Here is a 72089-nt window from a genome sequence, read left to right on the forward strand (position 1 = left end):
TGTAGTTAATTGACATTAATACCCCTATTGATTTTTTTAAAATTAATCTTATGGTCTTATTGACGTTTTTCGTTGATCGTATTGACATTTAGGGATTGATGATCTAAGCCCTTAATTTGAATATCTAATGGCTATTATTTAGTTGTAGTTAGCAATTAAGTTATGAGTTAGTAATGTAACACTCCCCCTCATAGAATATATAGATATATGAGTAAGATAGATGAATAATCGTAAAAAGTCAATTGAGTGTTAAAATAATATTGCACCCCATTTAACATTTAATGAAAATATTTTTGGTTTGTATCTAAACATATATACAAAAATCTACACAAATAAAAATTAATGATTTAATTTTATTAGCATTGAATGGTAAAAACTAAAGCGTCTATATAAATAATTATAGTATAATATTTTTATTTTAGTTTTGCACATTAACTATATAAATGAATATTTGTTATGTTAAAATATAAAAGTAGTTAATAATAATAAGATGGTCTAAATTTTACTACTATAAAATGTATCATGTCAAAACTTCATAAAAAATATAATATATGGTTGCTGCTAGAAATAGTCTTTATATTTAATATTATATACAGAAATTAAAATTACTATGAACATGTTATATGCGTATATATGCTGCACCAATTAAATTTAAAATTATAAAAGATGGAGCTCCGTTATAATTATATATTGTCCATCTATCATATATGGAAATCTGCAAAAGTATTTCTTATAATTTCATAGCTTACTTTTGTAGTTTAGCTAGTTGGAAGTGAGATCTTAAATGCTTTCATTTGTCAAAATTGTATTAGTAAGATATACCACATCATATTGCCGCTTTAGTATGGCATGACTGGAGAATTTTTTCTCCATATTTACACAGTTATGTAGTCAATTTGTTTGTGAATTGTGCAAAAAGATAGTATTATGCCATCATTATAAAACAAAGAAAGAATTAATTGGTGTTTTAAATATTATTTGGGACAGTTTGGTCCATTCATATATTTTCTGAATGAAATAATAAGAAAAATAGGAGAAAAAGAGAGAAAAAATTAAATCCTTATTCTGAAAAATTCGCGTACCTCGATCTCATATTTCGAAAGATCAGCTAATTTAATCCCAAATTTCGAAAGATCAGCGAATTGAGACCCATATTCCGAAATTTGTCATAATTAATCAATTCTAGGAGTATTTGTTTTATGGAAATTATTGTATACTAGTACTCCATATAATAGTCTTAAATACAAACATCTGATCTTGTTTCGGTAGAATGTGAAAATTCGCATACACACTTTTCATTTCCCATTTTAGTTTACGGAAAAGCTTATAGAGAGAAACCGTTTGAGTTAGGTCCAGTATTATTAACTAATATTACACCTGGAGATGCACTGCCCATTTTATTTTCTTCATACTTATTTCATATTATAAAATAATTTTATGAAGTAATAAACAATATACGACGTGCTTTGGCATATATTTTTCAGTGCATTAACAACGTAACATTTTATCAGTAATTTACATAAATCAAATAAAATAATAAAATTCTTATTACTATATGTATATAGTAAATGTATATTTATTCAATAAAATTACACAATTTGTAAATTAAGATACACCAAACGTACATTTATTTGAGTTAGGCCAATTAAATCAATTAGTCCATAAAATATTACTATGATAATTTAATTAAATAACAAAATTTAGTAATTTAAACAAATAAATTCATCTAATCAAATTTGTTTGTAATTTCTTATTGAAATTAATAAGTAATCATATAAACTCCTTAATAAAATAATTGGGAAACTAATTATAACTAATTAAAAAAATCATTACTAATTAAGGTTTATTACAATTTATGCAGTTCGATGGTAGTAGATTTAATATGGGATAAGTCATGTCGGACTTTTTCTATGACTAAATAAGTATTAAATTTTACACTATCGTTTAGTTACTTAGATTATATCGAAGAAAATCATTATAAAATGCTTGGTAAATATGAATTAAATTTTAGATTCAATTAATTTTATTTATTATAAAAATATTTTACTTAATTATTCAATAAAATAAATAAAATATTAAACGCAAAGTTTATTTAACTATTGAGAATCAGAAAATGATAAAAGTAAAAACATTTTAAAAGAATAACGCCATTAATCTCGTTAAAAATCAATATCATTATTCGCATTAATCACAAATCAATTTCATTAATTACGAAACAATTCAACTATGTTATTGATTATTTTTAGTAATGATGAAAATTTAAAATAGCTTTCCACCACTTATTGTTTACTGACTATTTTCAGTAATATTGGAAATTAAAATTATTTATGTAACACAACAGCACATCAGTCCCCGTAATGAAAAACTAATTACCATTCAATAATTTTATTAATCGAGAAAAATGAACAATCGACCATCAATCAACTCCATTAATAAAAAATAATAATCAATCAGAAAGAAAGAAATAAATAATTCAATAAATTCATTTAGATTCAAAAGTTTATCTCCATTTCTTTTTTCTTATGCTTCAATATTCTTCCATTTTATCTTCTCCCCAACATTTTGTGTCAGCCTCCATCATTTTCAATAAACTTCATCTTCACCGGTAATAGTCTCTAGCAAAGTCGTCGTCCTATATCGGCCGCATCTTTTTGATACACTATTTATTAGCACTAAAAAATACCTGCAAGTATAACAGAATAGATCTAGTATAGCTAAAAGTCAATATGAGGTTGTCGAATACGGGGAATAAGATCACCGACTGACTACCTTCTACTAAACTTCTTTTATTATTTGGAAAACCAGAGAATTTTTGAAAACTTTTGAAAACAAATAAACTGAAAGCAGTAAATCACTGATTACAACAAGACTAGAGAGAAAATATATGAGATAAGAGAATTTCGGGAATGTGCGTTCACAATTATGGTTATACAAATTCCAACTACAATACCCTAGCACAGTTTATACGTCGATAGAACGAGTCACACTAGTTATGCCCATGCGGTACAAGCGTAGATTACTAACACTAGGGTTGTCAATCCTAGATTCGTAACTCCTAAAAGCTCCTAAGATCCTTGAAAAGTCATTACTCTCAATTAACAGTGTCGTTTTAAGGGAAACTAATTGTAGTGTCTATTAAGTGGATCTAACTCGCCAACCTCCTCTCACGATTATGTAGCAAGTTATATTAAATCTGCATCGGATGTGTCACTCAAACATGCAGTATTACGGAACAACTTAAGGAAGAAACAAAGTAAAAACAAAACGGATATTAAATAGAAAAAGGAATTGTGTAAACCAATAAAAGTTACTAACACATCCCTAGAATCCTATGAATTTAGTTACACATGATAGAATAATCTAAAAACATAGTTTGAAGGGAAAGCAATGTAAAAATAAGAACTAAAGCGATAAAACCCAAAGGTAGAATCCTGTAGCCTTGATCTTCACTTGAATCCGTCTTCAACCTCTTGCACAGTGAAAATCTCTCAAATATTATGCTCTAGAATTGTGAGGCAAAGAGTGTGTAAAAGTGTCTATGAATGAAGAGGTTTGAGGGGGTATATATAGGGAGAAATTCGAATCCTATGGATATAATGAAAAGGTTAGCTAATTTTGGTAAAATCTGAAGAAATCTAGGTCAAAATTTGCGCCGCTTTTTTGCAGCGGACCGCTGCATCTTGGCCAGCGGTCGTTGTGCGTTGCCCGTAGCTTCTGCCCATTTGTGTCGGTCGCTGCATGAGTTGTAGCGGTCGCTGGTCGCTGCAACACACGCAGCGGGCCGCTGGGCGTCTTGAACGCTCCATACTTCCATCTTCGACTTTTTCCTATCTTTTTAGCCTTAATATGCACAATTCTCACAAAACATGTCAAAATACCAAAATAGATAAAATATGTAAAATACAGACATGAATTGCGATCTAGACATTAAAAACTGACCAATTAAGGGCCCTAAAACAATGCAAAATCCGAGTGTATCACTTTTCTATCATACCCTTTTACCTCTATCTGTAGTAGGTAAATACTTAAACAAAAATCAACTGTAGATCCTGTATTGCAATTTTGTATTTATTCTGCAATGATATAAAATTGTGTAAGAAGTCCAATATTAAAAATCACAATTTGCAAGAGTTCATGGTAATAATTCAATAAAATACTCACCAATTCCAAAATGACAATAAATTAAATTAAGTACTCATCCATTTTAAAACCAAAGTCGGCGATGTTCATTCCTGTAGATCCTATATTGCAATTTTATATTTGTTCTGCGAGACTTCATGATATAAAATTATATATTGAAGTTCAGTATTGAAAATCACAATAGGCAAGAGTTTATGACAATAAATTCAATAAAATACTCACCAATTTTAAACACTAAATTAAATAAAATACTCCCTAATTTTAAAACCAATCCCGGTTAGTTTTGAGTAATCGAGGCGAGATCAGCCTTCTTTTCTCCTCATTTTTCGTTGTTGAAATTTTTATGAAAGGAATTTGTTCGGTGAATGAGCATTTATATAGATTTGTTTTATTTCATACTAACTCATACTCCTTTTATTTTACCACTAATCAATTCATACGTTTCTAACCTGTGCTTTATTAGACCATTAATTCATACTCCTTTTTAATACACGTATGACCATTATTGCTAATTTAATTTTCTCTTTGACCGCACAACTTTGTAATTTTCATTACTCAAATAAATTTCAAATAGAGGAATACATGGGGTTATCCCATAGCAGAAACTTTACAAAATACTATTTTTAAAATTAAGGAAATGTCATTAAGTGTGACAATTGTTGGTAATTTAATTATTTCCCCACATTTAGTAACTGCCAAATTTATATGATTAATGTGAATCGTTTGTCAATTTAAGTGGACAGTTACAAAAGCAAATTGATTAGAATATTTTGTAAACATTTTATAAACATCACACAACACTTTTAAATATTGAAAAGTTAACCCAAAACTTATAAATATTAAAAATGGTGGCAAAACTCGCCTTTTATATATTACTAGTATCACACCCGTGCGATACACGAACTATTCTATTTACTTCACACTTATTCATACTTCAAAATAATTTTATAAAATGATAAATAATAGTATTATCATAGATACCAAGAATCACCTCTTAGTAATCATTTGCCACATTTTATTTGAAGGCATTTATCAATCAATATCTCAAGAAAACAAAAAAAAATGGAAAAAGCAATTAATCTTTACAATTATATATTATAAATTTTATTTGCACAATAGCATGATCATATTTGTCACACATTTATTTAGATTTTAATAGCATTTATTTTTTGTTAATACTTTCGTCAATCATGGGGATCTTATCGCAATATTTACATTTTAAATTTAAGGTGTAATTTCCAACAACTAATTTCAAATTCCTTTTTTTCGTTCTCCTAATTTATTTATCAGTATTTTCCAATTTTGATTTCCTTCTCGTTATTTGATTTGCAACACTTAATTTGAAAATAATTAAAATTTATTTAGGTTAGTTAAAAGAATCTGCCGCTATCTTCTGTTCTTCTTGAATACGCCTCATCGTCTTATCTCCTCTCCCAAATCGCTTCGATCTATATTCAGTAACCTATATCTTCTCCGTTCATCGTCAATAAGGCAAGTTTAATTGCCTCCATCTATAATCTATAGGAAAGAAATTGAGACAAAAAATTGCTTCTACAAATGAAATGAATCAAATTATGGAGTACTAAAATTCGGCCAATATAGTGCCACAATGTGGCTGGGGAACGGAATCCAATCCGAATTCGGAGCTCTCGGATGCTGCAAATGACACTGTTTCATGCAATCAAAACAGTTGCAACTTGTAAGTAAACATCTCTAAGAATCATTCGGAATTCTCGGATGCTACAAATTGTTATTAATCTGAACTTGGTTAGAAAGCAAGTCGACAAACTGAAAATCACTAAACGTTCATTCAGCTACAAACAGAAAATTACTAAAAGTTAAAACTATAAATAATAATTAACAATTGATGAGTAGAAAGGATGATGCATATATGGAATAGTCTTTACCACTTTCAATAAGTTGTTATAAAGATGAGATTTGAGATAATTCGTTGACGCCGCAAGATATTTTTAAATTTTAATCGATAGATGTTGTTTTGCGAATGAGTAATTTTAGAGATTTGCTTTGTTTTATAGTGCTAAAAGTCTCTTCCATTCAACCCTATTAATTAGTATTGACTGTATAATAATGATAAAATTAATTAATTTTGAAATAAAGGGAGACCAAGCGTTTTTGCACATATTATAATAGACGCTAATTAGTTGCAATAAGTTACACTAATTATAATATTTGTAACTGGCTAACAGTCACAAAAATTAAGATTTGTAACTCCTATCAATATGAAAAATTGTGGAGTATTAAAAATCCAAAATTTATTTTTAAAATTGATTGTATTAGAGGCTCAAAGATAACTTATATATAATCTTTAATGGAGAGCTATATTGTGCTAATTGATATGAAGATCAAGGAAACGTTCCTTACCACAAACACTCCAAAACACGTAAACATTTGTAACTGTTATTTATGGTCTAAATTCATTAGTTATATCGTTTATGGCCTATATTATATCATGGCATTTATTATACATAAATATTCATTAGTTATTATAAATATCCAAATTGGCCCAAAATTTATAATTATTAAAATTCAAGACCAAAACTTATAAATATTCAAATTGAAGCCAAAACTCGGCTTTTAAATATCCAAGTTGGGCTGATTTGTTGATTCCCTCTTTTTGTTACTTTATTGTTTTATACTCCTCTGTCCCACAAAAATATGTGCACTTTCTATTACATCCGTCCAATAAAAATATAGGCATTTCCATTTATGGAAAGTTTCCAATTCATTACCCATATATTTCAATTTATTTACAATTTATATCACTATGGTTTACTAGTACAAACGAATGTTTGAGGTGGAGCCGCGCTGCTGCCGGTGTCCCCCTCAGTTGTAGGGAGGTGGACCGCGAGGGGGACGGGCCTGAGGCTGCGATAGGGGTGTCACGCAGGGCGTAGCCGCTAGCGACACCGTTGTAAGTGGCGAGACCGCACGGGAAAGGAGGTGAGTAGGGTTTTTGATTTTTTTTTTTAAAATTTCAAATTTTATAAATATCCCCCTCGACACTTCAAACTTCATTCCTCATTTCACAAGCGCCTATTGCGCGCACTCCATAGGAAGATCGAAAAATTTATTTAATTTTAATAAATTTTTTATGAAGTTGTAATTTTGTTTTATTATCTACGAAGTCGTTTTGATTATTTAGTGTAAGCGTCTCTCCAGCCACTCGGATAGTTCGTCCACTCCCTAATGCATACAGTCTATATGCCTAGCATCCCGAGAAAACCATGAACTCTCTCATGTAAACTCATCAGCTACTAGGCATCAACAGAGGTGGGCTTTCGTCATGCTCTTTTGCAATGTTGAGAGTCTCATACACAACTGCATTAACGGGTAGTTCGAAATATTCATCGCGCCCCACTAACGTGCCGGCTATGCGCATGAAAAGAGATATGCTCATACAGAATCAGTGTCGAAAAGTTGTATCACCCCAGCATTGGTTGCTAGAAAAATAATCTGCATGTAGCCTTTCAACAACAACTATGTGCTCTCAGACGAATAGGCTTGTGCACAACTTTTGCTCTCTCCTCCTCCTCTCCACATACCTCTTCACATATGCAAGTATGGTTGCTCCAACATTGAGAGAGGATTGTAGTTCCAGAGAGAGAAAATGAGTAAATAAAAGATATGAAGTGTATTATGTTTGGGTGTGAAAAATGATAGAAAAATGAGGTATTTATAGATGAAAGTGGGATATTAAATTAATTAATTAATTAATTAAAAGAAATAAAAGAAAAGAAAATTCTCACGCGGCTATGGCGGCAAAAACCATCGGCCGACCGACGAATCAACCGCATACAGAGCGGGTAGCTAGGAAACCCCTCGGTTTTGGGGGGTGCAGTGCAGCCCAATTTGACGGCCACCACATACAAGGCTGCATTGTGAATGCTAGGGAGGTGATCAATTGCTAACTAATTAGCAATCCAAAATTAAGGCCAATTTTTAATCATTAGATTAGGAAATCTAGTGGGTGATATAATGCGAAGTGTATTATATTTTTAATTTAAATAATTATTAAATAAAATTAAAGGGTATTAATGTCAATCCCCTCTTATTAAAATTATTCTAAAACTTTAAATTTATATAACTCTCTCAATTTAAATTATTTTTTTGCAAAAAATATATCAAATTAAAGGTAATTTTATAAGGATTCTAACAAGATCTCAATTGCATATGTTCCTATGATGTTCGGATGATGAAATTTGATGATTTTTATTTCAGTTTTCGTATATGTTGATAATTTGATGAAATCTCAGTATAATGCATATAAAATCTCAATACAATGAACGTAAAATCTCAATATAATGCATGTAAAATCTCAATAAAACTGGGTTGATATTTTCGTGTATTTGTGTTGAAATACTCATGTCATTGTGTTGATATTTGTAATACACTGTGTTAATATAAAAAAACACGAAAATTATAATATGATAACAAAATGACGATCTTACCCTTTTATTGATATTTTGTCTACTATTTATTGAGATTCGTAAGATTTAATCTATCCACTTATTTTAAAATCTAAGGGTGAAAATTTGATCTTGATTTTGAATTATGATGCTATAAGCAATAGAAGATGACCCTTGAATGCCCTAAGCTAAACAAAATTTTCCTCCGGTACTTCTCATAATCCATCACTCGACGACACCCAAACAAAATGTTATAAAAAAAATTGTGGCAGGATTATTAATATTGTAGCTGAAATTTGAAATATTAATATAATACTAAGAGCATCCACAATGGGGCGGACGATGCATTGTCCGTCGCATCGTCCGCCACTGTGGCATCGTGGACGATGGGACGCGTTTTTGTTTTTTAATTTAATTTTATTTAATTTTCAAAACCTATATATACCTCTCACTTTTCACTTCATTAATCACTCCTTTCACTCTCAAATTCACACTACATTTTCTACACTTCAAACAAAATGAATCCCGGAGATTACCCAAGTCCGAATAGTCCGATGTTTGGTGGTGCACGATGGCGGGGTACAAAACCCGACGAATACCGGCCATTCGACACCAACGCCCAGTACGATCCGAATTCAGCACGGACTCGTACGGGCTGTCAGACATGGAGCCTTCTCCCAATCGCACACCCGCCGCTGCCGCACCTCGCGGCCGATCCGCCTCCGACGCCGCTCCCTCCGCCGCTGCCACGTCGGGCTCTGCCACCAAGAAGAAGCGGAGCAAGGCACGAGCCCAGAAGTTGCCGCAAACGGCAGTGTGTGAAGAGTTCGCCCCTGGAAGGACGAACTACACCCCGGAAGAATCCTTCGTCTTGACGAGATATTGGATTGATGTTTCAAAGGATCCGGTGTTCGCCAACAACCAGAAGGTTATTACGTATTGGGAGCGCATCGCTGAAAAATACAACGAGGCCAAGCCGCCAACCGCCTACAAGCGCCATAGGGAGCAGCTCCGCAAACACTGGGATCAAATAAAGAAGCAGGTCAATCTGTTCGCGGGGGAGTACGACAAGTGCGAGAGGGAGCATGCCAGCGGCGAGAGTCTGTCGGATGTGCGCGACAAAGCGGTCCAATCATACATGTCATCGTACGGTTAATATCATTTAAGGTATTTTGAAATTTTTTTGGACTAAAATGCCCTTAAGACCTTCAAAGGTCAATTTGGACAATTCTTTCGCCAATCATCTAGCGTCAAAGACATAGAATCCAACAACTTTTAATAGCAAATTTTTATATTTAAATTCAATTTAGATGTTAATTGATCTCCATTTTGAAATTCATCTCTTAATGACAATCCAAATTAATAGCTATCTAATTTTAAAACAAATAAACTAAATAGAATTCACACGTCACCTATAGTAAGTTATTAAAATGCAGTTTAGATTGAAAAAATAAAATAAAGTATCAAGTCCCAATTCACTATCATTAAATAATTAGTCATCTAATAATTGAAAAACTAACTCATATTTTTTATGGCAAATTTTAATTATATTTAAATTCAATTTGGATGGCAACTGAATTAAATAGTAGTAAAAAAATTGTTGGACTCTAGGTCTTTGACGCAAGAGGCATGGCGAAAGAACTGTCCAAATTGCCATTTGAAGGCCTTAAGGGCATTTTCGTCCGGAAAAAGTTCAAAATACCTCAAATGATATTGACTTGTAGTTCATGGACCTAAAATGATATTTTCAAAGTTTAATTTACCTAAAATGATACTTTAGCAAAGTTCGTGTACCTAAAAAAACGCTCCCTCCTCTAATAAAAGCAATTTAAAGGTTGGAATTGAATAATTGTTCTCGAATTTACAGTATTTAGCCACCGCTTTCCACCGTCACTTTGTTTCGTCTACAGCAAGAAATGAAGGAGGAATTCACCGTCGATCCTGCTCAGCTTCTCGCAGCGGCTTCCGATTTCGCTCAACAACCAGGTGTCTCTCAACTTGAATACCTGCGTCCAGCTTTATCTATCTTTTTCAAAATTAATACTTCCACGATTTCAGGTGCTATCTCAGACATTTCAGCTCATGAGTTCCTCACCCGCTTTCCACTTCCTGCCATTTTCGGGTATTCTCAACTCATGTTTCTATAGATGCATGCGGTTTTGGTGTACACTCGTAGTCATCGGCGTATTTATAGCTTGAATGTTCCTTAGGAACAAGCCCGAATCCGTTCCCTACAAAGAGAGACTTTGGGAACTACCTAGGTTTTAAAGTCAATTTGATAAAGTATGAGAGAAAAAGAGAAAATAATTATAGTAGTATCAGGGGTGTTCGGTTTGCAAGATTGTATCCCGGTATTAAATATGTAGTGTGTTTGGTTTATGAGATTCAGTCCCACGACTCACGACTCAATCCTAGATGGATAATCATGGGATAATTAGTCATAGCTAACCCCCTCCAACTAAAATAATCTCACAACTCAATCATAGATTATATCTTGGTATTGTTTTATCTAGGAAACCAAACACCACCTTAGTGGATAGTGAGATCCGTCTTATTAGTATTGTATTGGTATGGTGAAAAGTTTCTACAATTGGAAAATGAACTAATTTTGTGGGACAAGCTGAAATGACTCTACTTCTTTGGGGAGGACAAATGGAGTATTGTTTTTCAGCATATGGCACATATGATATTAGTAGACTAATGATTGATGTGTTGTTCTATAAAGTAAAATGTATTAGGATCAATTCCTAATCAAGCCAATTTTCTATTATCTTGATTGTGACAAACTAAAAACAAATGTGGACATCTTGAATGAGACGGAAAGAAGTAGTACTATATTTTACCTTAATAGCACATCCTTACAATTCTTGACAATGCTATAGGAATTGTGTGTATGTTCTTGTGTAACACTAATCTCAATTTGGAGCCTAATATTTCCTTAGGGTTGGCAAAAAATGTTATGGCCACTACCCGATCTGCATAAGTTTTTTAGGGGTAGAACACGATGTCAAACTATGTATTTTTTTAAAAATAATTTAAAACATAATTTGTGAAATTACATTTTATGACTTATTAAAGTAATAAAGAGCATCATTCCCTCTTTGTTTGTTGACTTCAATTGATTTCGCCCCTTCCAAAATTGTACTCCCTTCGTTTCCTCATAGTTTTGGTGAAATTTTTCGGCACGGGTTTAAGAAAAGAATGTTGAGTGTGTTAAATAAATAGATAAAAAGTAAGAAAGAGAAAAAGGTACAGAGAATAAAGTAAAAAGTGAATAAAGTAGAGAAAATAAAGTAAGAGAGAGTAAAGTAAGAAAGAGAAAAAAGTTACCATATACGGAATGACTCAACTATGTGGGAACTCTCTGAAATGGAAAAATGACTCAACTCTGAAGGAACGGAGGGAGTATAACAGATCTGAGCCATTGCTCGTAGTTACAATGTGACGGGTTCCTTCCTTTGAGTGCATGCTTTTGTTTTGTAATAAGTTTGCGGTTAGTCGTTTGAGGTGTATGATGTTTTTGTATAAATTATCGAGCTTGAGATTTTTTATAGCGCTTTGCAAACGGATGCGAGTTACCCTGGTCTGGAGAGTGCTTTGGTCGAATGTTTGGAGAGGGTATTCCGAACTAAATATGGAGCATCGCTTATTCCACACTATATGGTGCGTTATTTGATTTTTATTTCGGGCAAATTTGTTGGTGTTTTTCCTAGTATCCACTATATACTGGTTGCTTTTAAGTTTTATCGCTCATTTTATTAACTGTACGATTTTGAAATAGAGTTGATTGGTTGAATTAGTTATAAGTATGTTACTGGATATTATGTATTCGTTAGCATATACCTCTTATGTCACCTGTGATGTATGTGATCGGCGTAGTTTTAAGCTCATTCATTGTCTCATGTTTTGTTCCAGATTTCACACTTGATTTATTTATTGTGAAATATAAAGGAGGACTCCATTGGTTTTCAATTGTAGTTGCATCTTTCTTTGCATAGTGTTCATTCAGTCTTTACGGTTGAGTTGTTATTCAATCTAGACAGTGCATTCTGTTGACATTCAGGTGCTTGACTGTGTAGTATTAATCGGCCCATATCTTTGGCTCACTCTTTAAACCCACCCGAGCCAACCACCGTTGATTGCCACCACGTGTCACTCCACTCGGATTATGAGCAACAATCATTCGATGAATGAGAGCGGTTATCGAGGCGTCCTTTATCTGGACTCTTCCTCTCGCTGACTCTCATTCTTTCATTACGCTCTATGATCTCTCTCTCTCTTGTAACGCTATGCTATCTCTCTCTCACTTCGTTCTCTCTGTTAGATCTTCTTCTTCACCCTCATAGTGAGTGTTGAGCGGCGATTCTCAACCTTCTGGGTTCCCTTGCGAATGCTGAAGCTGAACCAAAACCAATTCTGAGTTCGGAGGAGACTTCAACGTGTCTGTGTGAGATCGGTGTGTTTCTGTGTGGTTGTGAGAGTTTCTTTGTTGCTCTGTCCGTGTTGTTGTAGCGGATGTGTCTCGGTGGGGTTGGTGGTTCTAGGATTCAGTTGTGGGTTCTGTCCCTTGAGATCTTCTGTAAAAGGGTGTAATGGTTTAGGTCTGTGCGAAACTGAGCCACAAGATCTGTAACTGTCTTTATTGTGATGTTTTGTTTCTTGTGTAGATATAAAGTTTGTTCAGTTTAGATCTTGTAGATCTGTTTAGTTCTTGTATAGAACTGTGTATTTGAGTTGTATCTGTTTGGGTATGTCTTTTGTAACTGATCTGTGGTTGTGAGACTGCCATCTCACATTTGTACCTTGCAAAAGAGGTCTCAGTAAAGTGAACCTTGGTGTGTCTCATCCCTACAGTATTGGCTTAGTAATTTTTGGATGTCATGCCTAGTGAGTATAATATTACTTAGTAGTTTAAAACTTGTTTTCCTTGTCCTTCAGCCTTTCGTTTTGGTTGGCCTTGGGTCAGATTCTCAGAAAGTGAAACGACTGGCCAGTATAGCTGTAAGTCCATTATCTTTCCTTTCTTAGTTTATGCACAATTAACCAAATGCATATTTTATCTTCTGTCATTGTTTTTCCGTATCTCGCTTGGGTGTATTACTGAAAAATATGAATTCCAATATGACACGCTAAATGTTTTTTCAGATATCATGTCTACTGGAGCATACAGATAAAAGGGTTGCTATCCAATTAGTTCTTCAACATAGTATTTATCCCCTTTTGCTTGGTTGCTTCATTGATGGGTATTGAGCTTTTTATTTTAAATTGTGGCTTATCATTAATTCAATAAGGTTTCAACTTTCATTATTGTCTACTGTGTATAATCATGTCTGCTGCATTGGTTGGTTACAAATCATTTAACGATGAACGATAATTCATTTTTTAGATTCACTGCATCTGACTAAATTGGTAGTTGTAGAATTCCATCTTTTTAGGTTTTGTGCACTACTATACTATGTAACCAATAATGGGCTGCCCTGTACCCCTGCAGTTTTTGGCCGACTTCTATTCTTTTAGAATGGCCTATGCAAGAAACCAGATAAAGATACATGTTTGACATATTGGGATATTTCCAACAGTAAGAATCAATTAATTAAAAAAGAAACTGGGTTGTTCTGCCTCTTCTGGTGAGGAATGGTAACTTTGTGATCAAATTTAATCAGGTTTTTATGGGAAAACATGTTCTCCGAATTCATGTTGGATTTTGAAATTCTTATCCCTTCCAATTTTTCACGAGAAAACTGCTGAGTCCTTCAAATTATCCTGTTGGCTTCCAAAAAACGTTGTGTGTTTCTGACATTGGGGTTTATGCTTTTACTTGTTACTTCTGTCTATGCTAACTGAATGATGTTCTTGAACGGGGCGTTTTCGTAGATTAAAGCACATAAAACTAACATATTTGATTTTGTGTAGTGATGAGCAAGTGGCTGCTGCTTCAACAGATGCCATTAAAAGTTTGGCTAGCTACCCTGAAGGCATGGTATGCTCCTGCTTAATATTTATCTAAACTTACGGTGACATTCAACATTTGTTCTACTGCTGAGAATTATGCAACCTCTTTTCAGGGGGTTATCTTTCCAGAAAATGTTAATGAAGCTACACATCTTGGAAATGTAGCAGAGAAATGCACATCACTGGTACATGATCCCTGCTTCTTCTTCTTCTTCTTCTTCTTCTTCTGGTTCTGGGGGGGGGGGGGGGGGGGGGTTAGTTTAATTGTGGCAGGCCGCAGGCTCAATATCTTAAAAATTTCGCATGATTGTTTTTAGTGTTTTTCTATTGATAATTGAACAAAAATTTAAAGGACGCGCCACGGTGGACTCATAGTTCCTTCGCTTGAATTTGATTTTGCATTCTTTTACTCTTGACTTTTCTGTTTGGGACATCTGAAGGGAAGAGTTCGTGTTCTAGCTTTGATAGTGAAGCTCTTCTCTATTTCAAGCTCAGTGGCATCAGAAGTATCAAAATCAAATTTTCTAAGTCTACTGGAGGCAGAAGTCAGAAATACAAATGACACTCTAGTTACTTTGAGTGTGCTGGAACTTATTTATGAGGTTGGCCCCAATCATGTGTGAATTTCAATTTCCTAATTCCTGAATGACTTTAAGCCTATTGTAAACTATTTATTTAAATGTGTGTTTGGTCATATCACCAGGTTGGATAGCATACTATGCATACCTCTTTAATTCTGCAGTAACACGGTTCTCCATGAATATTTGACCTCTACACCAGCAAACAACTGTTTTGTTTCCTTTCTCCATGTTTTCTGATTTCCACCCTGGGGTTCATCTCAGTGAACTACTTAGGTGCATAGTGCCCCTCATTCCCGCATGATGGGATCGTGGGATCCGCAATAATTGCCCTCTATATGCCTAAAGTATCATTCTCTTTTCTGCTAACCTTAAGGGTTTTGGTAGGGTGATTCATATTACACAATTAGTCTACTTTGAAAAGAAGAGCTTCTAATCTGATCCTCACCGTAGTTGTACATTTTGTCCAATTGTAACATCAATTGCATCAAAAGATATATTTCTTCTTACATTACTAGCAACATAATATCTGTTGTAGTACATAAACTGTCTTTGTGTTACCTTAACAAAACTTCTCTTGAAACTGTTCTATTTATGATTTGTAGTCATTCCTTTTAGTTAAGTCTAAAGTTTTCACCCTCTATTCTATTTGCTTTATGATGAAGCTGGTGGAAGTTCAACATAGTGCTGAATTTTTGTCAAAAACAATCCTGCTCCAACTTCTTATTTCCATAATCAGGTTAGTGAAGAATTTTTTGTGATCAATATATCTTGATTGAGTATAATGCTTAATCAGAAACATTCTTGATTTCCTAAGCAATGGAGCTGCGGAGTCCATTTTAAGATCTAGGGCAATGATGATAACTGGAAGGCTTCTGTCCAAGGAAAATGCTTTTGCGTTCATTGATGAATCCAGTAAGCTACTTCATAAGTTAATGTATAGGTGTTTCCTTGCATCCGTGATTGTAGCAGACGTGTGGAAGTTCTTAATTTTATGTCAACTTTTTCGACTAGAGCAAACCATGTTAGTTGGAATGAGCTTCTAAGAGTAACATGAGGTTGTTTCCAGATCCTTTATTTTTCCATGTGGTGCTTATTAAACTTTGAACCATTCCCTTCGGTGGCTGCTTAATGCAAAACTTTGTATTGATTCCCTACCTTTGGTAAAGCCAAAATGCTTAGTTTATTGTGGCATAAACTCAATGGAGATATAGGACAGGGAATAAGAGCACAAGTTTAGGTCAAACAGTACTTTCTAATTTTGGATGGGAAGCTTCTTATATTGAAAGCAAACTTTAAGAATATTGGGCGATTTTTGGATACCCTTACATGCAATACTTGACATAGCCAATATGTTTTGCATGTATACTTCTATGCTTGATGCATAATGTAAGAAACATAAGTTACCTGAATTATATGACCCCAGATTAATAGATTATCCTTCTTAAAGATTGTTGTGAACTTGAATTTTTGTAATATGATCCTTGATTGTTGTTTATAATTGCTGCTAACCTTTCTTCACTATAGGTTTTAAAAATGTTATATCTGCAATTGATAAGAGGTTTGAGTTCCTCGAAAGTCAAGATGCAGATGAATGTGAATGTGCTGTTGAAGCACTGGGTCAAATTGGATCTTGTAAGTTATCCATCTAAATTATTTGAAATCAACAACTTCATATTTTACTATTCGGTTCTTATTTTTGGAGTAGTGAATCAAATTGTATCATGTAAATTATGCATCCTAAGTATTTAAGCTGGTATTTTTATTCCTTTTGCCTTCCTATGAGTCCTATTGACTTGTAAAGAGTCCTCGTAACCAAAAGATTGATTCTCACTTGTTGCATAAAATGGATGAAACTAACAGCTCTGTTTAACTTCCGTCAATAAACTAATAATTTTATTTCCATAATTTCTTATAATATTAACTACATCAACTGTTTCAAAGCCATAAATTTTCTTATGCTTTTCTTTATCAGAACTGCTATAAAGCTATTCTTTTTCCACTTCAAGCCTGTCCTAGTTGCATATTAAATCCTTGATTCTGCAAGCTTTTAGCAGATAACTGATAAAGGTCTTATTGTACACAATGCTTAAGCATTCCAGGGAGCAACTATTATTCTGTCAAATACGCCTCCTGCTGCGAGACATGTTGTTGATGCTGCTTTTGACCGACAACAGCATGGTAAACAGCTGGTAAGAAGACACCTTGCCTCTCTTCTGCATCAGATTCCTCAGTTTTTGGAGGTCTTAATGGTTAGGTGGATAAGTGGATTGGAAATATGTGAACATAAACCTGATTTATGCCAAATTCTATAGTGAATCTTAAAACTCACATCAAGTGGTGTTGTGTCGGACGATTGCCTTGTATGAAACTGTAGACAAGCTTTCTCGATTTTGGTTCATCTTCCAACAACCAAAGATAGTGGAGAGAAGATTATTGCAATTAAAAGATCATGAGAAGGGTTTTTTTGTGTCATGCATTGTTCGTCACTTCGTCCTCACCATCTTACATGCTTTGATCTGAATGTGGGTCTAATAAGATTTGTTTCTCATGGATATGAAGGCTGCCTTGCATTCTCTTGCAAACATCGCTGGTGAAACACGAATGGGAAATAATGTGCTCCTGACAAGGGTGGCTGAAGAAAACCTTAAGAGCCTGATTTATGATCAAGCATCCAAAACACCCAAGCTGATCCCCTCAGTAAGTCAATTCAAAGCCTTCTTTGGGGTTACATAAGTCTACACTCTTTTTATCTTTACTGTCTATTGTTTGGTTTCTGTACCCTTTCTTTATCTTGTTTTCAAGATAAGTCACAAATATAAACTTATTTAAATAGCACCAACAATGCAAATTCACATGCTGATAATGGCTGCAGGGCCTCCTCCTATCAGTTCTTCAGCAGGGTTCTGAAATCCGTATTGCGGTAAGATGTTTCGTGTCACGTTAGCCTCACAATATTATGTCTTCATACGCATTTAGATTCCGATGGTCCTGAAGAGTTTGTTTGCATGTACAACAGTATATGAAGTAAGCATTTAAACAAAAATCCTAGGTGAACAATGTTGGGAAATTTTGGTTTTTCACTCAAATTACATTCGAGCAGCCTGTTCTACTTAAACAAGTATTGGTCTTGTACTACCCCCTGCGTCCCACTCAAGATGTCCACATTCTTGAGTAGCACAGGATTTTAGGAGTTGTTAGGTGGTGTAAGTTGATAGGAAAAGGTAGATGAATATTTTTAATGAGAAGAGAGGGGTTTATTTTCAAATATAGAAAATGAACATCTTGACTGGGACAAACTAAAAAGGAAAGGTAGAAAAGTGGGATGGAGGGAGTACTTAACAAGGTATAAAATAAATTAATAAAGCATAGGATTGAGTTTTTGGATGATAAGATGGCCAAACAAATTCAAAATCAATCAATCCATAGAAGTGATGGTAGATTCTTGGATTATTTTTATTTATCCATCCTAGTACTCCAAGGGGGTGGTCGTTGATAATCATGTAATAATTAGTCATGGCTAAGCCCCTCCAACTAAAATAATCTCGCAACTTAATCTTAGAATCTTAGATTATATCTTAGTAGTATTATTTTATGCAAACCGAACGCCACCAAAGTGAAGGCTCTCTTGACAAACTAAATCGGCAGGAAATTTAATCACTGGATTTGAAATTGAAGCATGTCAAGACAGTTTAATGTGCACTCTAGTTGAGAGTCTATCCCACTACAATATAATGGAAGTGTTTGAAGGTCATAATCTCAATAACTTCTGGTATTGTTCTTCCAATACAGGGATACAGATTGATTAGTGGTTTGGTTGCTCGACCTTGGTGTCTGATTGAAATAATCTCTAGACCGGAGATAATTGAGATAATTACCGACGCCCTTACAGAAACCAGCAAGATAGGTCTGTATCAATCTCACTCTCACTTCAGACAAAAAGCCGTTGGAATCTTGTAATACCAAGATCTTTACGTGAAATATACTCGGACTTATGCAGGAATGGAAGCTAGACACAAGTGTTGTGAAACAGTGTTCGGGGCCTTCACAGCATCTAGTAAACTTGTCAATGATCCTGCCTATTCTGGCCTGACATCAAAGGTTAGATCCTAATGTCATTGCTTGCTTTGAACATTTGTATATATAGACGCTTTATAATGCTAACTTTTCTTAAATTGTTAACTTGCTAACTCATCAACGCAGTGTATTTAAAATCAACACAATATATTTACATGTCAACTCAATTAAAATGTCAAACACCATATATTTACATGTGTTACACGATGACATTGAAATGGAAGCTATAAACTTAGTTTATTTTGAACAGGGTATTAAAATATCAAAGAAGTTTATTTTGACGTTTCAATATCATCGTGCTGAAATTTCTAATACACTGCGTTGATGAGTTAGCAAAGTTAACAATTTAAAAAAGTTAGCAACGGATCACACCTCTATGGACTTTAGTAGATGTATTTACTTTTAACAAGGCACACTGTAATTCATAACATGCATGAAATTTGATTATTGATAATTCATATAGTTTTATTGATTTTGGCTAAAAAAATTAATTGCAGCTACAGGAAGCAATCAGAAAGGGGCCTTATGGTGGTAGGAAGCGAATCGAAGCTCAGCCAACTGTAGCAACGGCCGACTGATTTTAACTCTATCAATAAATAGACTTTTGTCTGTTTTAGTATTTCATGGCTCGACATTCTATAATATTCTAAGGTTGTAGCAAAATTATTATGAATAATTTTTCTCAGTTTTCCTAAACGGTGCAACATCTTTTAATTATGATCAAACGACATTAAAACATTAAAATGTTTAAAAAAAATTATTTTGATAATGTGATGCCATTTAAGGATAACTAAATAGCATTGTCTTAGAACTCCCCCATCCTAAAATAATACATTAATTTATTATTTTGGACCGTCCTCTAAAAATTAGACCAAGTCTAAATATATAATTTTTTCACTAGTTATACACCAATAATAATTATAGACCCTATAATTTACTAAAACAATAATTATGGACTCCATAATCTACTAAAATTATTTTTACTACTTTTTTTCCTTTTTGTTTTTATTTTTTCTCTTTTTTTTTAGTTTGTCAATTGTATATTAAAATTCGTGTCATTTATAAATTTATTTTTTTAGGATAGAGGAAGTATATGAATGAGATAATTGTAAAAAAAATAAAAATTTGCAATAATAATACATCCAACTTCTTTCTCTATATTTTTTTATTAATTTTTGGTAAATGGAACAAAAATTACAAGCACTTAAGAGCTATGGGCCTTCGAGGTATTCGGCCTATAAGATATAGAAATCCAGTAAAATGAGGAGAGAGGCCCATTATAAAAACAAACTACGTGTCAGTGTGATAGTGATTCAATTTACCCAAACTACAACACAACACTATCATATTTGTATCGTCAGTCTTCTCAAATTCTAATCGTGGTTGAGAGAGAAAGAGTGAGAAGAGAGATGGGAAGGATATTTGTTGTTGATTTGGAAGGAATAACTTACAATTGCAAATTCTGCAAAACCCAGCTAGCACAGCCTCATCAACTTGTTTCCCGGGTATTACTCTTTTCTTTCTAACTATTTTTTTTTATTAATCATTTGGCATAAAAGTGTATAGCCTGCTAATATTCCTAATTGTTAATCCTTTCCATAATCGAATGTATTTAATGGGTGTTGCCTCCTATTTTCAGTCATTTCACTGCCAAAGGGGGAAGGCTTATCTCTTTAATACTGTGTAAGCATCTCGATCTCATCACTCTATGTTATTACCTAAACTAACATGTACTGTTAATCCCATGCACTATTTGTGATGCTAAGGTGACATTTATTTTCAGCACTTAGTTTTGGAAAAATAATACTCCTTCCGTCCCAATCCTTCCGTCCCAAGATAAGTGACTTGTATTCCTTTTTGGGTGTCCCACCATAAGTGACCTATTTCCATTTTTAGCAAAAAGTCATTTCTCTTACTTTATTCTCCACCTACTTTATTCTCTCTTCTCTCTATTTTTCCCTCTCTCATACTTTACTCTCTCCACTTTAACTTATTTAAATACCATTCCTTAAATCCCGTGCCCAAAAGAAGTAGGTCACTTATCTTGGGACGGAGGGAGTAGTAATAAATAGTTAAAGTGGAGGAAAGTAAAGTAAGAGATACAATAATATAGCTGACGGTATCTTCTACATTATTCTCTATCTTACTTTTCTTTCTCTCCACTCTAACTATTTATTATCCTCTATATTATTGTATCTCTTACTTTACTTTTTTCTCCACTTTAACTATTTATTTCTCCCTCCGTCCCAGAAAAGTTAGCATACTTTGAAAATGGCACGGGATTTTAGGAGATTTTGTTTTGTGTGTTAAATGGAGAGAGAAAATATAATTTTTATATTCATGTGAGAGAGAACTTTTTCCAAAAAGGGAAATGTGACATCTTTTGTAGGACAAACTAAAAAGGAAAGTGTGCCAACTTCTCTGGGACGGAGGGAGTATAATTTTTTAAAACACGTGCGAAAAAAAAAAACGTGTCATCGGGAGGGAGGGAGTACTTGAATTTGGCAACATGATTATGATTAAGATGGATCACAATTGAAGTATGTTTATGAATTTGTTAATGGCAGAGTGAATGTGACATCTGGTCCTCCTGAGGAGAGGATGATGATTTCTGGTATGCACACATTATCAGATGTATTTTGCTGCTCTTGTGGGCACTTACTAGGCTGGAAATATGTATGTCTCTCACTATCACTCTTCTTCAATAAGTATGCTCACTTTACTTCAGACCCACTACTCACTTTTGTTCTTTTTTGTGCAGTTGGTCGCACACGAGGAGAGCCAGAAATATAAAGAAGGCAAATTTGCTCTTGAGAGGTACTCCCTCCGTCCCAAGATATTAGACCCCTTTCTTTTAGGCACGAGAATTTAGGAGATCTTGTTTAATGGTGTAAGTGGAGTTGATAATAAAGTAAATTTTTACCATAAATAGAAAAGGCTCAAGTATGTTGGACATCCCAAAATGATATATGAGTCTAATATCTTGGGACGGAGGGAGTATATTTATCTATCCATCTTCTTATGTCTTGTCTCACCATGTTTGGATGACGTTCTTCTGTGACATGTGAAGCAGAGACGGAATTATAGATGGAGCGGACTCTGAATTCTATATCGCCTTTCTATGAGCAAAGACAAAGAACGTGTTGATTTTTGGTTTTGGTTTTGGTTTGTCTGTTTGTTTGTACACTTGTAGATGATGATAGTAATAAACATTTTCTGAAACGAGCCTCTACCTTGTCAATGTCAAAAATTTCAGAACTATTCCAACCAACTCAGAGATGAGTTGTTTATTTAGGGGGTGTTCGATTTACAAGATTATATCACATGATTGAATTTGTATTATGTTTGTTTCATGAGATTTTCATGAGATTTGATTCAAATCTCATGACTTAATCTTAGATGGATACTAATGTGATAATTAGTCATAGTCAACCCTCTCCTACTAAATAATCTCACAACCTCTTCTACTAAATAATCTCACAACTTAATCCTAGATTATATCTTGCTACTATTTTATCTAGTAAACCATACACCACCTTAATACACTCTACTTCAAGATTTGTTTGTGTAGTAGTACGAATTTAATCAATCGATTATCAGATAAAGTCTGTATAGTATAGAATCCAGAATATGATAGAATAACCAAGTTGCTTCATTTAAGCAAAAACTTGTAGTCTTAGAAATTGTACAAAAATCATAGTACATGACTAATGTTAACCTTGCCAAATACAATATTGCCCCATCTCTCTTTACCACAAGCGAACTGGAAACCTTTTGCATAACAGAAGAACACGAAAACAATATGGTAATCATGAAAATTTCAGATCAATATGAAAAGCTATAAATAGTGCATTCACTCATTAACTACAAACTAAAAGACATTCACCAAAAACAAGATACTATCATCTGACCTCAATTTTCAAGAATTCAAATCACGGGAAGCAAAGCCTTGCCATCTGCATTAATCGGCATGCGTTGTCATGAATAAAACTAATGCTTCACTAAAAATAAGTAGAGATTTATGTAAACAAAGTTTTACTTCTCTTTAAATTTCAAGGGAAGCGTGAGAAGACATCATCCTTCTATAGCAGTCCGAACTTACTGCCGTATCAAGGGGAGAAGAAAAGGAGATTAGCAGCTTTTTGACTAACCTGGAGAGCAAGAACCGTGCAAGTGGGCTCATATTGGCATTTGAATTAAGCTCCTTGTTCACTTGCTTCTTTTTGTTGTCAGCTTCTGCATTTGTTGCCTGCATTTCTACCTTGCCCTTCGCAAAGATCTGAGCTGCAAGATCCCGGAGGTCTTGCACAGAACCTTCCTTCGAACTGCACATTTCGCTCTAGTTGGTGGATACCATACGATGATGAAAAAACATATTTCACCCCAAAAATAAAAAATTATGGGGCACAAACACAAAATTAGAAAAGATGTTACGTAGTTCAAATCGACCTTGCCAATTGCTGAAGCAACTTGGTGACAAATAGTTCAGAAGACCCAGGCCTAACATTCTCCATATCCATTAAAGCATTAGTGACTTTCTGAAAGATTGAACCTCCTGGATCATCGACAATTGCCTGGATCATTAACAAAATCTTATACAATGATTATGCCTGTAACTATAATTTTAAAAGTCAAACTACATATAAAGAAAGAATAAAAAATAAATGTTAATATTTCTACAAAAAGGTGAGCTATTAAAGGTTATTGTGGACATTTTCTATTTAATTCCATGGACTTCAAAACCTGCATGTTGTACCCAAATTTCCAAAAGGCCCCTATGTATTGGGATCAATTTTGCAATTTCCAAGTTTATTGGTGTCTGATACTACTATCAAAGCTTTTACATAATCAGGTTATGAGTAATGTCTTAATTCCTTTAATTTTCATAGAACTGAAATGAAAACATACATCTTTAAGTGAAGGGATCAGGAGCACTGATAAAGGGGCAGACAAAGCTGCTACGGAACTTCTTGCATTGTCCGCATTCTCAGTTGAGTGCGGGGATCTTAAAAATGCCTTCTGAGCATCAAGATAATCATGAGAATATCTGGATTGGCTGTTCCATGTTTCATGACAGAGAAAATTATTGAAAAGGTTACTACAAATTTCAGCATTTTGCAAAGGAGGGGGGGGGGTGTTCTGGAGCAAAAACATACCTTGATGAGTCAAAACTTGTCGTTGTGTAGTCCGGCTCTATCCTTCTGCTCTCTTGCAAATCTCTGTTCCCCTTGCTCAATGCAGACCTATCCCTTCCTTTTCTGCCTCCGTGAATAGCAGCCTTAGCCTAAATAAGTATGAAACATGTCTTTGTGAAAAACGGTCATATAATGAAACTACATCCTTTAAAGTGACAAGGCAAGCATGGTAGGATTCTCCAATGTAATATTGATTAAAATTGTATTTCAACCTCGGCAAGATTGGTTTCACTGTCTTCAAGAGCTGCACTAAAAGTTCTCTCTTGAAGCCCAAGCCTAGACTTTGGAGTTCTCGGAGACTCTGAATCTTCATGCTGTCCACGATAAACAACAGTACCACTGATCGAAGAATCTTCAGCGGATGTATATTTGCTGCTAGACTAGAATAGCAATTAAAAGAATACTTAATTGGTATCACCGTAATGCAGCAGACTATAACACTATCTTTTTAGCTCAATCAATGAATGCACATACAGTTGAACTTTGGCTGCTGAACTGAGAGGATCGTGGAACTCCTCTTGGAGATCGAACAATGACAGTTCCTGTCCCACTTGCATCATCCTGAAAGTTGAGAACAGATACAGAAAATTTTAGACATTGTGGTATGTTTAATGTTTATAATCATAAGTTTCTTTCAGAAACTGTGATTTTAATTCAAGACATCTGTCATGAATTTTATTTAAGAGGGAATTCCAAGTGGAGCATAGACAAAAACAAAGAATGAGAGCTTGCACAAGGAATTACATTCTGCATCAAATAAATGGCAAGTATCCAAGTACCAGCAATTGATAAACTATCTAGTTAAATGGACTAGCAATAATAGATAATAAAGCCCAGATTTGTATAAGTCTAACTAGCAAGCATGTATGACTATCCAACTGATTCTGAAGCACTGATCAGAACACTGATTAAGGGTGAAAATGGATTGGAGATCTTCATTGGAAAGTATAAAGTCTGAAGCAAATAACAAAATGAAATTAGAATTAAACTGAAGTGACCAGACTTAATGAATTATCCAAAGCTTCAAAGTGGTTTCTGGAGAAGGACACCTGTTATTATTAGTAAAGTCATGTGTTTCCGTCCATCTTCAGATGTTCAGTATGTCAAGTATCTAAAATAATTCCAACACCTCAATCCTACTTCTCATCAACATAGACTGAACTCAATTGTTTGGAAAACGACTATCCTTTGGGCTTATGAGTAGCAATTACGATGTGCTCATATGCTATGGGAAACACACATGAGCCTGAATGTATATAGAAGGGATAAGCATGCCATACATCTTCAAGATAATTTCCTTGATTGGCTGGATCATTGGTCTGTGACCTTGTGGAGAGCTCTGAGGCAGTATGAAGCATGATTCCAGAAGCAGAAGACTGCTGGTTACTAGCATCTAAGGTTTTTTTAGGAGTAGATTGATTTAATGGCACTTCCGGCTTTCTTTCTCTCACCTGAGGCGGTCTTACAACACTTCGAACAGTTCCCGTGCTACCTGATGCACCAATACTGAAGTCCCATCCGGCATTTCTCAGACCCGTTGCCTGACTACTGCATTAAAAACATTCAGCCCAACATCTTGTAACAATTAGTCAGGATCCATAGTGTATCAACAAATTTGACTGACCTGACTCGAACTGTATCACCATGTCCAGACTCTCTATTCACTTTTACAGTTCCAGAAGCTTCTCCCAAGGGTGTTGCGCCATTTTCATTCTCACCGTCAATTTGAAACTTGGGCCGCTCTCTTGAAAAGTAGAAAGTAGAAGTTATGCACTCATGCACTATATATGGTGTAAGCTTTCGGAGCTTAAGAGAGAAGATCTTGACATATGCCATGCATCAAAACACCAGACTCAATGTTACTCCCTCTGTCCCAAGATAAGTGACTCACATTCCTTTTTGGGACGTACCAAGATAAGTGACCCATTTCCTTTTTTAGCATTCTCTCTTTTACTTTTTCTCTCTACTTTATTAACTCCATTTTCTTAAATCCCGTGCCGAAAAGTTTTAGGTCACTTATCTTGGGACGGAGGGAGTATATCTTTAGAGACAAAATGTCACATATGTGATTTGTCATAGGTAAAGTAAAGATTATTCTACAGAAATCACTCAATCAAGTATTAGACATACTTAAGCATACAGGGCAATAAGCATATGTTAGTTACTGGGTGGTTTTCAAAAGGTGACATATAGCAGAACTGATAATAGTTGTTGCAAAAGTTATTAAGTATCGGAAAGAAATTTTAAAGAACTTAGGTACAATAAAGAGATAATAACGCACCTGATTCTCTCCAGAAGCCTTGGACTCTTTCTAGCAGTTCTAATAAAACGATGCTTAAGGAGTTCCTTTGCACTGGACCTCTAAGATCAAATATTAAGAGAAATCAGAGCATAAGAACTGGCATGAAGCACAAGACAAATCAAAAAAAGAAAGATAGCATTGGACCTCTATCAAATATTAAGAGAAATCATAGCACCATATATATGATTGCGAGATTAATTATTATTCCTAAGAGAACAAAAAATAAGAGAGAAATGCACTAAAAAGTTCATTGGAAATAAAGCACCTCTCTAACTGTTAAATACCCTTAGGAGGCTTTTGTTTTGGGTGATAGGCAGGATACATAAAAAAAAAGTTAGGCTTTGAGCTTGCTGGGTCATGTAATCCTTCAAATAGTCAGTCCTATGAACCATAGATCCAAGTTATCACCCAAACATAACTCCATCTCAATTAATGTTTTCCTGGGATCAGCTAGTTTGCCAACACCACGGACAAGCAGATATAAATGGAAGGTGGATAAAAGTTCATGAAAACTACCTCTGCAGGATTCTTCTTCAAACAGAGAGAAACAAATTCTTTCAAGGGACGAGAGAAATGCTCATCTAGCTGAATAACAAAGACCATTATTAATTCAACAGGGTTAAAGAAAGAACATAAAAGTAGCTAACAGGGTGGATTATGAGAAGCTTATGATGGTACACCTGTGGTGGATTTTCTCGAGGAATGATGAAAAGCACTCTCATAGGGTGGAGGTCAGCAAGTGGAGGTTCACCCTTTGCCATCTCAATTGCAGTTATCCCCAGAGACCATATATCTGCCTGTGTCAAACAAAGTTCCAAAAGTTATCAAGAGGAAGAGGGGGATTACGGTCAATTAATTCTGCCAGATCATGAAAACTCAGATAGATATGAAGGTTGGGGAGTGGGTGACAGAGGACATACCTTCTCATTATAACCTTCAGAGTTTTGAATAACCTCTGGAGCCATCCAAAATGGCGTTCCTACAAAAGTCTAACTTCTAATTGCATTAGATTGAGAGATGTAATCACTCTTTGGACAGTTCCACCTCAGCTTAACAAAGAGCATGAGTTGGACTATTTTGCATTCAACCTCATTATAGGGATTAGGGATAAATAATATTATATCACATTATCTGTTCATAGAAACTTAGGCTTTAGTGAATAAGAATATGGATTGGAAAGTGAATGAGCAAGGTTGGAAAAGCAGCAAGGAAAAATATATTCACTATGGGGACCATGTCAAACATCCAGATTGGCAATTTTAAACAAATAAGGTCCCAATTTTGTAGAAAGCATGATGACCATGGAGTAACACATTGTAATTTGTAATAAAACTAGAGCAAAGTTAAGAAAGAAGGTCAATAATTCTCAAGCAGAAGCCACAAAATTAAAAAATATATATGTACCTTTCTCCTTGAAATTGTCCTTGTCAATTGAGCAGAAACTCCGAAATCTGCTACCTGTACCAGATGCAAATAAATTAAAGCAGTAATAAAGAAAATTCTATTCAAAGATCTTCAAGCTATCATAAAACTGCTGTAACTGACAAAAACCATACCTTAACGTCTCCACTCTCTGTCAATAGAACGTTTGCCGCTGCAAAATCACAATGCAAAAGTTATTTAATAACAAATTATGAGGGAAAATGGACATAGAAGGTTAAGGTTAGATGCAGTCAATACTCAGAAACGGTTGTATTATGATTTCATAAGAAGATTGAAAATAACATTGGAGAGGACCGAGGTACAGAATCTGAGAAACACATTATGAATTATTAATAATTTGAAAGCATGCATGATAGATAAATTGTCACCAAGTTCAAAAAGTAGAAAGAACAAGATCATGTAAAACGAAGTGATATTGCCTGATAATATACCTTTAATATCTCGATGAATTTTCCCCTCACTGTGAAGATACTCAATTGCATGGAGTAAGTCACGTAAAATCCAAGCTATTGAAACTTCATCAAGCGGCAGGTTTGGTTGAATCTGCATAGGAATAGAATATTATCCTATGTGAACTGTGAAGGGTCAATGAATAACCAAGTAGCAGCAGCAACAGTGGCTACTATTTGATACTAATCCCATATTGGTTCCACATGAAAGTGTGGAATAGCATATATATGGGAATCAGCCTTTCACCTTTGACCATGGTGTTGGATTAAGTTAGGTCTCCATAACTTATATGCTTATCACTGTTTCATCCCAATATGAGTTTACATTAAATGTTCCTCTTGATACTTCTAAAAATTGACAGGGTTTTTCCAGATAAAGAATGTTCTCGCGCACTTTTTAATGTCTATAGAAGGCATATAGATGCTGAATCACGTTACATTGACTAACGGGCATGGCTTAAAAAATAAATATAAAAAAACGGAAGAACCATAGTATTTACCAACGGAATAATTACTAGAATCATAATTGATATTTGGAGAACCTGATGTAGCTGCTACAAGAATCGTGACAGAACAGATTACTACTTTCTGTCATATAATGTACTAACAAACTTAAATCGTGAAGTATAGTACAATATGGAATTCCAGATCTAGGGTGAGTAAGTTTCAAAAGATTGATATAATGAATTGAAGAAAAATGAAAGGATGTGAAAGTAAACTACCAGATCAGCAACAGAACCACCAGCCATGTATTCCATGACTATCCACAGCTTTGTTTGGTGCAAATAAGAACAATAATACTCGGTGATATATGGAGATCGGCATTCTGAAAGGACCGCAATTTCCTACGAACAAATAAAATGAAATGAAAGATATGACTGTATAACTTCAATCGATAAAGTTACAGAAGTCTCTAATGTACCTTCTGGATGTCCTCTATCTCATCCTCCCTGTGAAAGAACAAGGAAGTATAAGGCACAATGAAGGGTCTATTCTTGAGATCCAAAGAATAAACAATCATTTAAAACCAAGGCAGAGACATTTGCATTACTTCAGAATTGATTATAGCCCCACATATAAGAGAATAGGTAACATTGACTAACTTCCATAAAACCAAAATCAAATACTTGATCCCAAGGAATATATCACATGGGCATGGTTGACAAACCAGAAGAAGTTAATTCTTTCTACGCCTCACTTTTACTGAATTTTTTATCTACGCTTCAATCATGACTTATTTGTAGTCTGGACCTGGACTAACTTGAAAGAGCTAATCCAGCCTCTTTGCCAAGCTAGCTAATTGTCCTGTAAGTTTACAACCATATTGGAAGTGCATGCAGCGCAGCTCCTGACCTTAGAAATTTACCCGCTACTAGTTCAAATGTCTTGTGCAATCATAGTTCTGACGAGCTTAGAAGCATTTATTTTTTTAAAGTTATAATTCGAAGTATCTGATCTCAAATTTCTAACTCATGACCTGGGGTAGTATCTGCATAACTTGAGAAAGAAAGCGCACTCATTCAAAAGATATGGACAAGCTAAATGCATGTAGGTTTTATGGAAATTAAAAACAAAATTCAAAGCTGTCAACCTCATAAGCTTGAAGACATTTGAAATGAAGATTGACAAGATAGTCATGACTTGAACGTGTTCAAATTTCGAAGTTCAAACTGTTTTACAAATTTGAGTATGATTTTTACCATATTTACACTGATAAATCATACTCCCTCCGTCCCACAAGAGTATGCACTCTTTCCTTTTTAGTTTGTCCAACAAGAGTATGTACTTTCTAATTTGGAAACCCTTTTCTCTCTAAAGAGGTAGGACCCATTCTCCACTAACAATACTTTAATTACCTTCTTTCTACCTCTCTTACTTTACCAATTTTGCATTAAAACTCGTGACCAACTAAAAGTGCATACTCTTGTGGGACGGAGAGAGTATAATAATATCATGGCGAGATATAGGTTCACAAACGAACAAAGGGATCGAGAAGTAAACTATTTCAGTAAATAGGTTTCCGCATATCAAATGAACATGCTCGTCTCAAACTCTTATATATAGATCAAAATAGGCATGGTTCTTAAGCAGATCAGTTTCCATTTGTATATTTTAACGACTATATATTATGTTAACATAGTATACATAGACTCACCTCCTTCAGTTGCCATTTATTTAGGGAACAAATTCAGATCAGTTGCATCAATGCTATACTATCAACCACTGGATTTGCTCCAGTTTCTTATACAAGAAAACCCATTATTCACAAAATTTCAACTTACTCTGACCATAAACCTAATGATCCTTAATCCTCAACCCAACACAAATCAGCAGCAGAAGAAGGAAATTGAAATGGGGAATCAACTCACAGCTAGTTGCACTGACACTGAACTAACACACCTCAGCATACCCTAAATGCATAGCTGAGCAAGGATTTCTCAAGAATCATCTGCAATCTTCACCCTCTTTATAACTTCGATGACTTCATGATACCACAGACTTGCCAGAAAGATTGGACTGAAGAGATAACTAAATTTCGTCAGACAATCCATCTATGCTGCCTGCCTGAGACCCTAAGAAAATTTGTGGACTCTTAATGGAGGAAAGGGGTCTCATACCACACCGCTCCTTACAAGTACTATTTCCCCACACCTCCCAACATACCAGCCCGCACCAAATTAAACAACCTTGCCCCATGTATGTTGCGCATACTAGCCAAGAAAAATGATGATGTATCCTATAACATTCATCAGACCTAGTTCAGTACTTCCACCACACAAAAATAACCCAAAAAAAAAGCCATTTCCTCCCATATAACATGGCTATGCAAATTGACTGAATTAATTAGGGAAAAGAACAGGTTAGAAAAAATAGTAAGATACTTTACAGCAATTCAGAAAACAATGCCGCATGTAACAAATTTTTTTACACATTAATCTTGGTGGGAGCATGGCATGTTTAGTAAAACAAATCCAAAGCCATAAATACACTCACGATTCTTCCAAATCAATGGCCTTGATGGCAACATCCCTCTTGAGTTCCTTATCATACCTGCAAAGAAAAATAGAAAAAACAATTTGATTAGTTGTGTAATAAATAATTTACACACTAACAAGCTAATAAAACTAGTACCAATACTTACTTTTTTCCAAAAAAAGAAAAGTGACTCTTAAGATGAGGGTCAAAAAATCCACACACGAACAAATCAGAAATCTAATCAGAAAAATTAGACAATTTTTAGTTATGCCAAATGGATTTCTAGCCACAAATTGGCTTTTATTGCAAACACCAATTTAACATGGTCTTTGGAAAAAGTTCTACAAGTTCCTTGCAATGCATGATGCATCATAAAGCCATTGTCAGCAAAATCTCTTCTTCAAAGATCAAATGAAAGAAACTTTGTTCAGGTAGGAACACATTACATATTTCACATACAGAATACCATATGTTCTATAAGAGAGAGGTTCTCCCCTGTGTGATTTTCATAACAACATAAGCTGATATTCCATAGAAACATACGCAAACATTACAGAATCTTCTCAAGCCATAGAAGCTAGCAATCCAGCCTAATCTAACATTAACCGGTAGAAATCATACTCATTCAAAGTCAGAATATAACTAAGAGTACTTAAATGTGAACCTATCTGTTTACTGAAATTTGGTGATTCACACTCAAGACAATCATACCAATGTGGAGCTCTAATCAATGGAACATTGACCAAAAAACATTTATGAGCAAGCTTTAATTATTAAATGAACTTCTCTCCAGGCTTAGTAAGTCATATACAGAAATCATGGATGTATGTTGCTGGCGAGTCGCATTACGCACCATTTGAATGTGGTTCAAGAATCAAACCTCAATATTTTCATAAAGTACAAAGCAAATATAACTACGTCAACTACATTTCCGTAAATTTACCCTTTATAAACATCCCCAAAGGAACCTCTTCCGATGAGCTCCAAATCACTAAATCTAGATCCTGAAGCCTCAAGTAGAGCTTCCGCTTCCGCCATTATGAAAATGCTTACTAAGCACCACTTCCCTTACCGCATTCTGAGCAAAAATAATGAATGCTCACCCGTAGCCAAACACAGTAAAATACACCAACTAAATATCACTCTTTCTTCAAATCTCGAACTCTATCTGACAATAGGATAAAGAAGATAATGAAACTGCAATTAATAAGACTGAATCATTGAGTGAGATCCAACAAATATATATAAAAAAAATCAAAATTCAAAACTGTAATCCAGGAATGCAACGGGACTACTATATATGTACAGATATCACAGTTAGGTGAAGGGGGTGGTAAAGCCTAAAGTGACTGCCCAACAGATTTTTCCAATTTTCCATTCACATAATTAATACTCCATTTTGAAACCCCAAATTTACACAATGATTGCCAAACCAATACTCCAGCAATGACTTCAACGCAAGGCATAATTTTTACTTCCAATAAAAGAATTAAACAATACACAAAGTAAAAAATGAAAATCTAACCTCGGAAATGCGGATTGGAGAAAGGATTTCGAGATTCAGAGCTGTAAACAATGAAATTGAGAAATAAGAGGAGTAAACTGAAATATAATATATACATGCATGCAATCCCTTTCTCCTGCTCTCTCGCTTGTGATTTTTTTGCGAGTGAGAGAAGATCGATAGAAAGGAAATTCAACTGTTGTTTGTTTTCGGATGCTGGGAATTTGGGAGTAGAAATTGTTGTATATCTTCAATTATTTACTGCATAAAAAATGTATATTGCGGATTTTGGGTTGGGCCTTTTTCTAAATGGGCCGCCTTCGAATTTTTTAGGGGCTAACTAATTTGAATTGGAATTCTAGCGAGGGCTGGTTAATCGGCTTAGTTCAATTAGCAATCAAATTAATTAATCACTTAATTGACCAAGAAATCGAAACGAGGTAGTCGATTAACAAAAAACGCAATGAAATCTTAAATTTTTTACTATAATTCTTGTAATAAGTCATTTGTGTGTGAAACATTAAGGACAGTTTGCAACAGTTGAGTTCATGTTGCACGAGTTGCTTGAGCCTAGAGAGAAACATGTAGAGTCGTTGATGCTATACGCTTTGTTCAATAAAGCCTTGAAAGTTGTTTGATACTTTGATATCCTACCTTAATGAGCCTATAGGGTATATGAATGATTGGTTGGTCATTTATAGCTTAATGGATGTTAGCTTCAATGGACCGATTTGCAACAACTAAAAGAAGGCTCGAGGTATAACGTTAACACTTGCACCTAAGACAAAGTATCCTACCTCTTTCTCTTTCTTTAATCGAGCATCAAATGATGAATTAATCGGGGTCCCTCTGTTTGACTGCTCTTTGCTTTTGGATGACTTATGTTAGAGGTGGTTAAACGGTTAATTGGTTATCGATTAACCAATAACCAAACCGATTAAAGACAATTAACCGAAAAACGATGTTTTCGGGTGGCCTCTTCTGTCAATTAGAGGGCTATGCTCGGTTGGGTGGTTCGGTCTTTGTTAAGCCGGGTAGCTCTTTTAGGGCGTCGTCCAACTCCAAGCGGCTCTTCCCCTCGTCCTCGTCTCGCTCATTTTCTTCGTCCTTGGTCCCTAACCAATTCAAGATCCTCGAAGGAGTCGTGGTTGCCGACGTTGAGTACTTGGCTTTGCGTCACATGTTCTTTATCTTGAGAGTAATCTCATATACCCTTTCAAAAAGGTAGGACAACATCACCCATGGCCAAAGAAAACTCCAAAGACCTAATATTGGAATATTCGGACCATACTGTTGGCCCGACAGTGGAGTCGATCGATCCTGTAATTCCACTTGGATCCATCCTGGCAGCATATGATCCCTGAATTTTCCATGTTGTTTTTAAACACATTTGCAGTTTTAATTAGTTCAAGGCATTATTTTTTATTAATCTAGATAGATTTGACTTCAAAAGCCTCAAAAAGCTCAAAGCCCATTCAAATTTATGAGAAAATATAAATTAAAACTGACTGAAACCGTTCTTTCTATATGATTCTTGAATTGATTACTTTAGATAATCATAAATTATACTCAGGGTGTATTTACCTTTTAATAATTACCAAGAAATGAGGTCAATTCTATTCATTTCCTATGTTCAGTGTCGGGCGAATTCAATTCTTTAAGGCCTGAAAATTGAGGGAAGGCCCGCATTATTTACACGAATAGAGTGCGATTGCATTTCTTCCAAAATATTTGCTATTTGCTATTTGCATTGAAGACCGAACCCAGAATTTGTGGTGAATTCCCAATGTTATCCTTGCTTTCTACCTCAACATCCTTCAACCAGTGATGATTCACACAAATTAGGGATTTAAAATATTTCCAAACCTCCTCCTTCTTCTCTCTTCTTCCTTCTCGCCAACTCCTTCTCTGTCCACTTTCGGCTACTATCGGTGGTGCCGCCGCTAGCGCTGGCTTGCGACAGCGCGCCACCAATAACCTCCTCCATTGACTAACTGTGTGTTGGGTGCAAACCTATCCCACATCGGATGAGTGAGGGAAGTTGGATTAGTATATAAGTGCTATCCATCCCTAATTAGTTTGAGGCCTTTTGGGGATGACCCAAAAAAACAAATTCATGCGGGCTTGGCTCCATTCAAAGCGGACAATATCAAATTAATATGCAGTCGACGATCCCAACAACTGGTATCAGAGCCAAGGTGGCTTTGGGTCAGGCCCTGTGTGACCAAAGGGTCGGGCCTGGATAACCCATGATCAAGTGGGGCACTGGATGACTCTAGTTAGAGTCGGGCCCGTAATGTCTCAATGTATCGACTATGTGTTCCCGATGTGGTCTCGGTTTGAGGGGAGGTTTGTTGAGTGCAAACCTATCCCACATCGGATGAGTGAAGGAAGTTGGATTAGTATATAAGTGTTATCTATCCCTAATTAGTTTGAGGCCTTTTGGGGGGAACCAAAAAAACAAATCTGTGGGGTCTTGGCTCCACCCAAAGCGGACAATATCAAACTAATATGCAGTCGACGATCCCAACACTGTGGGGCACTTTGGGAACATTGCACCAATTCGTGAGCTCTTATTTATTTAACCGAACACGCGCAGGGTTGGTGGACTCATCGATTGGGAACCGAACTCTCGAACCGAAGAAAACATTTATTCTCATTTATTTATTGATAATCTTGATGCACTGTAATGGGAGAATTAACTTAGGGTGAAGTAAACACGTCCTTAAGATTATTTTCTAATTAAGAAATATTTTGATTAAAATTGGATGCGCCCTAGATTTGTACATTTCTATTTTAGTTAATTGTTTCCGTCGGTGCCAGAGTGAAAACTAATTTGTACTTTTCACATTTATGGTGTTTGCTAATTACCATCTTAATTATTGGTGTATGGAACTCAGATATGGGTAACATGTAATAATCTCAAATTTGAATGCCACTAATGGACAATTTGGTATTAAAGGCATCCAAGGATACAATTGTGTTTATTTTAAGGCCCACCTGATTATTTTAGGTAAGAATTTATATCTGGATAGTGTCTTATCGTATTTATATCTTTTAGTAGTTGCGATTAAGGAGTAGTATAATATATTAATGATATTTTAATACGTTTGTTACAAAATCTATATTTATTTATAATAAAGCAATAGCTTAAAATAGCATGCACCAAATAAAAAAAGAAGCATATTATTTTGGCCAGGAGTCCAACTAATAATATCATAAAAATAAAAACCAATTTGAATATGTATCATTTTGAGAATAAATTTATAATTTTTTTTGGATAAAGTCGTATATTTTACACCAAATAAAAGGAAAATAGTTATAAACTTGAAAATTATAGGTTAAGAAGAGATTATATATATACAATATTATAAAGCCTTTAAGTTACTTTATTAAAAAATCGAAGTAAAACATACTCCCCACTTATGTCCACAAAACCAATTTACTCCTTCCATCCACAAAAATAGTCTAGTTTGTGGACGACACTAGTTTTAATGGAAAATTGATAACTTAAGAAAGAATGAGAAAAAATAGGTAAAATAAGAGAGATTAAGAGAAAAAGTAGGTAAAATATGAGACAAAAGAGAAAAAGTGGATAAAGTATAAGAGAAAATCTTTTCGTTTTTAGAAATCAGACTATTATTTTTTGTGGATATCCCAAAATGACAAAACGGGACTATTTTTTTGTGAACAAAGGAAGTATATTTTTTCATTTTAAGTTGTCTACAAAAATTATTTATATCCCTTCGTCCATTAAAAATATTCATATTGATGAAAGATACGAATTTTAATACAAAATAGATAAAGTATGAGAGAGATAAAGATACAGTTAATAAAGTAAAAGAAATAAAAAATTATTAATAAAGCATAAGAGAATGATAAAAAATGAATAATAAATCGAGTAACTTTCTGTTTTTAGCATGAGATTTACGATGAAGGGTGCCAGAACTTCAATCACTTTACCATTTTATAATACAACACTTTAACTATTTCTTTTTACTAATTTTTGCATTAGATTAAAACTATTTTTTCTTACTAAATTGATGTAGTAGTACTATTATTTTACAAAATTCAAAGTCATATTCAAGGGGTCTTATATAATATTTTGTTTCATAGTAGTGGAGTCATTTTATTATTTTAGTACGTGTTCTATAATAGGGAAGTCATTTTTCTTATTAGTAAAAGTCTACATATTTCTTCTCAGTTACTTTACTCTCTTTTACTATTATATTCTCTCTTCGTCTTTCTACCTTTTTCATTTCCTATTTTATTTTTTCTTTACTTAACTTACTTAACATAATTTTTTTCTTAATATCGTGCCAGAAAGAAATGAATCTACCATTATGAAACGGAGGAAGTATTGTCTAGTGTAATATCAATAAAAATCTGAAATAATAAATGAAATAATGGTCACCTGGAATAAATTATCCAACCCGACCCCCACGCACACAAAATTTGTGAAATATGATTTGAGGATAGAAGACCAAACTTATGGACATAGGTAAATTTAGAATAGAAATGTGGAAAATGAATTATTGCATGAGTTGGTAGGGAGATACAAATATTGGCATTCCATTAAAAATAAGGAGCAGAGAAAATAGAGGTTGAGTGAGCAGTTTCAGAGAGAAAGGGTGGGCCCCACAAAAGATACGGTCGTGTGGATGGCAAATCCGAGCCATGGGGCGGTCAATGCGGAGGAGAGTGTGGGGACTTTAATATCGACGTACCAATGGGGGACCCCCCGCCTCACGCGCCATCCCTCTTCTCTATATCAACATCCATCACACGTGTTAATTAGATTAGATTTGAAATTAAAAAAGAAAATCAACATGGGAGCCAAAAAATCAACTTCAGTCTAGCCATATTTCAATTTCATAGTAGTAATTATTTTTATTACTCTTTCATTTAAGGAGTATTTCAAAAATTCTGACAGAGGAGAACAGTGTGCTAGATTAAGGAGCAGTCTTTCTTGTGGTTTTCGGGTGTTTGAGTTTTGGAAGAAAACCATTTATAATACAACGTACAATAAAAAATGTCTTTGAACTATGAGTTTATCTTACCGGTATTGTTTCAATTTTAAAAATATTTATAGTAGTTCTTTAATTAAAAGTTTATTTCAAAATTGGTCCTTTTGGTATTTTGTCCACCCGAAAATGCCCTTTTGGGCTGCTGGATAATTCGTCTTTTCATATTTTTAACTTTTTCAATCTGATATTATTTCAATGATATATAAATATGATATTATTTTAAAATTATCTTCGTCTTTCTTTTGTCATCCTTCGTTTTGTTTCATTTTTTAAATAACATATTTAATATTATAAAATTAAATTTAAAATTTTAATTTTTAAATATTAATAAATTATTTTAATAAAAATTAGTAATTTATCTATTCTTTCTCAACTCACAGCTATATACATATAGACATAAAACTATGCAGCCAGCTCACACAAAACTCTTTTATAATAGAATATATAAATTAATAATTCTAATTAAAAATAATTTATTGGTATTTAAAAATATAAATTTTAAATTTAATTTTATCAAATTAAATATAATATTCAAATAAAGAAACAAAGTGAAGAATGACAAAGGGAAAGAAGAAGATACTTTTGAAATAATATCATATTGAAAAAGTGAAAATTGTGGAAATACGAGATTACCCAGCCCCCCAAAAGGGCATTTTCGGGTGAAAAGGGCTAAAGGACTGATTTTGGAATAAACTCTTAGTTCAAGGACCACTGGAGATATTTTTAAAATTCAGGGACTATTGGCGAGTTAAACTCATAGTTCAGGGACCATTTTTATAGTTTACTCTTTATAATATGTTGGTACTGTGATTCACACAGAGCCCACAATTCTAAATTTAATGTTGAGTGAACTACATCAAAAGTCCCCAACGTTTCCAAAAGTTACACTGCAGGTCCCCAGGGAAAAAAAATACCTCCACATAACCCTACCCTTTTACATAATCACAAATCGGATATTTGTAGCCATTTTTCGTTCCAAAATGCCCAAATGGCTTCAGGGGCACTTTAGTCAATTTATTAAAAGCTGTAGGCCTACTCAACTGTCTTGCAGCAGACCTACACTCTAATGTCATCATATTTGAAATTTCCGACGATATACAACTGGAAGGATTCATAATTTCTCACACTTAGAAAACATTTTCGTTTCTCACACTAGAAAATTATTTCCCTCTGCAGACCCCCTACCGTCGTTTACCCTCTCTCGACGATATTTCATATTGCTGTAAACCTACCGTCGTTTACTCAGTCATTCATCCATATCGCAGTAAACGTAAATGCACATCGCATTTTAGGTAAGTTCCACTGATATTGTGTGTTCCTGCAGCTGATTTTGGTTGTGTTTAGTTCAATTTAGGGTTTATGTGTACCGGTAAAATGTTGGATGTTTATTGTGTGTTTAGTTCAATTTAGGGTTAGGGTTTAGGGTTTATCTGTGTTAGGTTGTGTCGTTCTAATTTTTGGGCATTTTGCAGATTTCTTGGTTTTAATTGAATCAAATCAGATCATTGTTGCAATGTCTTCGTCTAGTTCTCAATCTTATGGGTCAAGTTTCAACTGGAATTGGCCCCGTCCAGAGATTGTGAACTGTAATCATGATCTTGAGTCTGAGTTAGTGATATCTCGGACGACTGCTAATCCTGGTCGACGTTACTATCATTGTCCAATATGGAAGGAAGATGATTGCAGATTCTTTCGTTGGTTTGATGTTGGTCCATCGCCAAGTCAAGACACTTACTTCCAAAGAATCAAGGTCGAACGAGACAAGTTTGAAGAACAACTCCGATGCAAGAATATTGTGGAAGGTGTTCTTGAAGATAAATTGCGCATAAAAAATGAGGAATGTGACAAGCTGAGGTTAAAATTGAGCAGGAAGACTGAAGAGTGTGTAGTTCTTTAGTTAGAAATTGTTAAAACCACCAAAATGTCCTGAAATATGAAGATCATAATTTTGTTGTTATGCGTTGTCATTATTTTCTTAATGTAATGGTAACACTTTTCTTCTTCAACTCGTGTATGAAGAGGGGTTTTTTTAGTACTAAAAACTCTTTGAATATCCACTTTAAGTTCTACGTATAAGGATAAGTGACACTATATTGAACACAAATGAATTTGAAGTTAGTAAAATATTTTTGAATTAAGTACAAAACGTTTTGTAACTAACACACGACGTATAAAAAACTTTTGTTGAATAACACCCCACGTTACAAAACCTTTTGTTGAATAACACCTGATGTACAAAATCTTTTTTTGTTGAACAGAACTCCCGATGAAGTTACTAAACCAATCATAAGCATACACAAAACTATACTTCATACAGACAAAAAATACCTCCATATACAATGGAGGTATTTTCCCAGGAGCATAGACATAGTCGTAATATTTTCCCATAAAAAGGCAGTTAACTACATATACAATGGCCTTGCCTTCCCATGCACCCTACCATACCCATAATATAATATCCAGCTTAATTGTTTGACAAAAACAAGCTTCAACACTAACAAAAAACAACACCATTGTTTTGAGTTTTCATGTTCCCAACACTAACAAAAACCATAACCACATCACAAAAACCATCACCATTGTTTTGAATATTCATGTTACCAATACTAACAAAACCAATCTCCACGATTATTCAATCCTAATCCCTGCGACGACCACATCGTTGCGGGTGAGTCCTGGTCCTGGTCCGACATGTGCCAGCCGTTGGACCAGAGGGATTGGTCTACAACAAACAACACACATTTCAGATTTACTGTCAAATTGGTCTACAACAAACAACACCAATGAAAAGTGATAAATTGATACCGAATACTACCTCTTGGTTTGGCTGTCTTACCCGTGTGCTAGGTCGTCCCCGACGAGGCCGATTGGTCTATAACAAACAAACCATTAAAATACTGACCAATAGGTAGGGAATTCATATACTCGTACAGAAGAGATCTCTTGGTTTTGAACTCTGTCACCGCCATCCGTCGTAGCTGCTGGCTCACTGGGCTGTGAACTCTGTCCTACTTTGGTTCGAACATTTACACAGGGATCATTGGTACATGTGTTGGGGTTTGTATACTAAAAGATGCTTCGAGCGTACATGCCTTTGTACAGTCAGCTTGTGCATGTATACGAGAAATGCCACATCCACTTGTTTACCTATTTATGAGAATAAGTAATATAATATAATGGTTTATTATTGAAATATACTCCCTCCGTCCCAGATTAAGAGTCACTTTTTGCCATAAAAGTCTGTCCCAGTTTAAGAGTCACTTTTAGAATTTTTCATATTTGGTCATACAATTTTACCTCTTTCTTCATCAAAATTACATAAAAATGCCATTAACTACATTAAAATAAATCAAAACAAAAATCAAAAGTTAAAAGGGACCCACCTTCAACCAACTCCACCATCTCACTTCATTTATTACACACTCTACCCTCTCACTTCATTTATTACATACTCTATCATCTCACTACATTTATTACACACTTCAACTCTTTCTTAAAATCCGAGCCATAACAATAAGTGACTCTAAATATGGGACGGAGGGAGTAATAAACAAGTCTAAGGCTTTTTACTAAAAAGGTCAAGTAGGGAAATTCGATGAATCTCCTCATGAGTTTTCCAGTAGGGGACTTGACCAGATCTAGTAAGAAGAAAAATATATTCACAACCTAGATAGACGTTGGCTACCTATTGGTACGGTTGCAGTGTTTGTGATAATTCTCTCTTACCTAAGACGAGATTAGTAACACTGGTGTGGTAAAGCACTGAAAGGATCTAATATGAAATGTATTCTTTATTGCTATCTACTGTAAAAATATATTTCAGAAATTTTAGTATTTTCTAGTCTATGGAATTAATATCAATATTGTTTATTCAGTCATACGCCACTTTGACTTATCAATGTGAGAGTTTGTACGTAACTCAAGTTCATTATATGTTGGGTGGTAGTAATTGAATAACATGAAGGTATTGGAATATTGTTTCATAGAATTCGCGTGCCCAGTGTGGTATGATTAAATCCCTAAGGGGTGATCCCCAAGAGGTGTTTGAAAAATGAATTTATTTTTCAGAAAACTGCGCAGTTGAAATTTATTCCACGAATAATAAATAAAGTTTCAAACTAGAAAAACTCTTTGGAGAATTAATTTAATTCTAGTCACGTAGCAGACAAAAGAATTAAATTGACGGATCAAGATAATCTTAAACGCGGGAAATATTATAAAATAAAATGGACCCAAGTTATTTGTGATTTGGTGATTTAAGTGGGAGTGCAATATTATTCTTTAGTGGAACAAAATAATATTTCATTGATAATATATTAAATCATGGGTCATTTGATTTAATTAGTTAATTATCTAATGGGTAACCCAACACTTAAGTCATTCCATGGATCCCCTTACTAGCCCATTAAGTCCACTATAAATATTGAAGAGATGTGGAAACCCTAGCACACAATTCAAGACAACACTAAACCCTAACCCTAGCCGCCAAAATCGGCGCCTCTCTCTCTCTCCCTCTTGGTCTCGATTTTCGTGCCTAACGCGTGGGAGAATTAGGGTTTTGATTATTGTTCTTGATCTATCCTAATTCATAGGATTAGATCTAGACAATTTCGTGTTTGTATTGGGTTTTCCTAGATCTATTCAAAAGTTATTTATTGATTATCTAAGATCCGCCCACACGGATGGATGATCAAGGACAAGGGAATAGTACGGAAGATTCGTGGTTGATAAACCAAGGATCTCCGGGTGGTGCAGCTAGCAACGTCAATCCAATGATGGATCAAGAGGTAACAATCGAATCTACATCGAATATGCATGATTATGTGTTTATTTGATGTTATATCTATAGATCTATGTTTATTGCATGAAATTGGAGTCGAATGCATAATCACCTAAATAGATCCGTCTAGGACCTGTTTGTTTTCCGTGTCTTCCGCTGCGGTAGTCCCAACAACATGTTCTCCTGTTATGACCTTCTTGTCCGCACCGACGACATCTGAGTATAAAGGTTCGTCGTAGTGACTTAGATCCATCCTCGTGATGACGAACCTGAGGCTTTCACGTCTCACTTTTTTGGGCCGTCCGCGCTGTCGCTTTGTCCTTGGGTGCGCCAGTTCAAATCCAATATTAGAAGTCTTGGGCCAATTATCAATCCCATTGATTGGGTATAAGACATTCTTGTACATAATCGACATTGTGGACCGTAAATAATACCGGGAGAAATAGTCTGCTACGTCCTTCCCATTTTTGTTGATTGTCGCGATATCATGAGTGCATGGGATCCCAGTCAATTGCCATGATCTGCACGAGCAAGTAAAATCACGCATGTTGACTACATACTGGCCAGACGGTCCAGTCACCTGGTACGAATCCTGTCCATTCCATGTTGCTCTCCAAGAAGAAGCCCTGACGTACAACTTATCCACAATCTCTTTGACAACAGGCAGCAGTGCGTGATCATATGTCTTGACCCACTGGCCTCTAATCTGAATCCTCTCCATTTGACTCGTTCGGATCTCCTCCAACATGGTTATAATGGCCAACTCTCGAGCAATTGCTATCTTCGAATTAAAGGTCTCGCAAATATTGTTCAAGATAACATCACAACAAACATGTGAGGAGAAATATGCCTTCACCCATTTTTCTTTTGAAGCAACACCGAGCAGGTATTGATGTGCTTGGGGATATATAATCCTCAACGCCTCCATCCGCTCCACATACTGTTCGTGGGTTGTACTCGATGCAAGCTCCCACAATAGTTCCTTAAAATTCTCCCCAATGAATCTCTTCTTGAAGTTGTTGTATATATGATGGACACAGAATCAATGCTCGCTCTGTGGGAAATCTTCAACGATGGTTTTTGCAAGACCCTACCAAATTCATGGAACACACACATCATTGATAAGCCACAAAATGTCAACACCCAGTACCACATGTATTAATCCACAACAACACAAAATATATAATCACAAACAAACTATTCATCTAAATGCCAAATCACAACTAAAATATTGTTATTTAAAAAATCACAATTACAGTATACACTTTCTACTATAATCACATCTAAAGTATTGTTATTTAAAAAAACACAACTAAAGTATACACTTTCTACTAAAATCACATTACTCGTACCTTTTGTTGATCGGACATGAAGACGTATCTTGGGGCATTGTCGTGTAAGTGAAGGTCCTCGGATAGATAGGCGAGAAACCATTTCCACTGTTCGTAGCTCTCTTCCTCGGTCACTGCCCACGCAATAGGCCACCAACCGTTGTTTGGATCTATTCCCATCGCCGTCATAAGTTGGCCCCTGTACATACCTCTCAAGAAACACGCATCTAAAAGGATAATTGGACGGCAAAAATGCATCCAACCAGATTTCAAAGGCATGAGGCAACAATAAAACCTCAAGAATCTGGGGCATACCAATTCAAGTTCCCTGAAGTTCTCGTAATGTAAATGCACACTCGAATCAGGGTGTGTCCGTTCCAATTCTGACTTGTAGTAGAACAATCGGCGGTATTGGAGTCCAGCCTTGCCAAAGATACCTTCTAATGCCATGTCTTTTGCGCGATACGCATTCATCCTACCAACTTTCAGCCCGAACTCCTCATCCACACACTGCCGTATAGCTGCCAATGGAATGTGGGGATTCGCTTTGATTTTCTCCATGTATGCGCAACTAACCACTTGGACGTGAGTCATCTCTGCTCCAACACTTGAGAGCACGCGTGTGCATGATTTCTATGCATATTCATTACCACATAATCGTTATTGTTGTGGGTCTCGATCTTCCTTGCATACACATACCATATTCACATGCCTTGCCTTTACAAATGGCACAGAGTCTCTTCCCATCATTTTTGACGACATCCACATGTCGTCTGGTCATAATCGCGTACTGGCGCATGACCTCGTAGAAGAAATCGCGATCTTTAAAAATATCACCAGGCTTCCAAACTGGAAGCTCATTGGTCAGCTTGAATGGAGTGTACTTTATACCCTTCTTCTTGAACCCCTCCAAATCTTCAAGATCTTGTAGATCTCGTAGCTCATCCACTGTTTCTTGCTCACATAGTGGGGTTTTATCCTTCGAGTTCCGTTGTTCCACAACAAGGGAGTATTTTCGACGTTTCTTTGCCCCTCCATTGCCCTCAACATTCAGCTCTCCAGGACCTTTTTGTTCGGTGTCTGCATCCGCACTCCGCTGCTGTTCCGGTTGTTGCTGACATATGGACTAGTAATAAGATGTAAAGAGCTGCTCATCTCGACACATGCTTGACAAGGAGATAAAATGCCCGACCCCATCCTCATCATCAGTCTCACATCCCTTGTTATGCAGATGACATCCGTCGGGAACATACTCGAACGAAGGACAATAAACATCATCTTGGCCAACTTGATCGGGTACTTCTCCTGCAGTTGGCTGGGCTTCTTCTAAAACTATAACAGTTGGAGCTGACTCTTGCACAGAGGTGTGAACTTTGGACGTGAACAGTTCATGGGTAATGTCCTCAAGAATCGGGAGAAATGAACTGTCAACCCGCATGTCCGCTTGTAGTTCACATCCACTGTCCATCACCGGTTGGTACACATCTTCTAGTACATTCACACCCACAGTTTCATCTTCAGGGCATGACGAACCAATTACATCCTACGCAATACAAAAGTGAATCAATACATTGACAAAAGTAAACAAAAATGGAGGGGAGGGGACACTGGGTCCACATGCTCAACACAACCAAACAAAATACTAAATAACAAATAGGCTAATACATCATTTATGGAAATCACAACAGACAAACGGGTAACTAACATCAATCATTGTAAATAACAAATCACAAACGGGGTACTATGATATGAATCATTTAATATCACAGCAAATTACCTCTTGCACGTATGCATGGAGGTCTTCTCCTCCAACTTGTCCAACATCTGCCATAGGTTCAACAACATCTGGTATTGTTTGTGGTATAGCTTCAACAACTTCTGTTACTGATTCTCTAACGGCTGCCATCACTTCGACCGAAGACACTACTGGTATAGCTTTAACAATAACCTCTTGCACGTATTTTGGGTCTGGCTCTCTCGAGAGCCAGATTGGGGTGGGATTTCGGGTCGGGTCATCTTCACTTTCTTTTTCGCAGGCAGCTCCGGCTCCTCTTCTTCCTTCTCTTGCTCTGGTTGATCAGACACTGGTTTCTTTAACATCATGGACTTTGACTTGGATGGGATTAACACCGGCTTGGACGCGGATGGGGTAACCACTTGCTTGAGCGGGTGCGGTGGTCGCTGGATGGCGGAGCTGCCCTGGCCTGGTTGCTTGACCTCGCTGCTGGACCCAGGAGTCACCTTCTACTGGGTCAAGGGGAGTGTCTTCTCCAACCATTTTAACATCTTCATTATAAGCTCCACAGCCTCCGTCATCCGCTCGTTCTGCTTGGCGGACTTCACCGCCAGGTCCGCAATATTTCCCCGCAGGATCTTCACCTCTTCACGGCTCCCGCTCAGCTCTTTCCTTATCCCACCAAGCTCTCTCACCATTTCTTTTCTCATCACTTGCATTTCTTTCTTCACCTCCTGGACATCCTTCCTCAGCTCCTCGACCTCTTCACTCAGCATAGCCTCCGCAGTCTCCTCAGCCTCCGTTTTCACCTTGTCTCCTACCGTGTAGAAGAAAGTTTGTTTGCCATGAGTTTGGAGTAACCCCTTGTTGAAAAAGTACTCAACACTGAAAGTCTCCGGGGGCTCGCACATCACGACCAAGGGAGCGGTTTTGGCTATCTTCATTTCAATATTCCGCTGGAGGTAGGCGCCTAGGAGATGGCAGGTATACATATGTCGAGCAGGGTTGCTTGTCATTTGATGACATGCTTGAGCCAGCCAGTAGCCTAGATGCACCTTTACGCCTTTTGCCATGCACCAAGTGAAATAGAGGTCGGTCGTAGTCAGAGCTGAATTTGCAGTTCCCATTAAGTTGTAGTTGATAAACGTCTGAGCAAATCTGAGGATGTGGTCCTCGATGTGAGAGGCCTTAGAGTAGCTGGACTTCAATGCTCCTGCATTGGAGTGGGTGACTAGTTCCCATGCTGCTTGTACTTTGAATCCTGGCGTGTTCTTCGGTACGCCAACCATCCTCTCATTCCATATGCCTTCATAGTCCTCAGCCTTGGTAAACAACCCCATTCTCAAGGACCACTCTCGGATGCTCATTTCATGTTCTTCGTTAAAAAGCCTGAATGTGATGGAGTTCGTGTTGAGGTCAGAAGTGTTCTTTAATTGAAATGTTGAGAAAAACTCTCGTGCTAAGTCCACCAGCACCTTCTCCTGGCTGTGCCTCAATAACCACTCAAAACCGATTGAATAGATACATGCGTGGAAGTCTTCATCACATGCAATCGTCATAAGTTCCTCGGAGCTGTATTGCTTGCCAGACTTAGCCATCTTCCCAGCACTGCATCTCTCTTTGTACACTGTGGCCCGTTTCTCATCGTCGAAATGCCTCATCGACTCCAGCAGTTCCTTAGTCAGCCACACCTCCGGACGCCCATGGATGAACTCTTCTTCAGATTCTTCAAGTTCAAAATTGGACCCAGGGGTAGGCTCAGCTTGTTCCTTGGTAGAGGGAACTTCGGTCACTGGGGAAAGGGTCTCCTCAACCTCCTCGACGGAGGAAGCTTTCCTTGACCGTTTTGACTGGGTCGCAGCTGCCTTTTCTTTCCTTGCCCTTTCCTTGGCCAGGCGACGATCCTCTGCCACTTCAGCTTCTGTCCCTCGGGCAGGGAACTCCTCCTTCTCGGAATAGACCAAGTCATCCACTTCGTCAAGCAGACTCCTCCTGGCCCTTCTCCTCTCTGCTCTCTCGTCCACCCGGGGTTCGTCTTCTTCCTGATCGTCCACCAGGTCCACAATCAGATCTAGCCCTTCCTCAACGGGCTCCGGTACTCCAGTAGTATCTAGGTTTGTTTCTTCCAAAAGCTTTTCCGGGGTTCCCCCACATCATCCACCATCGGGGTCCCCCCTTCAATATAAACAGGGGGTGCCCCCCTGACATCACTCGGGGTCGCCCCCTCCATCATGGGTTCAGGGGTCGCTCCCCTAAAATCCTTTGGGGTTTCATCCCCAGTCTCCATAGGGGTTTCCCCCTCAGCCATCAAATCTAGAACAAGGGTTTCCCCCTCAGCACCTTCTACCAAACCAGGGGTTTCCCCCTCTACAATCTCTTCCATAACAGGGGTTTCCCCCTCAGCAATCTCTTCTCGAACAGGGGTTTCCCCCTTTTTCTCACCCTCAGAGTTAGGGTTTCCATTACCTTGTCGTTAGGCCTCCACCTCTGTTTCACCGTCGTTCCGCCCACCATCCGCCGGCAGTTCATTCGTCGCCTCTTCTTTGTCCGCCTCTAGTTAAGCGGTTTCTGCTTGTTGAGAACTAGAGTCCGGTACCCTGGTTGAATCTTGAGGCCTTTCTACTTGGGGAACTGCGGGTTGTGCCGCCGAATCTGATGGGATCGTCGGTGGTGGTATGGTCGTTGCGGATGTCATCAGGCTGGCGGAGAACAGAGTGTAAACTTCTTTCGCCTTCTCGATGCTTCCTAATTTTTGCGTCAATTCTGCCAACAGAATTGCGTCGTACACCGCCGGTTGCGAACTTCTGGTGGCCTGAGTTGGATCCATAGCTGTAAATCTGAAATCAAAAAGAAAACTTGGTCGAAATTGGTTAGGGTTTGTGTTTCTTGAGAGAGAAACAAAGTAGAGAGAAACAAAGTAGAGAGAAGGGAGAGAGAATGCAGTTCTTCGGTTTGGATTATTGGAGAGAGAAACTGCCGATAACCCTTTTTGGTGAAAAGATGGTGCGGTTGCAGGCGTGATGTAAGCAACCGTACACCTCCCATAAATATCGGCTAATTTGAAATTCAAATTATCTCCATCCCTTCTTGACTTCCCTCTCCAGACTCTCCTTCCCTAGCTGATTTCTCTGACCATGACTTTACACTTAAAAAGAAATTGTAGAAGCCAAACTCCTAGGTCAAGGTTAGAATATAAGGCATCGGTTTTCCTACGGAGTCTGGTGCTTCGAAAATATTTTTGGAAGATTTAAATTTTATATACATTTTTTTGGATTTTCCTATGTTTAAAACGCAATTAAACTATTTACACACTCCGTTCGAGTATTCCCGAGATCCCCTGGTTCAGTGTATATATTTAAAATGTCAACCAGTTTACCTGACCCAGGAATTCATCGAGAATACCTCCTTGTCTGACTAGGTGATAATAGAGAGTGCGCATAGTGGCACTTCCTCCACTACACACAGCTCAGAATTATCCCTATAGACTTTCACTCTGTGACCATTAACAAGAAAAGGGACAGAGTTAGAGGCACTTCCCTGGATCTCTACAGCTTCGTTTGCACGAAGGCCAACGATGGTATATGGACCGATCCACTTAGACTTCAACTTCCCTTGCATCAGCTTGAGCCGGGATTGGAAAAGGAGCACCTTCTGTCCCACATGGAGTTCCTTGACCCGGAGATTCTTGTCATGCCATAACTTTGTCCTTTCCTTATACCACATAGCAGACTCATAAGACTCCAGCCTCAGTTCCTCCAGTTCTTGTAACTGCAACTTCCTTTCTTCTTCACAAGCCGAAGGCTTCATACTCATCTCCTTGACTGCCCAGTACGCCTTGTGCTCTATACCCACGGGCAAGTGGCACATTTTGCTAAACACCAGCCTATAAGGCGACATTCCGATAGGAGTCTTGAAAGCAGTTCTGTAGGCCCATAATGCATCACCGAGCCTCTTACTCCAGTCTTTCCTTGACGGATTAACTGTCTTTTCCAATATTGCCTTGATCTCGCGATTAGAAATTTCTGCTTGGCCGTTAAACTGAGGGTGGTACGGGGTAGATACCCTATGGTGAACACCATATTTCTTCATCAGAGCCTCGATGGTGCGATTACAGAAATGTGTTCCTTGGTCTGAGACGATGGCTCGAGGAACTCCGTATCTGTTGAAGATATTGGCCTTCAGAAAATTTTTCCACCTCCTTTGATTCACATGTCGTGGTGGCCTTAGCTTCTATCCATTTAGACACATAGTCTACTGCAACCAATATATATGTGTTCCCACAGGATGATGGAAACGGTCCCATGAAGTCCATTCCCCACACGTCGAAGATTTCACAGACAATCACCGGGACCTGGGGCATCTCGTCCCTCCTTGAAATTCCTCCTGTCTGTTGGCACCTCTCGCAACACTGACAAAACTCGAAGGCATCTTTGTTAAGCGTTGGCCAGTAGAAACCGCTGTCCAATACTTTCCTTGTTGTCTTCCTTGGTCCAAAGTGACCTCCACACGCCAAGGTGTGGCAATGAATTAGCACATCTCTTTGTTCCCATTCGGGAATGCAGCGTCTAATCACTTGATCCGAACACATCTTCCATAAGTAAGGATCGTCCCAAAAGTAATATTTGGCTTCGCTTTTAATTTTCATCTTCTGGGCCCGGGAAACTTCGTCTGAACTTGGCACCTCTCCCGTGACCAAATAGTTTGCTAAGTCAGTAAACCATGGTTCTGCGTTCAGTGTTCGCTTCGCCTTGTCGAATTCTCCTAGACCGGTTAATGCCAAAACTGCCTCCCAACTGATCTGTCTATGGAATTTCCCTAGATAATACAAATGCTCTTCAGGGAAAGCATCGGGTATGGCCTCTTCTGTTTCCCCTTGATGAATTCTGCTCAAGTGATCGGCTACTCTATTCTCCGTTCCTCTTTTGTCTCTCAGTTCTCAATCAAACTCCGGCAAAAGCAACACCCAATGGATTAACCTCGGCTTAGACTCTTTCTTATCCAGTAAGTACTTTATTGTTGCGTGATCTGTGAAGACTATAACCCTTGACCCAAGAAGCTAAGGTCGGAATTTTTCGAATGAGTAAACGACAGCCAACATTTCCTTCTCCGTGGTATCATAGTTCTTCTGAGCTTGATTTAGTATCTTGGATGCATAGAAAATCACATAACTTTTTCCATCTATCTTCTGCCCTAGGACAGCTCCCACAGCGAAATCACTCGCGTCGCACATTATCTCAAAGGGGTGATTCCAGTCTGGCACCCTGATTATTGGTGCTGACACGAGTCTGTCCTTGAGCAACTGAAATGCCTTCTTGCATCCTTCGTCAAAGACGAATTCCACATCGTTGTGCAACAAATGAGTGAGCGGTTGTGCGATTTTCGCAAAATTCTTGATAAACCTCCTATAAAATCCCGCGTGACTCAGGAAGCCTCTAACTTCTTTTTGGTTCGTAGGGTAAGGTAACTTCGATATCACATCTACCTTTGCCTTGTCTACCTGTATTCCTCTATCAGAAACCACGTGACCCAGGACAATACCTTCAGTCACCATGAAGTGGCATTTTTCGAAATTCAAAACTAGGTGCTTCTCCTGGCATCTTTTCAATACTAGGTCAAGGCTGGCCAAACAGGTATCGAATGAATTCCCGTATACGGTAAAATCATCCATGAATATCTCAATGCATACTTCAAGCAAATCCGAAAAAATACTCATCATACATTGCTGGAACGTTCCTGGTGCATTACACAATCCAAACGGCATTCTTCGGTATGCATACGTACCAAAAGGGCACGTGAACGTGGTTTTCCCTTGGTTCTCTGGGTTAACGTAGATCTGGAAATAGCCACTGTATCCATCAAGGAAACAAAAATACTGTTTGCCAGGCAATCTTTCTAACATCTGATCAATGAAAGGTAGGGGGAAGTGATCCTTCTTCGTGGCCTCATTCAGCTTCCTATAGTCGATGCACATTCTCCACCCCGTCACCAGCCTAATGGGCACCAACTCGTTCTTTTCATTCTTGATAACCTGTATTCCAGACTTTTTGGGCACCATATGGACAGGACTGACCCACTCACTGTCCGAAATGGAGTAGATGATCCCTAGAGAGCAATTTCAACACCTCCTTCAGAACTTCCTCTCGCATGTTCGGATTCAGTTTCCGTTGTGCGTCTCGGTGAGCCTTCGCACCCTCTTCTAAACGGATGTGGTGCATACAGAGATCAGGGCTGATTCCTACTAAATCAGAGAGAGTCCACCCTATTGCTTTCTTGTTCCACCTGATTACTTCCAACAATTCCTTCTCCTGCTCCTTGGTCAAGTTACTGCTGACTATCACTGGGAATGTCTCGTTTTCTTCCAAGTAAGCATATTTGAGGCCTGGTGGGAGTGTCTTCAGTTCCTTCTTTGTGTCATTCGTCTCCTGGGGCAAGGGATTTTTTTCTGCAATATCGGGTAATGTCTCCTTCCCAGACCCAGGAGAATTCTCCAGGCTAGCCACATGGGCTGATCCCCTTGATCTAGCTGACTCGGGATTTCTGCAAAACTCCATGATGGCCTCTGTTAGTTTCTCATCTGTTAATTTCGTTGTGTTCATTGTTGCACACCACCCTACAACTTCTCGGTCGATTAAATGGCTCAACTCCGAGTTGTCAATTTGTTCATGTATCAATTCTGTCTCAAGATATTCTTGGACCAAGGGGTTAATAACATCTATAGCATACAAATTCTCAACATCCAATGGCCTTTTCATTCCCTCATCTATTCTAAATGTATATTTTTCCCCATTATAATCCAAGCAAATTGTTCCATCGAAGATATCGATAATGGTCTTAGCAGTGCGCAAGAATGGTCTCCCTAAAAGCACGCCACTAGACTCAGTATACTCATTATCATTCATTTTGATAACATAGAAATCAACAGGGTATAGAAAATCATGCACCTTTACTATGACATTTTCTAACATACCTTCAGGACAGATGCAAGTTCTATCTGCTAACTGGATTACCACCTTGGTGGCGACCATCCTAACCCCTGTTAGTTTCTTGTAGATTGAAAGCGGTAAAACATTTATAGACGCTCCTAGATCACACATAGCATGCTCGACTTTGATATCCCCTAGAGAAATGGGTAATGTGAACATACCTGGGTCTGTGCATTTCGAAGGCATTCTTCTCTTTTGTATCACAGCAGACACGTTCTCCACGATCACAATCTTCCCGTCTGGCTTGGTCTTCCCAGCTATGAATTCCTTGATGAACTTGCTAAAGGCAGGCATCTTCAAGGCTTGCAAGAAGGGCAGGTTGATTTCCAGCTTGCTAAAACTCTCCATGAGGTCCTCTGTATCATCCTTCTTTTTCTTTGCTTCCCCTCGGTATGGAAACGGCTTTGCTCGCTTCACCGCATTTGTGGAACTCCCAGCTAGGGGTTCGCCAACTTCCCTACTTCCTTCCTTACTTAATAACTTAGGCTCTGGATCTAGGAAAAATGGATCAGCTGCTCGAGGTAAAGATCCCCCTAAATCTCCTTTCTGGAGGTCATCCTAAACAGGAACTTCTCTGGGTCTGGGGCTATCTCCTTAAAGCACCTGACTCTCCTTCCCTTTACTTGCCTGTGTGGGTACTTCTTCGTCGATCTCCAGTGTCGGTCCTTCATAGCCCCTCCCGGATCTCAAGGTAATATTACTAATGTTTGCTCGGTCGGGTGGCTTGATCGTGGCAGGAAGTTTTCCTTCATTTCCCCGCATCTCATTCAAAGAAACCGCGATCTGGGAAAACTGTTTTTCCATCATGTCCATGGCGGCTTTGTGTTCCGACTGAGCGTCTTGCAGTTTGTGCACCACGTCGTTGTTGGAATGCAAGTTATTCTGCATGAACTGCTGTGAATTCACTAGGTCGTGGACCATGTCATCCAAACTCGTTTGTGGCCTGGAGTTGAATTGATTAGAATTTGATCCTTGACCTTGGTTCTGTCCTTGGGTTTGTCGATAGTTCCCTTGATTTCCTTGGTGGTTATTGTACTGGTTGCTAGACCCTTGATTCCCTTGGTGATTTGGTTGGGAATTCTGATAGTTCCCTTGGTTATTCCTCTGGTAAGGTGGCACATAGGAGCTCCCTGGATTGTTCTGATTCATGTTTCCCCAATTAGTATGGTCCTGATTCCTGTACCCCAGTTGCAGTTTCCCCTCTTGATTTTTCCCTGACCAGTTGGACTGCCTCTCTGGAGGGTGTACATAATTTGTGAGCTGCAGTGGGGGCGACTGACTTTGATCATTGTCAGTCCATCTAAAATTGGGGTGAGTCCTGCATGGGGCTTCCTTTTGTCTTCCTTGGTTCCAACTTCCATCCGGATTCCAACTTCCCATTGAATTTTCCTGGGCTTGGCATTCCCCTTCACAAGGTTGACCATAATAAGGCTGAAGTTACCTTTCCTCTGGACCAGGGGGTTTCTCATTTTCCGATGGAGCATGAGGGTTGTACTTCTCAATTGCATTCAGCAGTGCTTTCTCCAATTTATCTATCATGTCCTCCATTTTCTTGTCATCTTGTTCTGCTACTGCATTGGCCGATCTCCTCCTCAAAATGCTCCGCGGGTTATCATAGGCCTTTTTCGCCTCGATCAATCTTCCCAAAGTTTCTCTGGCTTCACTTGCTTTATTCTTGATAAAATTTCCCCCGCTCGAGGAATTCATCAAGTCTTTTGATTCAGGGTTTGCACCTTCGTAAAACAGATAGTAAGTCTCTGCCTCGATCATCCTGTGGTTCGGACAAGCATCCAACAGTCCCTTGAACCGGGACCAATAAGAGCTCAAAGACTCATCATATTCTTGCTTGCACTCCTGGATCTCCTTCTTCAAGGCATTCGTCTTATTGGACGGGAAAAAATAATCCAAGAACTCCAGCTTGAAGTCCTTTCATGTGTTGATCGAGTCTGGTGGGAGCCTCAACAGCCAAGTATTAGCCTCCCCTTTAAGGGCAAACGGGACTGCACGCAAACGTTAGTCCTCCTCAGTCGCCTCGTTGGGCCTCTTTTGAATGCTGCACAGCTTACTAAACTCGTTTAGGAATTCGTAAGGACATTCGTTCCTACGTCCAGAGAATGTGGGCAAAACTCCGAGCACATTTGTCTTGATATCGATAGACCTCCGGCGCGGGTTTGAGACTATGGCATGGGCGGGCTCACCGTCTAGATGCACGGTGAGTGAACCTATCTCCGGATCGGTATCCACTAAATGTGCCATATTCACGTCTTCCTCTTCCTCAGTCTCGGAATGCTCTGTTTCTGTGGACGACTTCGGGTCCTCTTCTCCTGACGAGTTCCACTCCTTCTCGCTTTCTGATTCGAACAGAAATGGGTCTACTGTCCTTAACCCTGATCTGGTGGTGATAGTGGACGTAGACTTCTTGACCTGCCACTTGTATCGGCCGCTTCTTGACCCAGATGAACTAGCCCAACTTCCAGAATGGAAGCCCGTGTTCATAAACTGTCAAGAAAAATAAAATAACAGAAATTAAATCCTCAAACGCAATAACAATTAACGCCATCCATCCCCGGCAACGGCGCCATTTAAAGCTCGCTTAGCTACTGCTTTTGTTTTTAGACTGCGTGCTCAGAAAGGAATAACAAGTTTCCTAGGTCCAGCGAATCCACTAGATCACAGGGTTTAGGAACTCACGGATCGTTGGAAGATCTCGGTCGTCGGACACACAGAATATCGCTTCAAAACCTTCAACCACGTATACTAAAATTAGCACAGGGAAATAGGGATCGATCCCACAAAGATGAATGCGCAATCAAGGATTCGGGACTATTTTTGGGTTGGCTGCTGCCACGCAATTTGGGTTGAGGAAATTAAACTAGACTTGGTGTTGAAATCCGCTATGCTAACAACTAGATCTAGGCAGAACAGAAATCATGCATATAAACTGGAACAAACGGGACAATTACTAGATCTAAGAAAACTGTTCTCTAAATTACCCAGACTTGGGAAATAAACTGACGGTGGGGACCATTTGCTGAAAAGGTAAAGTACGGATGAAAAGCTGGAAAACAACTAACTAAAGTACTAACTAACAGCGACATCATCTTCTCCAACAATTTGCATAAAAATTTCAGTAGAAACAGAGATGGAACGTGGATCGAAAATGAAGCAGACTGAATTTAAAGCAATTAAACGAAAAACAATTAAAACTACGGGCAGATCTACGGCTACTAGACGAAGTAAAATTAAAAGAGAGAAAAAAGGTCGAAATCCATGCACAACTTGATTCCCCTGTTCAGATCCAACTTCGGATGCTAAATCCACTCCGGATCCAAGCATCTGAAACAAACTCCGACCAAAAGTATATCCATTGCTACAGATTCGTCAAACAACCACCGATCAACAACAACAACACATATCCACAACCTATTTCCCAGATCAAGCACAGAAACATCCAAAACAGAGAATAACATTCAACTGCCGAAATAAAACCTCAAACAAAACTCAGAATCAACATAAATCAACACAAAATAAACACCATCATGACATAAACTAAATACATAGATAATCGGTAAGTAGCCAGCAACCAAATCGACTTCCCAAACGATGAAGTTCGACGAAATAAAAGTGCAAAAAACTGAATGTAAATTGATTGTATCTTCGCCCTCCGTAAGGACGGTGTTACCACTAACTTTCTCCGAAGATGAACCCTTAACTACCCCAGAATTCCCATTTTTCCCAAGTGTGTGTGAGTGTGTGATCTGAGAGCAAAATCATGTCTCGGTGTGTGCTGCATGCTACTCTATATATAGGCATAGAAGTGGGTCCGGCGAGGTATAAATAGTCTTTGTTGCCCTCAGCTTTTGACTCCCTTTGTCTAGCCATTTTTCTCTTCAACTCTGTTCACTTTCCTTCACTTTCCTTTGCTAGTCCCTTGCCTCCAGCTCTTCCTGGATCTAGCGATTCCTTCACACACCTGGCTTAAAAACTGTGTTAGACCCAGTAAAATAAAGTGTTTTTCACCACATAAGCGATGCATGAAATTAGCCTTATCAATGGTTCAGCTTGAGCTTCTTCAATCTCTTCAATAATAACCCCTGTGGATTTCCGCGTCTTGAATTTGAGAAGCGCTTGCGCTTCTTCTTCCATCTTTTTCAGTATAGCAGCATCTCGGGTTATCTCCAAAACATATATGTGAACTAGCTTTGTGCTAGTAGCAGCAACCTTGAGGAATTCGATTAGGTGTCCATCGTCAACAATGGGCATCAATGGACCTCCTATTACTTTGTCCTCACAGCCAGGACTATACTTTGGATGACAGTAATAAAACTCGCATATTGTCTTCCTATCATACCTCAACTTAAGTACCATACTAGACAAGTCTATCAGGACGAACTGGTTAATGTCGCAGTCATCGAAGAAAGTCAAATAACCACCAACATACTTCTTCTCATCTTTGGTTTCGAAGAACGAACCACCATGATGGAAAGCAACCGAAAAATTCCCAGGAGCCTCCTCTGTTAATCAAAATCAGACAAAATTAAACTTGTGACAAAATCAGACAACATTAAATAACCTAACCTAACTAACATAAATCAAATATGGATCTAAATTACCAAAAAATTTTGGAACCCTCAATCAAAAACTGACACTGTGTATCAGTGAAATTTTAAATTGTGATTTTGAACTCAATCTTACTGTATTCTTCTTCGGGATAGAAAAATTCCAGTTCAAAATCTCGGACATCCCAAGTCTCTTTATCCACATCGATGACCTCCGGTCCATGTCTACGCGGCGGCGCGGGCGATGATGAACGCGATGACGGGGCCGATGTCGGTGGTGTTGGCAATGGTGATGGCGAAGGTGCTTGACGTTTCTACGCCGACCCCCATTTCGCGAGGAGGAAGCACCGACAGACCCACCTCGCTTCTGTTTGGGCGCCATTTAAGGACGTGGGTTTACAACAGATACTGAGTCTGAGTAGGTAGGTGGGAGTGAAGTGGTATGGAGGGAAAGATTGTAAATTGGAGTGAAGTGATATGGAGGGAAAGATTGTAAATTGTAGAGCCGAAAATTGTGAATATTTTAGAATGAATTCAAAATTCTCACTCTAAGTCTAACTGTATATGTGGAGTGAAGAAGACGAAATGGCGCTGCACAATACGTCAATCGCTCACGTCATGAAAGTAGATGGCGCAGCGCATGCAGGCCGCCAATGTCAGACGGTGAGCTGAAATGACCGGAATGCCCTTTTAGGGCTTAAGGGCAATATAGACCCAAAAACCCGATTTGTGATTATGTAAAAGGGTAGGGTTATGTGGAGGTATTATTTTTTCCTAGGGGCCTGCAGTATAACTTTTGGAAATGTTAGGAACTTTTGATGTAATTCACTTAATGTTTGGTATCAAAACAAAAGTTTAGATTTGAAATTAATTTCCTATTTCAAATTCTCTCAGTCCTAAAATTTTAATTGCATAGCCAAAGTAAATTTTAATTGCATAGCCAAAGTACAAATTTGGATTTCCAAATACTTGCAAAATTTGACACCTTCCAAATACACACTACACACACATACCACATTTTTTAAAAAATTATATCAAAATATATTTGGTTCATTATTTAAATTTTATAATCATCATTTTATTTTATTTATTTTACTTTTTTAAAAGTACATGTATAAATTAAAAATACACTTACCTAGAGAAAATATAATCTCATATCATTAAGAATAATTACATACAACTTACTAGTTTGAATTCAAATAATACTCATTTATGCGTGTCCCTTATAAAATTATTAATAGAAATATCAGTTAAAAGTAATCATATAAATATTCATAGTCCGATATGGGTTAACCTGAAATGGCGAAATCCAAAGTTTAGGGCTATGATTGACGATTTATAAACCATATAATATGTAACCGAGTAGCCCGACAATCCAATATAGTACACAAAACATGTTAGAGTTAGTACACTGAAAAATATTTTTTGAGTTCTTGCACAGATCGATTAGTTGTATTCAATAAAGTTTACATTCATTTTTCACCAGATGTGATAATAAATAATTAACTTTATCATATAGTATTTGATTTATTTACATACAGAGTATGTTTTAAAAACATAAATAAGTAAACAAGTCTGTATTTTATATTGTAGCTTAGCATTGGTAAAAACATAAATAAGTAAACAAGTCTGTATTTTGCATTGTAGCTTAGCAGTGGATTACATCATCACAGTATGTGACCCACTCAGTTTCTTGCAAAGTATCATAACCTGGATAGGTATTGACTATCTCTCGTGAAACATTGTAGTGTCAGTTTGAAAGTTTTCTTGCGATCCTAATTTCTATTATGATTAAGTCACTAGTTCGAGATCAATTCTATAAATTCTAATAAGATTTGTCCACATAAAAATTGGGATTTGAGTTTAGGAAAAGACTAAGGTTGAGTACGATGATGACACGTGGAGACTGAGAGCATCCCCATTCATGTTTTTAGGCAAGAGCATGAAAGTGGGCCCAGCTCACTTTTATTCATCTTTTACTCCCTGCTCTTCCCCCAGAACACAACACTCAAATCCATGCTCTTTCGCAAGGACATTCTCAAGGGTCTCACCATTCTATTATTCAATTTAAATAAAAACATTTCCACAATATTAAAATGCATTAAAAATAAAAAAATTACATAATTAAAGTCCTAAAAATTAAATGGGGTATTTATAGATGAAAAATGTGAATTTTGGGGAAAAAAATGAAAAATAAAGTAAAAGTGGAGAGAAAACGGATATAATTTATTGGGAAGTGGAAAAATATTTTTTTAATTTAAAAATGATTTTTAAATTAAATTCGAATTTTTAAAAAAAAAAAGAAAAAGAAAAAGCCAACGGCATTGCCATCGGCCAATAGTATACCATTCAAATAAATGCTTAAAACTACCTCCGTCTCATGCTAATCACACTTTTCTTTTTCGGCACATCCAAATTATTTGCACTATTTCTATTTTAAGTAAGAATTAAAATATCTAAATAAAATATTAGAGTTAACTAAGTGTTTTCATGTTACACTTAAAATACTACTCCCTCCGTCCCTGAAAATTTGTCACATATTTTCTTTTTCGTCCATCCCTAAAATTTTGTCACCTTTCACTTTTACCATTTTTGATAGTGGACCTCATATTCCACTAAGTCATTCTCACTCACATTTTATTATAAAACTAATGTATACATTTCTTAAATCCTATGCCGGGTCAAATAGTGACAAATTATGAGGGACGGAGGGAGTAATATTATTACACTAATTTCTCAATCCTTAATTTAAGACCCAAAAATAAGCATGTAGCATAAAACGGAAATAGTAATTAAATAAATATTAATACTATATTTCACTGACTGTTTCCACTTAAATAAATACTAATACTAGTCACCCAAAACAATATTTAGCCTCTAGAATACCATGAGTTTAACTTATTGTATTAAATATATAATTTGTACCTCTTACAAATCAGTTCGCGTACAAATCAAATACTACTAGTAAATACTCCCTTTGTCCACTATAAAGTGTCTCGGTTTATTATTTTAGTCCGTCCGTCAATAAGAGTCTCGATTCACTTTTACTATAAAATATAGGTACCTCACTTTCCACTAACTCATTTCACTCACATTCTATTATAAAACTAATATATAAAAATGGACCCTACATTCCACTATCTTTTCTCACCCACTTTTCTTTATATTTCTTAAAACCCGTGCCAAAGTCAAATGGACTCCTAGTGACAGACGGAGGGAGTAATAAGTATTCCTTCCGTCCCAATAAATATGAAACGTTTGCTTTTCGACACATGATTTTATGCAGTGTTGTTTTGTGAGTTAAAGAAGAGAGAGAAAAAAGTAGAGACAATGTTATTTCTATTTTAAGAAACGTTTCCAAAAGGAAATTGTTTCATCTCTTAATGTGTATTTTAATTAGGGGATATTTTCTCCCCTATATGTAACACCCCACTTTTTCAAACCCTAATTTTCGGGTTATAAAATTTTTGCATTAAATGCCTTAAATGCTATGATATGTGGATTAATTGATGAGTGATTAATTACATGATGTCTTTGTGACCTAATTGTGTATGGGAGTTGAGATTGAGTTGAATAGTCAACTTGTTGAAAATATGACGTGGTTATTGAATAGTCAAAGATGTGGAAAATATAACGTGGCCGTTGAAAGGTCAATGCGTTGAGAGAATGAAGAAAAAATAAAGAGATGATTGATTTGGTGTGAATATTTGATGCGGAGTAATATAATTGTGGTGGATTATTTTTTCCTAAGGGATGAGTGAGAATTAAATGGGAGCATTATTTAATCATGTGGAATTTTCGACCCCCTCCTAGTTATTGAAGAAGAAATCCTATTTTTTTTCTTGGATTTAATTATTGCTTGGGATAATTATCCAAATTAAATCCAAAGTCCAAATATTCCTTATTTATTGATGAAATTTTCGAAACCCTATATTATCTCAAGGGTGATTTTCGAAATCTCCTATTTTATGGGAGAAGGGATTTTAATATTATATTATTTGATCCCTTATTTATTCTCTTCCATGAATAAATACAAATATGCTAGAATATCTTACCATATCTTGCCATATCTAAGAAGATATTGCCATATCCTAATTAAATTAGGATTTGAATTTAAATTCCTTGTGGGAGAGGCATAAAAATCTCCTACTACTATTATTTGGGGAGGATTTTATTATTTTATTCTGCTCCGTGATATATTATTCTACTCTGTGAAATATTCAAATTAAATCATAGGCTAATTAAATAGCCTAAGAAATTCGAAATCCTCCATTTTCTCAACGGTTTTAACGCCAGTTACACCAACAAATCTTTCCAAATCTTTATTTATTTAATTATTGGATTATATCTTGCACTCTATAAATAAGAGTGAGAACCTAGCCCTAGCACATCATAAATCACGCCCCCCACTCCCAATTTTCGTTCTCTCCTCTCTCCCCACTCTCTCAAATTTTTCTTCTACTTTCTCCATTAATTCTTCATCTTTTGGAGAAGAATTGAAGCTGATATTCAAGATTTTGTTGAAGAATCAAGATCCTACTTGTTTCTACCGTTTGTTTTTGCAAGAAAAGGTACTTCTATTATTAATCTTTTCTTCCTCTACAGATTAATCGGTGTTCTTGAGTCCACATGCATTTAGATTGAGTGAAGGGGAATTAAAATGATGAACTTGGGATGCATGTGATAAGTGTGTGTGTGTGCGTGCACGCCTCGGAAGGCGTGCACATGTGTTGTGTTCGTGTGCGTGTGGTGTGTGTGTGTAGAACACTCATGCGCGACAGGATTTAATGGTGAATCTGGAGTTGTTATTCGAATAAAAATGATATACTAATCGTACTTTGATTTTTGGATGATGATATTAAAGATTTATCAATGGGAAAAAGGGAAACGTGGGAACACGCATGATTTTGAATCAATGTTCGAAACTGATTTGTGATACGCCTAATTTAAAGGTGATACTTCGCGCTCTCAGCGTGATAAACGAGGAGAAGAGAATACTTTCGAGCTAAGCCGACGAGGTGGGCTTTCTTTTAAAATAAGGACATTGTCCTAAACTGATATTGATGAGAATGAGATATGTGTTATCATGCCTTGATTTGTTTTGTCGTGCCTATCCCTCGTGGCTATGCCACTATTGATTTAATCGAATTTGGATCCTTGTAGAGCCGCAAACTCTACTTGGGTTAGTGTACACCAATGTTAGACCGAGTGCTGGCGTACGGGTCGGCCGGTCTAGTGACCTGGATTGCGGCCGCATTCCTTGTCATGTAGAATGAGGATATGGTAAACGTCGATGTGAAAAATGGTTGCGCGACCGTGATATTTGATAAAGAATATATATTGTGGTGCCTCGGGCCTTTCTAAAGATAAAACCCCGATGGACACTTGAAAATTGCATGATAACTATTTTTGTGATAAAACTGTTTTCGGCAATGAGTCCACTGAGTATGATTATAGTACTCAGCCCTGCATGTATTTTTCCTATGTGCAGGTTGAGCGGTGACGAGCGGGCGGCGGTGTTGAGTAGGAAATAATAACATGATCTGTTGAAACTTTAAGTGTCGTTGTGTCTCCATACATAGCTTCACTTCTCTCTTGGTCGCTTCCGCTATATTATGAAAACTTGTGATCTTTTGGTTGGGTTGAATTCTTTTATTTCGTGGGAATATTTTTGATATGAAACAGATGAGATTATTTTGGGAACTTTGCTATTTCGGAGCATTTATTGTGATAGCCTTTTTGTTGGATTCCATTGCTAAGACATTATTCTTCTCCTACTTAATTGTTCATTAAATGCTCTGGTAAAATTTACTTTAAATGAGACCCTAGCCTATGATCGTTGTTGCATTTAAGTCTTCCTAGATAGCGATCGCCATTATTATTGTACCCTAAAATGGCGGGTCGTTACACTATAAGACATTGCAATGAGGAATGGGCGAAGATAAAAACATTAGGGCATCCACAATGGGCGCCTTAAAGTCCGTCCGATGCATCGGGCGCACCGCGCGCCTTAGGGCGCCCACTGCAGCACCACGCTCTATGCCGCTTCCATCCTCCGCGGACGATGCATCATTTTTTGAATCCTCCCGCCTATCCTCCGCCCCATTGTGGGGGGGTAAGGAGGTCGGATGATAGTCCGGACGATGCACACATTTTCATTTTTTTTAATTTTTTTGTATTTTCTTCTATATATATCACCATTTGTTTTTACTTTATTTCACACCTTTCACTCCACTCTCTTCCCCATCTCAATTTCTCTCTAAATTCAATAATTAAATTCCGACCATTTTCCATATTTGCAAGCATAAAAAGTAAAAAATAAATATTGACAATAGGATTTGCCTTTTAATTTGTGGTGTTTTTATATTTATTCTTCCTAATTGATATGTTTGTAAACATAAAATATAAAAAACAAATACTCCATCCGTTCCATATTAATAGAGTCAATTTGCCATTTTGATACGTTCCATAGTAATAGAGTCATTTTCCTTTTTCAGTAAAACTCAACACATTTTCCACACCTACTTTACTCTCTCTTACTTTATGCTCTCTTCATCTCTCTACGATCGCTGGATGGATGCATACGCGTATGGAGGAGCTACCCATCACGCGGGGATCTCAAAATTGATCCACAGCCTGCCATCTCCATGGAGTGAATGGACTGCTGATGAGTCTCGTTCTAAGCCTTGGTCACTGGTCAGTATAACGTGCTTTATTGGATAATATCTGCAAAATAGTTGCTAAAGTGTGCAGGTTGAGGTACCAAATCAGGAGGAAATGATCGGAAGAAATTCGAGTGAAAAAGCAGCAAAAAGTGTGCAACTGGCCAGTATGAGCAGAAAAAGTGCAAACTGGCAATTATGGGCAGGAAAGGTGCAAACTGGTCAGGATGGGATGCTACGGAACTGGACACGAGAAAGAAGGACTTGCTTGGAACAATCAACTACTAAAGAGGGGCAAAATTGTCATTTCGCTTGAAGAGGCAGCCCTAGAAATTAGGGCAAGCCACCCTATAAATAGGAGTTGAACATAAGGGGATCATCACTTTTTTTTGGACTTAACACTTTATCATCACATTTGACTTATCACTTTGAAATCACTTTTGAGAGAATAGCTCCATTAGCTCTAAGTTCCACTCTCTAAATCCAGCAGCCTGCCATGAAGATTCCGCCCATCAGCCGGCGGGGAGTCATCATGCCTGAATCATTCCAGGCGCCGTAGTCCAGTTCCAGTTTCAGAAGAAGCCATCAGCCATTTATATGCTTTCTTTTAATGCTTTCTTAGTTTAAGAACTTGTTTTACTTGCATTTGTCTCGGATTTCAGTAGTTAAATTTGTTTGAAGCATATTTTGATTTGAACGTTTGAATGAAGTTAAGTTTTTATGGTTTTATTTGAGTTTTAGCTTTGTTATTGCTTTAAATCTCTCTAGTTAGCTAGATCTGATAGTTTTATGTTGATTTCTGTTGTTTAAGTGCTTGAATCTGCCTAGCTTAGTTAGATCTAGTCTTTCCTCAAGTGTTTACAAGTTTTAATCGGTTTAAGTTTCACAAAAATGCATGGAATTCATTTTTGTTTGTTTCTGTCACTTTGTCCTATTGACCAGTATGCGTAAATCTCAGTTTTTCTTGCTTTCGTTCTTGATTTCAAGTTAAGTATTGCATTTACGAATTTTTGAGCTTGAGCATTCATCAATGGAGTTTGTTAGATCTAGTTAGTTTAGCTTGGTGAAGAAGAAAATGTCACAATCAAAGATATGTTGCTTTTGTTACTTTTTGCTTTTGTACTTGCACTTTTTCAGCTTTTCTGCAACCCAGCAGCCAGTCTGCCAGCATGTCCTTTGATTTCCTTTACCTTTTGTCTAGTAGCTTCTCATATGCACAACTAGGTGTCCAGCTTTCACAATCACGTACACATCCAGTAGCATTAAGCATTTAGTTACCTACTGGTCAGTATAGGTAGAGTCTCATTTTAATTTTACGCCTAGAACTCAACCCCAAAAGCGTGGTAGCTAACCAACCCTTCCAAAATGTCTTTGCAATTGCACTTCGCCTACATCCATCTCTGTGGGATCGACCCTTACTCTACTATACTAGCCAGTAGAAGTGGGTTGAGGTATTTTTGTTGACAAGAGGTTTTAGGCACAGACCCAACGACACAGCTAGGTCTAGGCACCCTCCTGGCCAGTTGAAACGCACACACAAGAGTCGCCACCCCTTAATATAAAACCTCGTCCCTGTCAAAAGCTGCATTGCATATACGTGGTTCCGTCCGCCAGAGTACAAGCCTCGAGGCGATATGATCGGCTTGATAGGAGTACTACTCCCAGCCATGGCAGCTGCAAGGGACGGACCGCCGCTTGGTCCTCCACCGCACAAGTATCCGCCAAGTCAGGCCCGCCGATGGAGATATCGTCGCGATAAGGAGCCGCATGTTGATCGTGTCCCTACTAAGCCAAGACTTAAGGCTAATGCGGCTAACCCTTTGATCATCCATGGGAATGTGGAGGACATGCGTGCGATAACTCCACCGCCCCCGGATGTTGGTGAATATGGCGAGAATGAGGGACCGGACGAGGAAGGACCTGCTTTGGAAATGGATGAGGACGAGGACCCCGAGGAGGATATGAACGACATCGACTAGGAGTGATAGTCGTGGAATATTTGTTTTGCTTCCCCCATGTTTTTTTTGGATTGATATGCTTGATTTTCTACCCACTTTCGTTAGTTTTGCTACTCTTTGATTTTGATACTAAGACCTCTATGAGGCAACGTTTTTGATTAATATGCCATGGGGAGATATTATTTTTGATGCAATAGATTGCCTTTCGTACATGGTACAAATTATCTATCACTATGTTATCACGCCATCACATCATGCCTCTTATCGCACCACCATCTTTAAGTACCTTATGGCGCCCTGTACTCGCCAATTACCTTGATGATATGGAACGCAGATCTTTTGATAACCTTGACGCAACCGATTTTTTTGTAATAATGATTGACACTACTCTTTGCAATCCGTCTATGTGACGAACTTTTGATATCTTGTGCTTGGCCATATACTCTAAAAAAATTGACCCATGAACCTTGTTATTCAACTATACCACGTGACTATTGTTAGAATCATGGGAATAATTCGTGTGTTGATAAACCAGAATGCCGCCGAGACGCCACCGAGAACAAACTCCTCAAATGGAGGAAGAGGACAGCGTGTCACAACCCATCCCGCATCCTCCGCCTCCTCCGCCTCCACCGCCTCCGGTCGATCGAGAAATTGTGAAGCTATTTTTGGAGCAAAAGCCACCTGTGTTTGACGGATTGGGAGAATCGGCCAAGGCTGAATCTTGGATCCGGGCAATAGAGCGCATCTTCGCGATTTTGAGATGCAACGATAGAGAACGCATGAGTTGTGTGACCCATCAACTGACTGAGGCAGCTGACTTTTGGTGGGATACTAGAACGAAGACTATGCCACGAAACCAAGTAGAGGCGATGACATGGGAAGGTTTCAAGTCGGAAATATACAATAAGTATGTGCCGAAGAGCTATCGGAAAGCAAAGGCATCTGAGTTTCACAATCTGACTCAAGGACGCATGACGGTGACCGAGTACGATCGAGCGCTCAACAACATGACCCGGTATGCCCCCGATCAAGTCGACACCGATGAGAAGCTGTCCGACAAGTTCCGTGAGGGACTAAAACCCGAGATAAGAATGTCGTTGGCCAGCCGAGGGAGACTCCCCTACACCGAAGCATTAGCACTTGCGCTAGATATTGAGGCAGCAATGCCTAAGGAGAGAGCTAAGGAGAACACTATCTCGTCTTTGCCCCCACCGCACTACTCCAGAGAGAAACGGAAGTGGGATGAGCCTAGAACTTCACACGATGGAAAACGGCACCAGTCGAGCCAGCATCGATCCCAGCACGGAGGAGGGCAGCATACGTCTAGCCAGAGAGGAGACTACCGACCTAGGGCACCACAATGCAATGTGTGCTCTAAGTACCATTTCAGAGAATGTCGGTACCAGAACGTGATTAAGTGCTACACTTGTGGAGGAAACGGTCACTTCTCTAGGGAGTGTCCAAATAACAAGGTAGGATCGGGATTGAGACAGAACGATCAGGGATCCCGTCAACAAGCGAGGGCACCGCAGAATGAATCGGGAAGAAATCGCGACCCATCATCGCGGCAACAACAACCTCACCGCCCCAGACTTCCTCCCCAAGCTAGAGCGTTCGCGCTGGAACAGAAGAAGCCGAAGAAAGAGCAAGAGGATCGTGGGAAAGGAAACTTGACAAGTATGGCGAAATTCTTGATACCCCCGTTGTTGTGTTGTTTGACACGGGCGCATCGCACTTATTTATATCTGAACTATGTGTGCACACTTTGAGCTTGCCTACTAGCGAATCTGAATGTAGAATGATGGTGTCCTCACCAGTAGGAGGAATGATAGAAATATCTAGAACGTGCTCGAACGTAGAAATTGTCATGGGAGAACTTAAGATAGTTGCTCACAACTTGCAAGTCATAAAAATGGAGGATATTGACATAATCTTGGGAATGGACTGGCTGACAACGAACTTTGCGACGATTCGTTGTAAGGAGAGGCAGATATCTGTACAAGCTCCGGGAAGCGAACCCATCATATACCATGGAATCTCGATGAACCAGCGAACCGCCATCATATCCGCGCTTCAGGCGACCGCAATGATGAAAAAATAGTGAACCGCCTATCTTGTCTACCTCCATGGAGAAGAGAAGGACTAGGAGAAGATGGAAGAGGTCGCTGTCGTGCAAGAATTCCATACGTTTTTCCAGAAGTGTTACCTGGACCACCGCCAGATCGACAATTGGAGTTCACGGTTGACCTTGAACCGGGAGCCGCACCCGTATCCAAGGCACCATATCGAATGGCGCCTAAAGAGTTGGAGGAATTAAAGATACAACTCCAAGAACTCATGGACCTAGGTTTTATTAGGCCTAGCGTCTCGCCATGGGGTGCACCAGTACTTTTCGTGAAGAAGAAGGACGGGTCGATGAGAATGTGTATCGACTATAGGGAGTTGAACAAATTGACTCTAAAGAACAAGTATCCACTGCCGAGGATAGATGACTTGTTCGATCAACTTCGAGGAGCAGGCGTGTTTTCAAAGATGGACTTGAGGTCCGGATATCATCAGCTAAGAGTTCGAAGGGAGGACATACCGAAGACCGCATTTCGATGAGGTATGGACACTACGAGTTCGTTGTGATGCCGTTCGGCCTAACGAATGCCCCAGCGGTGTTCATGGACTTGATGAATCGAATATTCCATCCGTACTTGGATAAATTCGTTTTAGTCTTCATAGATAACGTACTAGTCTACTCAAAGAACGAGAAGGAGCATGAGGAGCACCTACGAATCACGTTGGAGACGTTGAGGACCGAGAAGTTGTACGCCAAATTCAGCAAGTGTGAATTCTGGCTGAAGGAAGTGGACTTTCTAGGACATATTGTGTAGGCAGAAGGAATCCGAGTGGACCCCGCCAAGGTTGAGACGGTACAACAATGGAAGTCGCCTTCAACACCAAATGAAATTCAAAGTTTCCTAGGATTGGCAGGATACTACCGAAGGTTCATAGAAGGATTCTCCAAGATAGCGAGACCAATGACGCAACAACTTAAGAAGGGAGTCAAGGTGAATTGGACCCCAGAGTGTGAAGCAAGTTTTAAACTCTTGAAGGAGAAGTTGACAACCGCGCCAGTGTTAGGAGCGAACTACGTAGTCTACACCGATGCTTCGAAGGTTGGACTAGGATGTGTGTTGATGCAAAACAACAAGGTGATCGCCTACGCGTCACGACAGTTGAGACCATACGAGTTGAATTACCCAACGCACGATTTGGAGTTAGCAGCAGTGGTACATGCCCTAAAGATTTGGAGGCATCATCTCTACGGAGTTAGATGTGAAATCTTTACGGACCACAAGAGCTTAAAGTATTTCTTCGAGCAGAGAGACTTGAATATGCGACAACGAAGATGGCTCGAACTAGTGAAGGACTACGATTGTGGCATCAACTACCACCCCGGCAAAGCAAATGTGGTGGCAGATGCTTTGAGACGTAGAGATCATTCGCAAATAGCTACTTTTCTGACGGAAGAGGAGAGCTTGATACGAGAATTTAGCAAAATGCGATTAAAAGTGATAAGAGCACCCGAAACAGTGGAAGGGCGAATTGCCACTTTGGTGGTTAAACCAGATCTGAAAACGAGAATCGTTGCAGCGCAACGGATGGATGCGGAACTAGAGGAAATCCGAATTGAAGTGAGAACCGGTGAATCCGGAAAATTTAGTGAGGAGTCCGACAACGCCCTCATCTTTGAAGGAAGGTTGTGCGTACCAAACAACGAGGAACTTAAGAACGAGATTATGAGCGAAGCTCATGAAACTCCATACACTGCCCACCCTGGGAGCACGAAGATGTACCAAGACTTGAAAAAGTCCTTTTGGTGGAATGGCATGAAGAGAGATATCGCGGCATTTGTGGAACGTTGCTTAGCCTGCCAACAGGTGAAGGCATTACATCAACGACCGCATGGAAAATTACAACCATTGGAGATACCCGAGTGGAAATGGGAGCACATCGCCATGGATTTTGTGACGGCCTTGCCGAAGACCCTAAATGGGAACACCGCAATCTGGGTGATTATAGATCGACTTACCAAGAGTGCGCATTTCATACCGATTCCGGTAACCTATTGGTCGAGCAAGCTGGCTCGGATCTACATAAAGGAGATCGTGCGATTGCACGGAGTCCCAGTGACAATTACGTCTAATCGTGACCCGAATTTCACATCGAAATTTTGGATTAGTCTACAGCGCGAGCTTGGAACACGATTGAATTTTAGCATGGCGTTTCACCCGCAATCCGATGGGCAATCCGAGAGGACGATCCAAACCCTCGAGGATATGTTGAGAGCCGTGATACTCGACCGCGGTGGAAGTTGGGAGTCCGTACTACCGCTAATTGAATTTGCTTACAATAACAGCTTCCAAGCAACAATCAGCATGGCGCCATATGAAGCCTTATACGGAAGAAAATGTAGATCGCCGCTCTACTGGGATGAAGTTGGAGAGCGACGGGTGCTAGGACCCGATGCGGTCGAAGAGATGGTTGAAGTCGTTCGACAAATTCGTGTGAGAATAAAGGAAGCCCAGGACAGACAAAAGTCAGACGCTGACGTCCAACGAACCGACTTACAATTTCAAGCCGGAGATAAGGTTTTTCTTAAAGTGTCCCCGTCGAAAGGGATAACGCGTTTTGGTGTTAAAGGAAAATTGAAACCACGTTTTATCGGGCCTTACGAAATTCTATAAGGAATAGGACCTGTAGCCTATCGATTGGCGCTACCGCCAAGTCTCGGAAACGTTCACAACGTCTTTCACGTATCGCAGTTGCGAAAATATGTGTTCGATCCGAAGCACGTGATTCACTACGAAGAAGTCGCGCTGAATTTCGACTTGAGCTACAAAGAGAGACCCCGAATGATCTTGGACCGAAAGGTTCAGAATTTGAGAAATAAATCCATTGCTAGCGTGAAAGTACTATGGAGGAACCACGAATATGAAGAAGCCACGTGCGAGCTTGAAGACAAGATGATAGAACTGTACCCGGAACTTTTTCCATGAAGTTCCAAATTTCAGGACGAAATTTCTTTTAAGGGTGGTGGAATGTAACGCCCCACTTTTTCAAACCCTAATTTTCGTGTTATAAAATTTTTGCATTAAATGCCTTAAATGCTATGATATGTGGATTAATTGATGAGTGATTAATTACATGATGTCTTTGTGACCTAATTGTGTATGGGAGTTGAGATTGAGTTGAATAGTCAACTTGTTGAAAATATGACGTGGCTATTGAATAGTCAAAGATGTGGAAAATATGACGTGGCCGTTGAAAGGTCAATGCGTTGAGAAAATGAAGAGAAAATAAAGAGATGATTGATTTGGTGTGAATATTTGATGCGGAGTAATATAATTGTGGTGGATTATTTTTTCCTAAGGGATGAGTGAGAATTAAATGGGAGCATTATTTAATCATGTGGAATTTTCGACCTCCTCCTAGTTATTGAAGAAAAAATCCTATTTTTTTTCTTGGATTTAATTATTGCTTGGGATAATTATCCAAATTAAATCCAAAGTCCAAATATTCCTTATTTATTGATGAAATTTTTGAAACCCTATATTATCTCAAGGGTAATTTTCGAAATCTCCTATTTTATGGGATAAGGGATTTTAATATTATATTATTTGATCCCTTATTTATTCTCTTCCATGAATAAATATAAATATGCTAGAATATCTTACCATATTTTTCCATATCTAAGAAGATATTGTCATATCCTAATTAAATTAGGATTTGAATTTAAATTCCTTGTGGGAGAGGCATAAAAATCGCCTACTACTATTATTTGGGGAGGATTTTATTATTTTATTCTGCTTCGTGATATATTATTCTACTCTGTGAAATATTCAAATTAAATCATAGGCTAATTAAATAGCCTAAGAAATTCGAAATCCTCCATTTTCTCAACGGTTTTAACGCCAGTTACACCAACAAATCTTTCCAAATCTTTATTTATTTAATTA

At 37.8% G+C, this 72089-nt stretch overlaps 3 protein-coding genes across 13 annotated transcripts; 2 read left to right on the top strand and 1 right to left on the bottom strand.

Annotated features, from left to right (window-relative positions):
* Window positions 1–10416: 10416 nt before the first annotated feature.
* Window positions 10417–19870, top strand: LOC125195789 (ARM repeat superfamily protein). The gene is made up of 17 exons (XM_048094021.2): window positions 10417–10553; window positions 10626–10689; window positions 12122–12230; window positions 13506–13568; window positions 13713–13810; window positions 14481–14547; window positions 14633–14704; window positions 14960–15121; window positions 15763–15836; window positions 15915–16012; window positions 16625–16732; window positions 17192–17289; window positions 17660–17797; window positions 17973–18020; window positions 18890–19004; window positions 19098–19198; window positions 19672–19870. Exons 1-17 carry the CDS (start codon window positions 10484–10486, stop codon window positions 19750–19752), a joined length of 1566 nt encoding a protein of 521 aa, XP_047949978.1. The 5' UTR covers window positions 10417–10483; the 3' UTR covers window positions 19753–19870.
* Window positions 19871–20508: 638 nt separating this feature from the next.
* On the top strand, window positions 20509–22516 carry LOC125196328 (Yippee family putative zinc-binding protein). 4 transcript variants are annotated; one of them, XM_048094800.2, is made up of 5 exons: window positions 20509–20679; window positions 20814–20857; window positions 21742–21850; window positions 21936–21991; window positions 22245–22516. In XM_048094800.2, exons 1-5 carry the CDS (start codon window positions 20584–20586, stop codon window positions 22297–22299), a joined length of 360 nt encoding a protein of 119 aa, XP_047950757.1. In that variant the 5' UTR covers window positions 20509–20583; the 3' UTR covers window positions 22300–22516. The 4 variants fall into 4 exon arrangements, with proteins under 4 accessions (XP_047950757.1, XP_047950759.1, XP_047950756.1 ...); XM_048094802.2 differs by having other exon boundaries at window positions 21936–21972; window positions 22248–22516; XM_048094801.2 differs by having other exon boundaries at window positions 20510–20679; window positions 22248–22516.
* A 289-nt stretch (window positions 22517–22805) lies between these two features.
* On the bottom strand, window positions 22806–33276 carry LOC125195810 (uncharacterized). Of its 8 annotated transcripts, none has more exons than XM_048094050.2 (22): window positions 33065–33276; window positions 32483–32707; window positions 31558–31614; window positions 29486–29513; window positions 29286–29408; window positions 28546–28657; window positions 28228–28265; window positions 28076–28129; window positions 27592–27660; window positions 27352–27468; window positions 27188–27256; window positions 26651–26730; window positions 25994–26113; window positions 25821–25914; window positions 25650–25745; window positions 24844–24930; window positions 24582–24749; window positions 24331–24458; window positions 24083–24230; window positions 23624–23748; window positions 23326–23499; window positions 22806–23130 (listed from the first exon to the last, which is right to left on the bottom strand). In XM_048094050.2, the coding sequence occupies exons 2-22, from the start codon at window positions 32575–32577 to the stop codon at window positions 23094–23096; spliced, it is 2019 nt and encodes a 672-aa protein (XP_047950007.1). In that variant the 5' UTR covers window positions 32578–32707; window positions 33065–33276; the 3' UTR covers window positions 22806–23093. The 8 variants fall into 8 exon arrangements, with proteins under 8 accessions (XP_047950007.1, XP_047950006.1, XP_047950004.1 ...); XM_048094049.2 differs by having other exon boundaries at window positions 25821–25917; XM_048094047.2 differs by having other exon boundaries at window positions 22806–22945; window positions 23086–23130; window positions 25650–25917.
* Window positions 33277–72089: the final 38813 nt, after the last annotated feature.

Source organism: Salvia hispanica, chromosome 4, assembly GCF_029641045.1.
Source record: "Salvia hispanica isolate PSC_SH4W2 chromosome 4, Shi_PSC_v1, whole genome shotgun sequence".
NCBI lineage: Eukaryota > Viridiplantae > Streptophyta > Magnoliopsida > Lamiales > Lamiaceae > Salvia > Salvia hispanica.

What these genes read in the sequence shown, in the direction of transcription:
- LOC125195810 (XM_048094047.2), bottom strand. Translation starts at nt 32,577, where the DNA reads ATGGCGGAAGCGGAAGCTCTACTTGAGGCTTCAGGATCTAGATTTAGT. An exon ending in GTGAAACCAATCTTGCCGAG is followed by an intron (nt 24,459 to 24,581) that starts GTTGAAATACAA and finishes ATACTTATTTAG; the next exon opens with GCTAAGGCTGCTATTCACGG. An exon ending in ACAAGTTTTGACTCATCAAG is followed by an intron (nt 24,231 to 24,330) that starts GTATGTTTTTGC and finishes AACATGGAACAG; the next exon opens with CCAATCCAGATATTCTCATG.
- LOC125195789 (XM_048094021.2), top strand. Translation starts at nt 10,484, where the DNA reads ATGAAGGAGGAATTCACCGTCGATCCTGCTCAGCTTCTCGCAGCGGCT. An exon ending in ACTGGGTCAAATTGGATCTT is followed by an intron (nt 16,733 to 17,191) that starts GTAAGTTATCCA and finishes ACAATGCTTAAG; the next exon opens with CATTCCAGGGAGCAACTATT. An exon ending in ATTCTGGCCTGACATCAAAG is followed by an intron (nt 19,199 to 19,671) that starts GTTAGATCCTAA and finishes AATTAATTGCAG; the next exon opens with CTACAGGAAGCAATCAGAAA.
- LOC125196328 (XM_048094799.2), top strand. Translation starts at nt 20,584, where the DNA reads ATGGGAAGGATATTTGTTGTTGATTTGGAAGGAATAACTTACAATTGC. An exon ending in CTCATCAACTTGTTTCCCGG is followed by an intron (nt 20,680 to 20,813) that starts GTATTACTCTTT and finishes TCCTATTTTCAG; the next exon opens with TCATTTCACTGCCAAAGGGG. An exon ending in ACTTACTAGGCTGGAAATAT is followed by an intron (nt 21,851 to 21,935) that starts GTATGTCTCTCA and finishes TTTTTTGTGCAG; the next exon opens with TTGGTCGCACACGAGGAGAG.